Source organism: Lepidochelys olivacea, assembly GCF_965140295.1.
Source record: "Lepidochelys olivacea isolate rLepOli2 genome assembly, chromosome: 7".
NCBI lineage: Eukaryota > Metazoa > Chordata > Testudines > Cheloniidae > Lepidochelys > Lepidochelys olivacea.
In genome coordinates, this window is record NC_140417.1 from 22,987,856 (window position 1) to 23,048,803 (window position 60,948).

Consider the following 60,948-nt stretch of genomic DNA (forward strand, 5'->3'; position numbering starts at 1 on the left):
TAGTCAGTTCCCATCTTGTTTGTACAAGCCTTTCACACCACAACAGGGATAAAATAGAAAAAGGTGACTGGGGAAGCCACCAGACTTGACAGAGAGACTCCACAGGGGCAATTCTGAAACTACATTGATGCCAGCTGATGGGTGTCTCCCTGAAGCAGTGGCTGCCTGGTGGAGAACAAGATCTAGCAGAAACAAGATCTAGCTCCAATGTTCTGTGTCTCATCTCCTGTCTTTCTCGCCTTTCTTTCGAAAAGAGCGAGAGTCTAAAACAAGCATCTTCCCCCTTAAAACATTCTGTCCCTGCGCCTTATTAATAGAGGGTTGTGATTTCAGGTTGGCAAGGAATAAGACTGGCTTAAACTGTTCAGTTAGCAACCCTGTAACCTGCCAAGATCTGAGTTGATACACTAAAGGACGTAGAGCCAGATTAAGGATGTCTTGAGCACCCATAGGCAGGAAGAGTATAATGTGGTGGGTTCAGATCCTTTAGCAAGGATGAGATCTCGGTCATCTCTATTCTGTCTTTAATTGCAGAGTCTGATGTTTGTAACTTTACTTCCACTGGGTGGAGCTGATACATCTATAAAGCCAGAGTTTGGGAAATAAAACTTCAGTTCTTTGTCCAAAAAAGACGTACGTTTGAAATCAGTAGTGACCAATATCCAACATTTTGACAGAACTTGTCTTGATTGGGCATGCAAAAAACCAATTGCCTGTAATCTAAATACTTGGTCTTGAGCCGTTAATCTGCACAGCAGATCTTCCAATCTTAGTTATTCCTGCTGATAATTGTCAAATATTAACGTATCATTTAAACAGGCTTCAGCCAGAATCAGGATCTCTAACTCAGAACACAAAGTAACAAATGCAGTCTCTTGGCTGTATTTAGTGCCAAGTATGAATGTAGTGGTAATAGCGAATCCTGCACTGGATTGCACAATGTGTCCTGCTCATCAACACTGGGCTATCCTAGAACCTCTGGAGTGTATCGGTCATATTATTGCATTGATGAGACGTTCCTCTCTATATAATAAAGGAATCATTGATGTCAGCAGGGTGACTTCAAGCACTGATTAGAATAGCCGTGTAGCTAATGAGTCTTGCTGCTTTTCATGCTAAATGTTGAATACAATGGGCCACTGAAAACTCCTCTGCCTTTCCTTTCAGATCTTTGCCAGCATCGCTCCATCTATTTATGGGCATGAAGACATCAAGAGAGGCCTGGCCCTTGCCCTGTTTGGTGGTGAACCCAAAAACCCTGGTAGGTGTGTTGTCAGTTGTATTCAGTGTGTGATTCCAGCCCTGTTTCTACTGGTGCAGTGAAGGCAGTTAGGAATTATCTTTGTAATGTGACTTCTGGGTAAGAAGATCAGGAGTAAAAAAGTAAGGGTGTGAATAGAACTAGGAACATAAGTTCCAGTCTACAGGAGTAAAAATACATGGACTGAAGATGAGGTCCTGGCTCTGAAGAGCTAGAATTTAGGCCTCTTGCATTCTGGGCTTAACATATCTCTGCCCCTAGCATTCTGGGTTTAGTGTCCTTGTGCAAATCTGATGCCTGGGGAATCCTCACTGCTTCCTCGTTGTGTACAAAGTGTCTTATTTCAACTGGGGGAAGAAATGCAACATCACAAACCTACATATAAAAGAACCAGGTTCCACAAGGGGAGTGCCGAGAGCCCCTGGGCTAGCAATATGTAGAGCTTGGTGATCCTGGATCTCTTGCAGATTTATTTGGGTGGATTTTTGTACTTGTGTAACTCCATTGGTGAGTGAATTGGGACCCCCCTGAAATGTTCACAACTCAAATTCACACTGAAGGGGGTGGGGGATAGGAGGAGAAGAGGGAGGCAGAAGGAATTGATCTTTAAACAAGACTTCCTGGCTTTTGCTCAGGAAGTAGTGTCCTGAGTGCTGATGGACCCACCTGCACATTCCTGGTCCAAGGGAAACCGTGAGATTTCACAGTTCTTGCCAAACGCTAACAAAACATGAGAACACCCAACGCTGTATTTCTTAAGCTTCCCTGTCAAACACACTCACCCCTTCTTAGTGCTCTTTTCCTTTCGATTACATACTGCTCCATTAGAGAAAAGTAGCTTTTATATACTTTAACAATGATACTGCCCTCTAAGTCCTCTCCTATTTCTGACCTGGCTGTAGGTGGCAAACACAAAGTCCGTGGTGATATCAATGTCTTGCTTTGCGGAGATCCGGGTACAGCCAAATCTCAGTTCCTCAAGTATGTGGAGAAGGTGTCCAGCAGAGCCATCTTCACCACTGGCCAGGGTGCTTCTGCTGTTGGTCTGACTGCCTATGTCCAGAGGCACCCAGTCAGCAGAGAGTGGACCCTGGAGGCAGGGGCGCTGGTGCTGGCAGACAGGGGTGTCTGCTTGATCGATGAGTTTGACAAGGTGAGTACTGACTTCATCTACGCAGTAAGGCAGAGCTAATGGGGTGTGGGTTAGGGGCTCTCTTGGCTGAGGAGTTCAGTGGCTCATGACTGTTTTCCCCCACCAGTGTTTTGTCTGTTGCTTGTGGGAGAGAATGACCCAGGCTGGTGTAGATGCCCTTTGTTAGTCCCTGGCTAGGCTCACAATGCAGTTCATGTGTGTGTGATGCTCAGGAAAGTTATCAAAGTACCCCTCATGCAGTGCCTCCCTTTCCCCCTCGCTTCAGCCCTGACCTGGAGGGATGAAGGGAGCTCAGACTGTCTCCCATTCTTTCTTTGATCTCTGGGGCTAACGAGTGACCATTCTGGTGGCGTGGTGCCAGTGTATTTAAGAACTGCATGGAGACACCATTTCCCATAGGCCACTGAGACCACATGAGGTGGTGTGAGCTATTACTTGCTACTGAGCTGGGCCAGATTTGAATGGGTCCCCTAAGAGCAAGTGAAAGTAAAATTTGCCACCACAGTCGGATAGAGGGGGCTGGCCTGAATCCAAGCCATCTGCTGAGCCCCCACAGGTCCAGCAGCAGGTAGGTAAGGAATGAATGTGAGTGTATAAGGGCAGTTCGTAGCAGTGAAGGAAGCAGATGCCTCCTGTTCTTGAAATATCTGTGCCCCCTAACCTGGGGCTCATGGATCCACCCTACATCCTCTCCTGCCCAAGGAAATGTTAAAACGAGTTTATCAGCTCTGTACAAGCTCTTGCGGAGTGGGTGGGGACTGGTGACTTTTTTTTTTTTTCCCCTCTCCCTCTCTCCCTGCTGCAACCCTAGCCACACACACCTAGTGTAGGCTCATAGAAGTTGGACCATGAGGCCCTGTGTAACGTGTTCCTTCACACTTGGCCTCTTACCCTCCTGCAGGATAGTGGGCATCAGTGTATGTTAAAGTCTTTGCTTTCTCCTAGATGAATGACCAGGACAGGACCAGCATCCACGAAGCCATGGAGCAGCAAAGCATCTCCATCTCGAAGGCTGGCATAGTCACCTCTCTGCAGGCCCGTTGCACAATTATTGCTGCTGCCAACCCTATAGGTAAGTACCTGGGGACCAGGAGAGCAGGGAGTCTCTGTCTCAGACGCATGGTATCAGTTCTGCAGTCACCAGAACTACTGCACTGCCTCTTTATGTACCTCCGGTCTCCAGACCCTCTAACCCTGTTACGACACATGCAGTCTGGAGGCAGAAACCAAACCCACAGGAACAAGGTTATGATGCAGGGTCTCTCGGGGAGAGCACATGAGCTCGTTTGACCATGAGGGCATCCGTCTGTGACGCAGGTGGGCGCTATGACCCGTCGCTGACTTTCTCGGAGAACGTGGATCTGACAGAGCCCATCATCTCCCGATTCGATATCCTGTGTGTGGTGAGAGACACGGTGGACCCAGTTCAGGTACGAGCCAAAGGGTGACCCACTGCTTAGCAGTGGTGGGGGGTGCCACTGCCCACGCTGACAGGGAGCTGGTCAGGTGCTGACACCTGCCACGCTGCGAGAGCACTGAAGTGGTGGGAAGGGGAGCATGGGGCAGAGCTACCCCTTGCCTTGGTGCTCTTGCCAAATGAAACCCCTTAAGCCTCAGCAAGTCGGTGACTACAGGCTGCTGGGGGCCCCAACCTCCACCCCTAAGACTTGCCTCGTTCCAGCTACATGCCTTTCATCCAATTCCTTGAATGCCTCTGTCTCCATTTCACCCTGGGGCCAGTCAAGTGGCTAACTCCTTGAATTGGCCTTTCAGGGCATGTAGAGGATTGCACCACACCCCTTCTCTTGAGGCAAGAGAGCTTCATCCTCCTTCCCCCCCCCATTCTCCATCAAGAGGCGACAACATCTCCCAGCATCATCTACAGCCTTACTCAAACCTAGGTGTCTATCAGGGCTGTGCACAGCCCCATCCTTCACGTTGTGAGATCTCCTGTGACTGTTTCTGCTCCTGGGGCATTTTACCTCCTGCATAGTGAGGATTTCCACCCCACCCCACCCTACAAAAGAATGACATTGCTTCTATAAATGTGACATGTCCCTATCATGGCACAGTCTCCACCCGGCGACTGGCTGAGATTCCCATTTGGAACCAGTGTACATGGCTCCAACATGCACTGGGATCATTGTTGAATGCCATGAAGCCCCTGCTCCCCTTTTCCAAAGACTGAGTGTGACTCTTCAAGCCTTTGCCAGCCTCGGTGATGGAGTGGGAATCAGTCTGGGTCCCCTTGTCTGAGTACAACCATTGGCCGACTGCGCACCTATCCCCAAGCTTCTGTCTGTCTGCAGCACACAGCTGCTTGGTAGAATTCAGCTGCAGAAGCAGCAATGGCTGCAGTGCCTGTTACTCCTACCATTGTCCTGCAGGACGAGATGCTAGCCCGGTTTGTCGTGGGAAGCCACATCAAACACCACCCTGGCAGCAAAGACGTAGAGAATGGAGATGCCCAGGAGATTATCCTCCCTAACACCTATGGCGTGGATCCCATCCCCCAAGAGATCCTGAAGAAATACATCATCTATGCCAAGGAGAAGGTCCACCCTAAGCTAAACCAAATGGACCAAGACAAGGTGGCCCGGATGTACAGTGATCTCCGGAAGGAGTCCATGGTGAGTAGACTTAAATAAAGGGCTTTGTGGGGAAGTGGGAGTGAGCTACCTGGATCAGGAGTGGACTACCCCAAGATCTTCCTACTAGTTCATGTTGTGTCCATCACCATAGTATCTGGGTATGAAGCTCTAGGTCGCCTCACCATAAGGGGTGGACTGAGTCCAATATTGTAGAGACACCTGGTAAATAAGTGGTTCTGCCTCACCTGAATGTAAAGGTTAGTAGCGAGGTTTTTTATGCCACAGGTCTAATACGTTCTGCTCCACCTTGCTCTCTGGTAGGAATCCATGGAGATATCTTAGATATATTGGCTTTGTTGCTGTGGAATCCCATGTTCCTGCCATGTCTTTTTGGATTTCCTTTGAGGCGGTCACATTCTCCGCCTTCACCCCTGGGGGCTGAGGGAAGTGGTGTGGCAGCAGGCGAGCTCTGCAGTGTTTTCCCATTGTGACTATGGACTCCTCCCGAGGGATCCTGGATCTTCCTCTTCTCAGTTGAATCTGATGGGACCTCAAGGAGTTTCGTGGACCTTGGGAAAATTTAGTTTAATGTCTGGCTTCATCCGTTTTTCGTTTTTCTTTTTTTTTTAATTTCCCTACTAAGAATTGGGAGAGGGGGAATAACCCTTTCACGCCTCTCATCGTAAATAAGCAAGATAAGGGGCAAAAACACCTTCATAGCACACGTTTAAGTGAATTAACGGTATTGCCTGTTGCCCATAAGTATCAATTGCCTTTCTCCATATTGCACTATGCCCGCCAGCAGGTGGTGTGGTTTCCTTGGCTTCTGAAGCTCCTTGGTCATGAAGGTTCATGACCAGTCACCTACAGTAGGTAGCCTTGCATCTCAAACAGACGTGCATGGGATGAGAAGGGCCTGTGTAAAGAGCCTGGTCTCCTATCTCTCATGTTCTGTGTGCCCTTGTAATATTGTCCCTCCCCTTGTTCCATAGGCCACTGGCAGCATCCCCATCACGGTGCGTCACATCGAGTCCATGATCCGCATGGCCGAGGCCCACGCCCGCATTCACCTGCGGGACTATGTGGTGGAGGACGACGTCAACATGGCTATCAGGGTGATGCTGGAGAGCTTCATTGACACTCAGAAGTTCAGCGTCATGAGGAGCATGCGGAAGGTGTGTGGGAAGGAGCTCATGGGTTGGAGTCACTTAACCAGCTAGACTAAGGCTCCATCTGAACTGACTGGGTTGGAAACCAGTTTGGTTTGGACAGTGGCTAAAACACTGATCTTTACCTCTGACCCCAGTGCGAGCAGGGCCTTAGTGAGCAGCTCCGTGTTACTCTGCAGGGATCTGGGGAAGCTACAATGTCTGAAAACAGCCCAAGCTGTAGCCAGCGCTTTAAGCTGCTTTATGGTACAGTCCTTCTGCCTGCTCTGGAAAGGTTAAAAGGGCTTATACTGCCTCCATAGAACAAACCCATCTTGGGGTTTAGCATTGATGTACAGGGCATCTTGGGGGACGGAGAGGATATAGCTATTCTGGGCTAGCAAAATGGCCCATAGAAGACTGTAACAAGCATGTGTAATTTAGAGCACCCCGGGCCTGTTCTACACTGTGCCCAGGTTGGAACCAGATTTAGAGAAGTGTTAAAAAGTTATCTTAAAGGAGACATGTATGATCCAGCCTCTGTGTACCAGGAGCATTGTGCTGCCTCATTCTCCTCTTTCCCTCTCCTCCCTTCGTGCTTTGGCACTGGGCTCTGATCCTGTTGTTACGAGCTTAATGGTGACCAAACAGAAGTAGGCGATTGTACAAGCTCCTTTGTTGCAGCTTGGGCGGCGTGCGTGTGTGTGTGTGTGTGTGTGTGGGAAGGTAAGGGGCTGCACCCTGGTCACTCTGGTTTTAATGTGCAAGTGTCTATGCTTTTTTCTAAGAGCCAAAGACTCTGGCTTTGAATTATGCTCTGCTTTTGGCTGGCTGCTCAGCTCAGTTGGCTCAGCTCAAGTTACTGCTTGGGTCTGCGAGACTCCTGGCTGCTTTCTTGGCTGCGGGCTGTGATCAGCAAGTTTTAAGCTTGGGCGGTCACTGTGAAACCTGTAGAATTTGGGGCCATATATAGACTATGCTTCTATATAGACCTTTCTCCCAAGGGCAGGCCCTCCCCCAAAAGCTCTGTCTTTCAGCCTTTGGGGAGCATCAGGGTTGGTTCCTAAGCCTGTGGGAGTATCCTATATCGCAAGATCAGAGAGCACCTGATGGAGGTTCCTCAGCCTGGTTAAAGTAAATATGTTCACCCTTTGGATTCTGTAAATGCCTCCTGAGCCACTAACATGGCTGGCAAAGGCCTGTGTTCCAAAGGTTAGTCAGAACCCTGAAGGAGGGTGTGAAATGGAAATGAATGTTTTTGTTTTTCACTTGACAGCTTAAGCCTCACCATCCCACACAGTATGTCTACATTACAAGCGCTACAGCTGCAGCTATGCCACTGTAGTGTAGATATTTCCTACGTTACCAAAAGGGGGGTTTCCCATCAATGTAGTTAATGTACCTCTCCAAGAGGTATTAAATAGGTCAACAGAAGAATTCTTCTGTCTGCCTTGCCCTGTCTACACCAGGGATTAGGTTGAGCTAACCACGGCCCTCGAAGAGAAGTTTTTCACATCCCTGATGGGTGTAGCTAAGTCAATGTAATTGTTAAGTGTAGACCAGCTGTTACACTTGTGTCCTGCGTGCAGATGCTAGATTGTGTGGCCCTCTGGCTCTAACCCTCTTGGCTCTTCCTTTGCTTCCCAGACCTTTTCCCGTTACCTGGCTTTCAGACGAGACAACAACGAGCTCTTGCTGTTTATTCTGAAACAGCTTGTGGCAGAACAGGTGATGTATCAGAGGAACCGCTACGGGGCCCAGCAGGACACCATTGAAGTGCCAGAGAAAGATCTGGTGGATAAGGTATGGGATAGGTTCTGTGCACTGCACTCTGCCCAGTGGGACTGACTGCTCCATGATTCGGACCCTTTCCTTCCCTCTACTCTTCGATCCTTGGGCTCTCCCTTAACCTTCAGTGCTAATGGTCTACAGTTCTCCTTGCTGTATGTAAAAGGAGATGCTTGTGATACCAGAGAGGAGCAAGAAACCAGCTGTTCCAGCCCTAGCAGACTGTGAGTTGGGATGCTTATTTTGAAGAGTCTTCTCTAGGGTACTCTGTTACCACTCTCAATCTGCCCTAGGGTCATAGCTGCCTTTAAAGGGATGCTGTCAGACTAATAATGTTTTTGAAAACGTCCTTGCCTGAGTTGCTGCACCAGAAGAAGGTGGCATTCGACGTAAGCCATTTTAAATGAAGTTTTTAGCTTTCAGTCTGTCTCTTGCCTCTTTGCTTTTCTCCCATCTGGGTAATAGAATAGTGGCTTTCACTTATTCCTAATCAGGTTTGTTTTCTGGTTCTCGTGTGCTAGTCTAGTGCTGCAGTGTTCGGACAGCAGAGCCCAAGGAGTTTAGTCTGGACAATGAGCTGACAGGTTGGGAAAAACAAGTGATTATACAAGCAGTGATCAGTAAAGATCAAACCTATTCCTGTCCTCCCTCCCCTCCACCCCACCAGTCACTGAATGTTTACGGCTTCCCTGTCTGCCTGTAAGCTTTTTTAAAGAAAACTGAACTGTTGGCCCTCACGGGGGAGGTCTCTGAACAGTGCATGGCACCAGTAGAGTATCAAATTTCCCATTCCTTCCTTCCTTTACTACTTGGTCCCTGTCATGGAACATGCCTAATAACTGTACCTCTTTCAAATGTCAGGTCCACCAGAGTGGTTTGTGAATTCAGCCACTCTTATTTGAGAAGGCTCTTGTGCAGATCAGAAATTCCAGTGTAACTTGGTGCATGCTGCATATGATGGGTCTCCACTTTCTCTAGTTACAGTTGCATTGTAGATCCAATGGAAGTAAAGGGCAGGCAGGTGCTGAGCTAGCATCTTCCATGCAGCTCTCCTCAGTCCTGACCTGCTGCAAGCCTGGGCCTCTGCTGAGCAGAAACTGCTCATTTTCATGAATGGTGTGAGCCCTCTGCAGTGGAAAGTCCTTTTCCGAAATGAGCATTAAGATCTCCCTCTGTTCTCTTCTCCCAGGCTCGCCAGATCAACATTCACACCCTCTCTGCCTTCTACGACAGCGAACTGTTCAAGATGAACAAGTTCAGCCGCGAGGTGAAACGGAAAGTGATCGTCCAGCAGTTCTAAGGACCATGGCAGAGCATTTAACAACCCGCAAGGGAGAGGAGAAGTTGGCATGTGTCCCACCCAAGAATGCAACCACAAATAGGAGAATTGGAGGACTCAGCCATTCCCTTCTTGCTTTGTGCCTTATGGATTAAGGGAGTGCCTTAGGAGTGCTGAGCTGCAGAAGGACTTGTAAATAGAACAGAGTTAAATACGTAAAAGCCTAGCTAAGTCTGTTTGTTAGCAGCTTTGGTATCTCTTTTTTGTCTCTTAGCTGAACCTGATAGGTGAGAATTGCTGGTGGTGACATGGGCTGGATGTTTTATACCCTCCCCACTTCCTCCATGCTGAGCTCTGGCTTGAGGTTCCCCCTGAAGACACAGCTGGAGCAGTACCAGCAGAAGGGCGTTCCTTCGCTGGCAGACACGTTCCAGTGAGATCACCATAGCCTTCAGCCTCCTTCTGTTTCTGGTTACTGCCTAACAAATAGCAATCAGGACTGGTGTGTGGAGATGGAGAGAAACTGGCCTCCCGGGCTGAATCCCTTGGGTCTGACAGTTGATGTTTCCCTTGGCCCCTTCATGGGGTGACCTTGTGCTTGGGCTCAGCAGGAGGGGCTTGGCGAGACTTTAACATGGCACATAGAACATGAACGTTTCAAACATTAGAGCTGTTTAAGTGGTTATTGGCAAAGGGAAGGGGCTGGTATTGCATCTGTCTTGCATGGGGGCAATGTCCATAGTCCCCAGTGGGTTGTTAAATGCCTTGGTGGGTGGCACATTCTGCCCTAGGTAGGGGTGTGGGTCAGAACTGGAAGAAGCAGCAGAACCTAAGCTATATTGTGGGCTTAGGAATGAAGCATCACCCCCCCCCCGCCAGTCCTAAAGCAACTCAGCTTGTACAGAACGCTGGCTGGCGAGCCTGTCTTCAGTGCAAAGTGTTTCCGTGTCCTTAAGGGCAAAGTCAGTTGAGACCCCACAGATGTGAGAGCTGTGGTGGCGAGAACCCCAGGAGGACAACATGAAGAAAGAAATCTGTTGGGGGGACGGATGGGTCTGAACACGTTCCTGTGTCACACCTGCTTTTTGTATATTAGACTGTGAGTCTCTTGCTCTTTTACTGTGTGTTTAAATACATGTGTTTTGAATATGCCTGTGTTCGTATTCCTCTGGGAATTTTCCCCCACTGCTGTAAGGAAGTATAAGCATGACTGAGCGGCTTGCCTGCTCTCATCCTTTGTCTTGCTGTGTGTCTGCTCCACCATTCAAAATGGAGGCTCACAGGGAGAGGGAGAAGCCATTTTATCTCCTGGGGTTTGATATCCTGGCCCTGGTTTTGCACTTCTTGCACTTACCAGGTAACTGTCGCTGTCGGGAGGAGTGGGAACGGATTGGGCACCTATTGAAGCGCTGGGGATGGGCGGGTGGGGAACAGACTGGGCATGCAGTAGTTTTCTCTGGGCTATTCAGCATTTCCTCACGGTGATGAGACAATAGGAGATTGCTGCACAGGGCAAGGGGAATGATAGACGCTCTACCATTTCTGCCTGAGGCCAGTAGTGGCTGGGCCTGTGAATGATATCTGGGTCTGTGGACTTTTTCTGGTTTCTATAGTGTGTGTGGGTCTGATGGCCAGGCCAGGCCCAATCACTGTTCTGAACCACCCAAGCCCTTGTTGGGTTCCACTGGATCTCCGTATTCTCCTGTGAAGCGCACTGTGACCGTGGCCTTAAACTGCAGCACTGTAACCCCAGTTCCCTTCCTTTTTAATACACTGCCTCCATGTCAATCTGCAGTTGTGGCTGAGTGGCTGCTACTTACATTTCACTGTGGCACAGCCCTGAACCATGTCCAAGAGCCGTTCAGCTAGTTGGTTTTAAATGCAATTTGCCTGGCTGGTGTAGAACAGCCTCAAACCTGGGTTTAGACTGCCCCCACCTACTCTAGAACGTGACTTGGAAATGGCCGTACCTGCCGTGTGGGGTCCAAGCAAACTCCTTGGTGTTTAGGTGCCTTTCACAGAACTTGTCTCCAGTTACTGGCATTGGTGGCTCCCTATCCGTAGGTCACATCTCCACACGGCTATAACTCTTGGCAGCAGGGCAGCCAACGGTGTTTCATCCCTGCCAGAGATCTAGGGTAGCATGTGACTCTTGTCCCATAATTGGCTCATTATGCTGCCTTTCTGCAGTGTAAACCAGACTCCTACCTGGTGTTAGTATAACTGGCTTGGCTTTCCCCTGGGGCTCTGTCTGGCAGGGCTTCCATTTGCGGCTCATGGGCATGTCTTCCTGGCACCCTCTCCCTTGCTAGGGGATTTTTGCCTCCAGAATGTACAGATACAAATATGATTAACTAGTAGGCTAGGCCTGGATGTGCCTATGTGGTTGTCATGGCAGAGCTGGGGTGTGGATACAATGTATAACTTGTGACCAGCTGGGGTGATCTGAACTTAAAGCCTGTTTCATAATCATAGTTAAAGGCGGTAACCTGGACAGAACCTTTTAGCATGAACAGCATCCCAGTAGCACCCAAAGCTTGTTCTAATTTTTAGCGTACAGGGCTATGACCACCTCACCTGCTACTGCCAGAGGGGTGGGGAAGGCAGAGTGAGGGACAAAGGGCCTGGGAGAGCAGCTGGGGATTCTGTGGCTGGCTCAGCCATTCGTTCCTCTCTGTCACTCAGGCCAGGAGATGCCCCCATTGGAAGAGGTCAAGGACCTTCAGTTTGAGATGTTGCTAGCCCTGCCCCCAATGCTACACACACCATGAGGTCTTAATTTAGAGGTAGCTCTTGGCTTCACCCCACGCCCTGTTGCAGTGTCCAGCCTGACTGTGCAGGACAATTCTTGAATCTGTGGCCCTTGCTACAGCTGACATTGGGGTCACTAGTGGAAGACCCCACAGCCCAGGAACACGCATTTTACCTCCTTTGGAAAGTACCCATGCTGTGGGGTGTATCAGTACTAGGGATGTAAATATTGTTTTTAAAAGTACATGTTTAAACTATTAAAATTGGTTAACCGTTTAATCGTAAACACAATGGGGGTTAGGGTCTGGGGCTGCTGCCCAGCCCCACACAGCAGGGGGGTTGGGGTTGCTGCCAATTTGTTTTAAATGTTAACTGCAATATATTAATGGTAAGACTAATACTTATTGGTTAACCGTTTAATATTTTCCATCCCTCACAGAATAGAGGTATGTGGGTTCCTCAGAGTGCCACAGGAACTGAATTTTCCTCACTAACACTGCCCTGAAGGCATATTCCTCCTCTTAAGACCGTCAGCATCCAGGGTCCCTGGAGTGAGCTCGGGCCCTCAGCACCATCAGGTAGCTGGTCTGAGCTGGGATGCTGCACTGGGTGAAAACTGATGCTGCTTCACTCAGAAGCTGCCTTGCCGGGAAGCATCCATCAGTAGAATGCAATAAGGATGGCACTGCAGGGCTCTGGAGAGGAGCAGAGTGCTTTCTAGTGAGTGTTTCCCTGTGAGCTGTTGCCTTCCCTAATAGGCTTCCCTGAAAGTCCCTGGGCTTAGCCAAGTTTGGGCACTCTGCTCCAAGCTGTAATGGTTAAAACATTACATGAGCGCTCACCTCTGAAAACCTGCAGGTCTTTAGACTTTATGTGTAGCAAGGGGTGGGAGAGGCTGTTGCCCTGCTTGGATTTGTACTTAAATCCCCTGATAGCTTAGAAATGCAGAATTACTTCGATATTGCTTCTAAGAAATACATGGGCAAGGTGGTGTCACTATAATCTGCCAAGTCCCCTGCTGGGCCTTTGGCTGCTTGTGAATGCTGAGTCTGGCTGGCTTTGGAAGGGCCTCCAGTGTGACTTCAAAACACAGTAAGTGAAAAGGGGAGTGTTTGCACAGACTCTGATCCATTACAAGCTGCCCTCCTTGTGTGCAGGTTCAGTGTCTTGGAGGTGGAACAATGCATCTGCATGCACTTTACAAAAACAGTTATCTAGCTTGGAGAACAATGCACACGTGCCCCACCTAGGGGAGACCTGGATGAGCTTGACTCTCTAGGCACAGAGAATGCTCCCTGGGTCTGGGTGAGCAGATGGCTGTAAATAACCAGCTCATTTCACAGGTGAAGAAGTATTGTGGATAGTTCCATAAAACTAATGGCACCTCAGTATTTGCTCCAGTCCTGTAAGCTCTCTACTAGAAGTGTTACCCCTGTTATATACAGAAAGGATTAGCAGCTCAGTGTTAGCTTCTGCTTTCACCATGGCCCCAAAGCACCACCACCCAACCTCTCTCAAAGCTAATTGCATGCTGGATAGTGGACATGTCCTAGCATGCTTGTCAAATGACAGATGACAGCCAGCATTCACAACTACAGCTCTAATGCAAAGGCTTGCATAAAGTAAGGATAAGATTAGAACACACACTGCCTCTAGCCTGACAATTATTCAAAAACTTCCATGGCGAACCTGGGTTATAGCTGAGCAGAAGTTGGTTCCCATCCCTCTGCATTTCCCCATTTTCTACAGTGAATCAGTGGTGAATCAGCTGAGGTTTTTCCCCAGTGTAACTCCAGTTAGCACACTTAGATGGCTGTGGCTTTGACTCTCCAGTGCTGAAGCTCCACCAGTCATCTTGCTGTCCTAGAGGAAGCCAAGCACCTATCAAATACAGGGGTAAAGGCATGTAATTCTCAGGGCTGTGTTATACAGAGAGGTCAGCCTAGATGACCTAATGGTCCTTTCTGGCCTTAACATCTATGCTACTTATCTTGAAGACTTGATGTTATTACATGTCTCCTCTATATGAGCCCCAATAAGGGTTGAAGCTGCATCTGTGGGAAGTAGATGCAAACCTCACTTCCACAGTGATGTAAGAATAGAACCAATACTTGCCCCTGCTTAGTACAAGTCACAAAATGTTTCACAGTATCCCAGCATTGAAAAGGCTGAGTCAGCAAAACAAATCTCTTTCTTTGGAAAGAGACATGCTCAAGTAAACTTCTGCGTGCTGCAACAGTGCAAGATTAATGTTTTCCCTTAGAGGAGGGGGTAGTTCTGGGACAAAAGAGAAATGAATCCTCAACGCTTCCTATTATGAGAAAAAGGAAGGTCTTGTGGCTTAAGAAATACACTATGCTGCAGGACACTGGGTTCAATTCTCAGGTCTGCCACAACTTTTCTGTGTGACCTCGGCAAGGTCACTTAATCTCTCTATCCCTCCATTCTCCAATGGTAAAAGAGTGTTTTTTCTCCCACTCTCTGTCTAGCCTGCTTAAATTGTAAAATCTATCTTCTACTACTGTATGTACAGTGCCTAGCATGAGGTCCCATCTCAGTTAGTGCTTCTAGGTGCTACTGAAATGCAAACAGTAAGTGTGTGTGCGTTTGTTTTTGTTTTACTAAAATCCTTTGTTCTGTTACTCCTAAACACCTCTGATTGCTAACACTGCAGTAACGTAAAAACATTTCTCTACGGCAGTAGCTTACTTTTTGCTCAGCATGACAATGGTAACAGACTGGTTGGTTGATCTGGATTCTGACTGGTTTCACCTTTGTGGTCTCAGATTAGATCACTGCCGCTTTGTTGGGCCCTAAAATCTCTTACCAGCATATTTTAGATTATTTTTTAATTGACATTTTAAAACAAGTAACATTTATTGAGATTAGAATTTGTTTAGTATATTTTATTGAACAGATCTAAGTCATGAAATTCTTCCCTCAGCTATTCACCCATTACTTCTATCTACTTCCACGGAAGTTTATGCAAATATCTTGGGCCAAAACTTGACCCTGAATTTGGAACTGTAAAGCTATGCATGTTCTTAAGGACAAGGCTGTATGCTTAACTTAAAGCGTGAAAAAAAAATCTTCAGTTTTCCCCAGCCATGGTGTAAACCTCAACACACTTGTATTAGAGGGAACTTGAAAGTAGAAAAAAAGTGGAATTGACCTGACCAATTTTTAGGGTTCCAACCTAAGTGAAGGGCAGAAAGTGACAGGTAAAGACACTAATTTAAAAAAAAAAAAAGAGGGGAGGGGACATTTGGATGCTCCCATTAACAATTTTCATCACAATTTTGGATTTCACTTTGCCATAAAACAAAGGATCCACAACACTACAGTTGAATCACAAAACTCCTTTCGCTACTGCTAGCCATTAACATAATTTTAGAACATCAACCACCTAGGGAGCTGAAGATCAAATAAGAAATTATAATAACCTTCACTTGTAGCATTGTCTAAATCTTCTTAGAGCAAAGTTCAGTCAACCACACTTGTCTACGGTTGTGTGCATCAGAAGGCTCAGGTGCTGGATGTAGGCTCTGCATGCTATCTTGGGACTTGGCATTTGCCCACCGCTGACAGCTATTTTCCCCCAGATTGGCAGAGTTGGCCTGGCTGACTGAAGCTAGTGATGAATGGTGACAGTCATTTCATTCTTCTGTTTTAAAATGTGTTTTTCCCACTTATGCTGCCTTTACGCAGCTCTGTCTGAGACCAGCACACAAGTGCCAAAATAAGGGGCAATTTTCAGCCTATCCAGAGGCGGGAGTATCATGTCACTAGAAATTTTAAATAGGCATGTGTATTGCTCAATTAGTTTCCTTTGCCCATGTTATTCCTATAAGCCCAGGGCAGAGACCCCAAAACATAAAAGGATGTAGATCAGGACTTGGATCTGAATTTATGGGCTTTCTTCTATCACTGTCAGTGGAACGAGTGAAAATCTGGACCCAACAGATCTCTAAAGTCTGGGGTTCTTGGAGGTAGTTTGAAGGATTGCATGAACTCTTGTAACTCTCCCATACAGGAGGGAAACTGAATTATCTTGGGTTAGTAATAAGGCTACCCACTCTTTTAAAAATGCCTTGGTTCATGATTTGACCCTGACTAACAGTGAGCGCTGCAGGTTTTGCTACATGAAGTCAGATTATTTCACTTGGTTGTTCTAAACAGAGCATGTCAAAAGCTGGTAAGAATGTTTTGTGAAGAAAATTCCAAACATTTTCATTTAAAAAAAAGTTTGCAATTTTTTTGGATTTTTTTAAAATGTTTTTTCCAGTGAAAAACAGAGAACCAATGTTTTTTCTTTGTTGTTTTTTTTTTTGTCAGCTTTAACCTTTTGTTGAAAAATCACAGAATTGAATAGAAAATGTTGATCAGCTCTAGTTGTAAATGTCTGTGCTGTACACTTAATTCATTGGCTTCATTCTCAAAATGGTGGGATTAGGAACAAGGAATTGGACCTTGTGTGTACCATTCCCCGATCTACCACTGACTCACCAGGTCACTTTCCTTGTTTTTGTGCTAGTTTTCCACATCTATAAACTAGGTAATTAAAAGCCTGAGCAGCCCTTGGCATAATCTTCAAAGTGCATTTCACTTATTATGGAGAATAGTTTGTAGAGAATGATTTAGAAGTGACCTGATGTCTGTCTTCAGGAGCTTACATTTGAAATCAGGTACACAAATATCCCATCATGAACGGGACACCCCATAGTGAAGGGACTGCATATTTGCCAACTCTTGTGATTGTATTGTTAGTCTCTTGCTATTGATGTTTTGTTTTAAATTTCTTAAAGCCTTAGCTCCTGGAATCATGCGATTATAAGAACCTCCGCTTTCATTTTTTTTTTAAAGTACATTTTTATCCCTCATAGCAGTGGTTCTCAACCTTTCCAGACTACTGTACTCCTTTCAGGAATCTGATTTGTCTTACATACCCCAAGCTTCACCTCTGTTAAAAACTACTTGCTTACAAAATCAGACATAAACATACAAAAGTGTCACAGCACACTAGTACTGAAAAATTGCTGACTTTCTAATTTTTACTATGTAATTATAAAATATATTTGATTGGAATATAAATATTGTACTTAAATTTCAATGTGATACTTGAGCCTGTTTTTCACTTGTGAGCCTTGTCTGAAGCCTGATCCCCAGTTGGTGGGGCTGAAGCATGTAATTTAGCTTTGTGGGGGCCCCCTGTAATATGGGACCCTGGGCAGTTGCCCTGCTTGCTACCCCCTAATGCCAGTCCAATACTTGTGATCCCTCTAAACCCATGCTGTGACTCCCCTGGGGGCTGCAATCCACAGGTGGAGAAACACAGATCTAGATGAGTTGAGTAGCCCCTGGAAGATGTCTGTGAACCCCATGGTACATGTACCCCTGGTGGAGAACCAGGGCCTCAGTGTGGAGAAAAACATGAGCTGAATGCCTCGTAAAGTCTGAAAAACAGAAGACAAAAAATCTGGCTTTAAAAAAATCATGAATCTCATGATCTTTGGTGGCCTGACCCATAATTTTTGAATGCTTTGGATTAGCAGAACTGGGACCGTGTTAGTAAGAGAGCACAGGTGCAGGCTTTGGAAAATTTCTTCTTGGGATAGTGGATACTAAGAGAATTCAAGGGGGCAGAGAGAGGATGGGGTGAAGGAGAAAAGCATGAGAGGGTACCATCCCTTACTTTTGGCCAAAGGTACAGTAAAAGCAAGAGAAGACAGCAGAACAGAGGGAGTGAGGGGAGCACAGTAGGAAGTGAGAGCAGAGAGACAGGTCAGGAGGAAAGAGTGAGGATGAGGAGTTGAAGGTAACAGGCAGGGTGAGTAGGGAATAGGATAAGATGTGGGAGGTGTCCTAGTGGTGAGAGAGGATAACTGGAGTACTTGTGTTTTGGGAAGGCAAACTGGGGCCCCTAATAATACAAAAGCTCTTCAATTGTTAAGCAGAGCTAGTTGGAAAATTGAGAAAAAATGTTGAAATTGTTTTAAGTTTGCAGGGTACATAATGGGGCCTGCCCTTGGTGACACTTTCTACTATGTCTCCTCTAGACACTTTTATCTAAACAGTGGCTGGCCGGTATTGTTCCTTGAATTTTAGGTAAACAAAAAATGCCTAATACAGTGGTTCTCAAACTTTTTTTTGTGGAGCACTTGTAAACTGCTGAGAGTCTCGGTGGACCACTTAATGATCTTTCCGAATGCTGTTGTACCAGTAGCTAACTCTTGTAAAGTGCTTTGGATAAAAGCACTATATATAAAAAAATTAATAATTAACATTTTTTGTTCTATAAATAAAAGCACACAACTCGTATTTTAATATCAGTAGTCTTACCTTTCTAATGCAATGGATGTGCCCTCTCTCCCCTGATGCAGCAGCCCCTGAGCTGGGGCTGGGAAGGAGCGGGGTCTCTCCCCAGCAGCCACAGTCCTGGAGCTGGGGAAAGTCACCCCTTTCTCTGGCTGCTGCAGCTCTGCACGTCCCAAATTCCCCCCACCCCCTCTTCTCACCCCACTGCCCCCTCCCACCTACCCTCTATTCCCCCCCTGGCCACCACCTCACCTTACCTGTGCATCTTCTCCAGGGTCCAGGCACATGGCTCCACTAATTAGGTGGGTGGCCTTTCATTCTCTTGTGGGGGGCAGCTCAGGTGTGCACCTTAGAGGGAACTGGCTGCAGACCACCTGAATGGAGCTCGGACCACAGTTTGAGAATCTCTGGACTAAGAGTTTCCATGTGAAAAATGTTGGTTTGATATGATCTACATCTACAGCGGCTACTTTCTTGGGCGGGGAAAGCGAATGATGTCTGCTTTGAGGACAGGCTCTTGTTTCCCTGGGGGAAATGTCTCCTTTGGATAATTTCCACCAGCTCTGCTTCTATGCAGCGCTGGGCCTAGATCTGATGGTTTTACTCAGGGGAATCTGAAGGCTGTAGCTAGGGCCCTGTCTCTGTACTGAGTGGCTCAAACCCCCCCGCTCTGGAGCGTGCCGGCTTTTGTACCTGCTGCCAGTGACAAGTGCCATCTGAGAGCTAGATGATGATAGTTGTAGCTCTCTCCTCTGCTGTTAAAAGCACCTCCCTTCTCCCAGCAACAGCCTTTCGTGTGCACAAAGGGCAAGAGGCTTTCCCCAGCAGGCAGCCTCTTCGCGCTGGTCCGGGGGCGCTTCTGCCAGAGAGCTTCTCATTGGCACACACCCCGCAGGGAAGGAGGGTAACCCCCCCCGCCCGCCCGCCAGCGCTCCTGCCTCCCACGGAGCCTGGCCCGCAGGCTGGTCGCTCGTGAGCGCCCTCAGCAGGGCGCAGGCCGGGCCTCTCTCTAGGACCCGGGGGGAGCTGGTCCCGGGCAGGGGCCGGAACGCAGCGCTGGGGAGGGATGAATTGTAATTCCCCGGCTTGGGAACGCGGGGCACCCCGAGCCGCCGCCGCGGAGGCGGGGTGGAGGTTTGCCCTGGGAGGCTGCGGGAGACAGAGCAAAGCCGCTGCAGCCGGCCGCTAGGCGCAAGGCAGTCGCGGTGCCCACGCCGCGGGCAAGCCCCCTTTGCCCCGGGAAGGAGGATGCACCACGCCGTGGGGTTGGGAGATTTGGCTGATTTTATGCAAGCACCAGACCCGGGCTGCGTCTGGCAGGGCGGCTGCTGAGGCGGCGGCTGCTCTTGCCCGGCTTTAGGGCGAGCTCCCTTTGTGCACGGATTGACCATTGAGCAGCTCCCCACCCCGCCCCCTCCAGATCCCCTACCCTAGGGAGCCTGACACTAGCAAGTGGAGCCCGGCGGGAGGAGGGGGCTGGGGGGAAGTTGCAGCTCCGCTGCTGGCGGTGGGGAGATGCAGTCTGAGGCGGACCTGCAGGGGAGAGAGGTGGTTGCTGTGTCCAGGAGGGGCAGAGCCCCGCGGGCAGCTGCAGAATCCAGGTCCAAGTGAAGAAGTGCAACGGCCAGCACCATGAAGCTGCGGCTGCACCAGGCCCTGGCGGTGCTGCTGGCCTGGGGTGAGTGCCTTTGTTGCTTTGATTTTAAAGTGATTTGTTTGCGGGAGAGCGAATGAAATCGGGGGGAGAAGCTGCTGCAATCCCAGCAGCGTTCTGTCAGTTGCAGAAGACTTGCTAAATTAAAGCAGCTTGGACAAAGCCCTGGGAATAGACTGGTGGGGTCGATCCTGTCTGGGGACCAGTGGGGTGAACTGACTAGGACTTCTCTATCACCAGGGAGCCAAGTCCTGGGGAATAGACCATAGGGACCAAACTGGCTCTGGTCCCCAGCACCTGGCCAAGTAAATGGGACCTCCGCTCTCCTGTCTCTTCTGTTACTGAATTAAATAAAGCAATAACTCGCTGGGTGTGAATGTGAAGAGATAGGGAGAAAAGAAACCAAAACCACTCTGATCTGCCGGTCCTTCACCTCTAATGAGCTAGGTAGGTCCCCAGAAGGGAACATGACTTGTTATTAGTGAGTAATCTCCCCTCTTCTTTATCTTTCCCTAGAGTTTGGGTTATGTGCTAAAATTCACAGCAATGTGCTCTTTACTTCTGTGCAGCTTTGAGATCTTGGCTGGGCAGCTTCTCCCTTCCTTAAACCACTATTTTTAAGGATATAAGATTACGCTCAGTCTTTCAAGTCTAGATTTTGTGACCCAAGTTTCGTTTGTGTACTTTTTCCTTAATTTGATTTTATGAAGGGTGCATGTCCACTCCATGATAGTTGTAAGAATCATTTTATTATTATTATGTAGTGTGAAGATTTTGGGGGAGGGGGGAATCATTTGCTACTTGTATGTTCTAAAAGTTTATTTCTTAGGAAGAAGAATGTGTGTTAAGGCTGCTAAAAATGTCTTTGGGCAGGGAAGGTGTATGCTACAATAAGCACTTGTCCAACTGAAGTAAACAAGGTGGTGTTATTATGGAGAGGGTGGAAATAGCTCTGAATGTAGCATGCTTTCTGCATGCCATTCTTTGAGCTGGGATTCTTGCATGCTGTTATTTTTCCCAAGGGGGCTATAGAGATGCCCCTATCTTGTGCTGCACAAAAAATATCTTTATTTTATGGGCTTTTTCAGTTTACTAACCACTGTGAAGTTGCCAAAAAAAAAAAAAGGAAACAAGTTCACCGGCCCCAAAGATCCTAATCTTGAAATTTGGAGAAGGGGTGGGGCATTTATTAAAGCCGATTAAGCACATAAGTAATTATACTTAGACTAGTTATGAGGTCTGTGCTGCTTTTTTTATATAATCTGCTTGGAGATGTTTTCAAACAAGGGGCCTCTCTCAAAGAACTCTGGGAAAGAGCGTTTTGCCTTTTAAAAGAAAAGTAGTTTGAATTTTGGGGTAGTGCTGTGAAAACAGAACTTTGAAATGGAGCATTAGAAGTGTAAGCCTTCTTTGTCTGGGATCATTTGATAGTAGCCAGGTTTGAAGGCATCTTATGCTGGATCTGGGAGCTTCTCTCCCTGAGCGTAATGAAGGGCCAGTTTCATAAAGAGGTAGCTCGTTTGCACTAGAGAATGTGCTGTGGGGTCAGTAATATCCCACTTCCTGATGTCAGTCAAAAGCACACCCCCAAAACAGCTGAAGGAGAGGTATCAATTGTAAGTGCTTTGGGGCAGGAACTATCTTTTGATTCTTGGTGTGCAGTGCCTAGCACAATGAGTCCTGGACCCTTGATTGAGGTCTCTTGGCACTACCGTAACAGAAATAATATATTTTTTAAAATAATGAAGTGAGACGTTATAGGACAGAAAGGATCAGAAGGCCTATTTAGGGGGTCTAGTACCAGCTCCCACCATGGTGCTGAATCATCAATGGTGTCCCAACTGCAAATACTTGTGGTTTCTTCCTGCCCCCATAGTGGGTGAACCTCCCATCACCTAATACATTTCAAACCAAGCTGCACCAGTCATATAAGAATGTGCTGTAAGGAACCTTCCCGCGCTGTGTGAAGGGAGATTGACAAATTGCAACCTAACAGTTCTTCTGCGTCTCTGATTTCTGATTCAGCTGTTTACCTCTGTGTGCTGGCACTCCGATTTGCAAATACAGCTCCGAGTGCATCACGGAGCAAGTGGAGCACTGCACCACCAGAGATTCAGGGATATCCCTAGTACGCTTAGCATCTTAAATCGGCAGAGCTCTGATGTGGGGATAGGGGTAAATGGGCAAATCTTTGCTTGTTGGCTGACTATGCAGCCCACCTCAGTTTATGGAGCTCTACTCATGGTGGTCCAGAAGTGATTATGTACCCTCTTGGGTACATGTCCCCTTCCCAAATTGGTGATATGATAGTGGGGGCAAAATGGGGAAAGAGGGGCCCACCAGTGAGGTTATAGGGTGGGGTGGGGAACTCAGAAACCAAGTGTGGTTTAAATTATGCCACCAGAGTGTGTCTTTGTTAGGAGGAGGAGGGATCCAGTGTCTACCCCTCTTTCCACTGGGGTCATCCAACTGTTACAGGATAAGGTCTCAGCCCATCTCCTAGTGAAAAGTTCTCTACAGCATAGAAAGCCACCACAGCTGGGACCTCCCTGTTATGCATTTCTGCAGGAGACTCCAGCAGTGAATGAGGATGGAGACAATGACCCCCTCATCCTTGGAGGGTGAGGTGGGGAGGTCCCTGGAAGGGAGCAATACGTATGTGGGACAGTCGCTCTGCTGCTTCCCAGGCTGTAACTGGTCTGTGCATCGAAGCTGTCTTCTGGGCTGTAAAGCCAGCAACTTTCACCAACACTAACTTCACAATTATTATTTTAAAGCTACATTAATTACACAGACAGGCACTTGGGAGGTGGCGTTAAACGTCATCTGGGAGCTACAGGAGTTGGGCTACATTATACCAATATCAGGTGGAGATGCCTAGACCGGTGAAACCTTCCAAGTTTCCTTCCAACTTCTGGAAGGGCCTCTCTCTCTGCTGAGATGTGGCTTTGTACCTTTATCGTGATCCTCCATCTGACAGCAACAAAAAGGGGTTTGTTCTTTAGAAGTCTCCCGATTGTTTCCCTCTAATAGCACCTAGATAATATGGGGGTGGGAGGAGACACCGAGAAGGGCATAACTTAGTACCAGCTGAATCCTTAGGCTAGTGAAACTGGTGTTGTGGGGGGCCAATGGGTGAACTCATTAGCTAGCTGCCTCTGGAGACCTGGATTCTTACCTAGTGTAGAGGTTACAAGTGAAGAATGAGGACGCTGCAGTGAGTCTACATTGCAAAACCTGCACATAGGTTTTCATGATTGGCAGTCCCAGCTGAGGAGAGGTTCAGGTCTGGGATAACTGGGGGTGCTGCAGGACAGAAATGAGGTGTAGCAGGGGAGCCCCAAAACTGGAATAGAACGGGAGGCTGCAGGACAGGAATGAGGTGTATTGATGGAGCTTCAGCTTGAGACCCAGGAATGAAACACTAGCTGCTGAAGATTGTGTTTAAGGGACACTGGCCAAGCTCTGGGGTGGTGGCAAGTCAGAATTGAGGTCCACTGTCAGATCTGGCTGGTAATCAGCATGCCATTTGCCTGAGCATTGCCTGGCTCTAGCCAGTTATCTAAGCCCTTTGCTTTCATGAATAGTAAATTTATGAGGTTAAGAGAAAAACATCTCCCTCCTCCTCCCCATATCACCCCAGGTGTCTGTCTGCATGTGGCTGTGTGAGTGCCAGGCTCTATTAGATAATTCTTTCCCCTCCGTCTGTCCGCTTAGACAATTCCTCGTTAGTACTGTATAAATGAACCCACGCCTAGGGAGCATAAATCAGGATAGATGAAAATTCCCTGCAGTCAATTTTTCCTTTGCCTCTTCAGTAACATAAGGAAATGTTCACTTAATTATAGGCATCAGGGATTGAAATAATTACATGAAGACCTCGAAGGGAAGCTCCAGGCGACGGGCTACAGATCAGAACACATAAAAGTTTCCCCTCTGCTCAGAGTGGGAAGCAGCTCTAGAGTATTGTGGGTAAAATAAGCCAACGGTAGCAACAAAGCAGGCTAGACTGCAGAGTACAGTGTAAGGGGGTGAAGGGTGAAGGTGCACTGAGTCCTGCTGCTGGCGACCGTGTGAATTTGCTGCCAGTTCTCATTGGTTATTTAAACACGTAATCCCAAAAGAATGGAGACAAGCTATTTGTCACCCGCACGAGTGCAGCCTGGGCAGAGACACAACGGAGGCAAAGCAAACACATGCAGCCATTTGTTTATAGCGGCAGGGATGCTGGCAAGGCAGTTGTGCCCTGCTTAGCTAGGATGAGACCTGTGCTGTTCACGTCCCTGGTTAAACCTGGTTGTTGGCAGGATTCAGGCATGGATTCCTTGATGGGGGGAGAGAGATCTTGTGTGTGTGTGTGTGTGAGAGAGAAAGATATTAGAGCTCTCCCTCAACATGACAGTTACAACCAAGCCTGGTTACACTACTGTCTTTCTTTGCTCCTTTCAATTTTGTAGTCTAGCGTGGAACGATCAGTGTTTTAAATGGTGTCACAAAACTACACTGAACCCTTGAACATGTCCAGAGGTTGAGTCCAGTTAAGGAATATACATGAGGTCCTGACTAAACCACAGCATGAAACTGTTGAAATTGGATCCTGTGGCTTGGATATAAATATAGTAGAGGGGATCAACACAGTGTACCATATAACAGAAGGAAGTCCTGGGAGACCCTTTGTACGCACGGGCTGGAACTGAATTTAATTGCTGTGTTTAAGCTTAGTTCTGGCAAAGTCAGTGTAAACACCATTTGGCTGACTGGGCTGATGGGGCCTCTAGCATGTTTCTTAGAAACCTGTTCCTCTGTGCTCTGGTCAAGGAGCTCTGGCTCTGCAACAGCTGTGCTGTTGGAGCCAATAATGTAGCTTTATTTGGTACACCTCAGATCCTATAACACTTTGAGGGGTTATGCAGTAAACTGGGAGGAAAAATAAGAGGCAAGGGCAAAGAGAGATGTTTCAGCTGATAATGGAATTGCCCTGGAATGGTGATGGAGCAGAAGGATCCGTAGGTTTTTCCCAGACAGCGGGAGGTGCAGAAGGCAGCTACTAGAAGAATGGAAGGACCAGGAAGGGGAAAGAAACCAGGTCTGTGAGGATTTGAAAACAAGGAGAGTAATCCTGATCTAGATCCTGGAATGAATGGGGTGGGGAAGGGAGGCGAGTTGGGTTTGTTCAGTGCTGGTGGATGGGATCAGTTTTCACTGCATGTGTGAGGAGGCATTGGGCAATGGTCTGCTCAGCATCTGAATCCTCCTAGCGTCGTGACACATGCTGATGATGGGCGCATGCCCAACCTTTCATAGTTGGTCTGTGTTAAGGACCTGGTTTTTCAGAAGTGCTGTGTGTCTGTATTGCTGATTGAAAATTGCAACCAGTTGAGGTGAATGGGAGCTGAGGGTGGGGGTGCTCAGCAGCTCTGAAAATCAGACCCCAAGATCAGGGCCACGTGGTTCTGAGGCGAGGTAGCCTCTGCCCAAGGGGAGGCAATTTCCAGCACTGCCTGAGCAGAACCAGTTACCACGTGTAGGCCTAGATTCTCTCCTGCATCCTCCCTGAAACAGCAAAACCGTCTGGTGTGCCCTTCTGTGCTAACTGCGGTGCGCCCTCTCGATCCCTCCCAGCATTCCAAGGTCGTCTTAGTGCAAGAGCCCCCGTCTTGCTTGGTTTGGTGGCTCTGGGGTGGGGAAGGAGCATGATGGTACAGACTTACCCCTTCCCATAGAGATCCTGCATCCTCTGTAACCTCCTGGCAAAAACTCTCCAACTACAAAGACCTGTCAGGCCCCATCTTGCCCATCCTTTTCCAGTCAATGGAGAATTGTTCCCATGATGGGTCATTAAACTACCACCACCACCCCGGCCTCCCCACACACATACATACATCCCAGTAGCCCAGAAAACATACTGGGGCCCAGGGAAGATAAGTGTGCTAGAAGGAGCCCTTGGTAAGGCACCTGTGTGCTCACCCCTTGGACTGTGCCAGAGGCATGCCAGCCTTCAAGCTGTTTTCCGAAACCCTAATTAGAAATGATAGCTCCTCTAGGCTTCTTAATCCAGCATTCAATTTAAAATGTTCCACTAGTAAATGAGAGCGACACAGCAAGGGGGGGAATCTCGTAGGGGGAAGGAACAGGGGTCAGATAATCTGTAACAATGATCACACATCAGGCCGATTAACTCTGGCTGGGGTCTGAGCCTCTCGTATGTTTCTTAGTCCATGTCATTGAGCGTCCATGGGGCTGCTAATGGTGCAGATGATAGACAGGAGCATCTGAGAGCAGCGACTCAAACGAGGAAAGTCAAGTTCCTTCTCCTTCTCTTCCTCCTCCATCAGTACCTGGGATCAGAATTATCCTTGTGATTTCTCAGTTCGTTTTTGTTTTGTGTTTCACACTGCTTTAAAGAACCTACATAATAGCCGGACAAGCTGGTTGTCATTGTAAGTTTTAGCCTTAATTCCAGATCCGTTTCCCTCCTCAGCTCCCTGTGCCCACACCTCCCTCCTCTCTTAATGCCCTTGGGCCTTGCTCCCTCAGCTATTCCATTCTACACAGAGTTTTTGGATTGGAGGGGGAGGGGACATCACTAGTAGATGCTTCCCTCCGCCAGTCATTGTGCTGCTGTCCTAACTGATTATCAGCAAGTGACCCTTTCCTGACCCTGCTACCCTGGTAAATAACATTCGTTGGGCAAACCCTTGGATCTGTTCGGGGTAAAGCTTGAAATGGAAGCTGGACAGCAGCAGGACCAAACTTGGCTGGAGCCCTGAATACTCCATTTCCCTTCACTGTGTCATGGCTGCCCTCTTTCTGGTTGGGGACAACTTGAGACCCTCCTGACCCCCTTTGGTGCCTGTCACACACCCAGCTGGGAGGCTGTTGTACAGAATCTGCCAGTCAGAGACATGCCCCCTTTGAAGGAACCAATGCGTCCTGGCTAAAACTCCCCACTCGATCTCTTCTGCAGTCATGGGGTTTTGTTTGATTGTGTGTGTGTTGTTTTCCTATCAGTTGATCTATATTTAAAGTACCGTGTCAGAAAACTGACACCAAATGGAAATTGTTTGTTCCCCCTTTGCTCTCCAAAGGAGTCTGGCTTAGGAACAGCCTTGGTGGGTGTTGGATCTCCACTCCAGCCATTGGTCCATTTCCTTCGAAGTATGCTCCTGCCTCTGCTTGAGTCATCCATTGCCTGTCTTGACAACTGCCATGGGCCTCCCTAGGAAGCACTTGGGAGAATGTGAGGGGTGTGTCAATAAAGATTCCAAAGAGACATCCTGGGCCTGATTCTCCAGGCCCCTGTGCCTTGTGTTGCCCCTTTCAACTGTGCAGTGGATGTAAAACACTCCCATGCGTGTGAGTGGGGTGGCTGCATTTTATACTCACTGTGTGCAAGTGTAAATGAATGCAGGAAATGCAGGATAGCAGAGAACTAGGTTGTGAGTGTGTGCCAGGGCGGGGAGGTGTCCTGAGTCCAATTCCTCCATCTAACCCTTCTGTGATGCTATTACAAAAGTAAACACCCTGCAACAGACCCGGGGCTTTCCCAGGGACTAAAGCAACTACTTGGTCTTTCACCTGATGCTGGATGCAGAGGCACACTTGCATTTGGGAGATGTTCCTAGAGAAAGCGGGTAGTGCCCACATGAACCATCTCTGCTGACAACTCACTCCAGAGTTTGAGACAAAGTAATTTTATCTTGTGCTGAGGGTAGTGGAACTCTGGGCTCAGCAGAATTTGAGTTTTATTATTTGGTAAATTCCACAGTTAAGATCAGTCATAATAACTGGAAAAAAAGGTTATAAATAAACAGTGTTAATATATTTTCACAGTTTCACAGCAGGGCTGTGGGGGGCTCCTTGCATAGATGCGGGCCATGACAGCAGGGCTGCCTAGGACTGTGAGGAGGAGGACAAGTCCCTGGCCATGAGGGAGACCACCCCATCACTGAACAGCTCTGGCCCAGGGACAACCCTGCACTCCTAACTGTTTAATGAGTTAATAAGGCCGTGACAGTGGGGCTGCAGAGGGCCCCCTATGTGGCCATGGGGCCTGGATACCAGATTCCTGTGGGCACCAAATGCAAGGGAGGCTGCGCTCGCTGGCTGCTGTCGATGGATATTTTGTTCACTGATTTCTGTGTAGGGTGGCCACATGTCCCATTTTGGCCAGGACAGTCCCCTTTTTTAGCCCTGTCCTGGCCATCCCGATGTTTTTGGCAAAACTGGACATTTGTTCTGTTTGCTCTTGCCAACTGATCATCTTGCACAGTTTTGCCAAAAAAGTGGGTGCAACCCCTATCAGGGATTGGAGGAACATGCGGGAGAGAGGGGGGCGAGCAGCAATGCCAGCCCGCACAAAAGGGAGGGCTCCGGGGAGCGGCTTGGGCTGGGCCTGGGCGGGCAGTGGTGGGGCTCGGGCTGGTCTCGCGCGTAGAGGGGAGAGGGAAGCCTTGGGCTGGCCCAGGGTGGGTGGCAGGGGGATTCCGGCCAGCCCCGCGGGCATGTGGCAACGGGGTTCAGGAGGGCGAGGGGGGCCTCAGGCCGGCCCCACATGAGTGGCAGGGAGGGCTGGGGGGAGGCTTGCGCGGGGGCAGGGGGCCTCGGGCTGGCCCTGTGAGGTGTCCCATTTTCCCTTTGGGAAAATACAGTCACCCTATTTCTGTGTGTCAGGGAAAGTCGATGTTTACCAACTACTGATGATTTCAATCTAATCCTGCCCAGCCTAGTTATAACCACCTGGTGGGGAAGGTCCAAGAATGTCCATCTGCCACCACCATTTTGCTGTAGCCAAAGTAACGAGGAAGGGTGGAAATGCCCAACTCCAAATAAATCGCCGCCATTTTGTGGGACCTACAGAAAAAAGGAGCTGTGCTGTTCTCCTCTTGTTACTGCCCCAGCAGTTCACTAACAAACCATGTGTGTAGCAGCCTAGGCCTTCCTGGGCATTTGAGAGCGCAAGGGTGGCCTTGTGGTCAAGACACTATGTGGGGATTCAGAAGAACAGAGTACAGTTCCCAGTTCTGCCACAGACTCACTACATTACCTTGGGCGTGTTGTTGCACCTCTGCTCCCTCACCTCTATAACTGGGAAAATAATACTCCCTTTCTCCCACTCTGTGTCTCTCTTGTCCATTGAGATTGTTAGCTCTTTGGGGGCAGGGATTGTTTTTTACTGTGCGTGTGTACGGCTTCTAGCACACAGGGGTACCGCTCCCAGCTGGGGCCTGAAGGTGCTACTCTAATACACATAATCAATTACCAGCTGTTTTTGCATGAGAACAAGAAAATCCTGAACAAAATTGTGTCAGTTTAAGCTCTTTAGAAGCGGAGAGAGGAGAGCGCTCCAGTAGAACTGAACCTGCGAAGTCATTGCCTGTCAGGGACTATCCCATGTCTGGGCTTCTGCTGCAAAGCTCAGGATGTCTCAGTCCCACTGAGTGACTCAGCCACCTGCCGATGAGTTTGCCCATCCCTTGGGATGCCTGGAGAAGTGTCTCCACTGGCTGCATTATGCTGCAGTAGCTTTTCTTTCCATAATGCAGCTGCTTCTATGATAGTTTCTTTCCATTTATCTGTGCTGGGCTGAGCTGATCTTGTCTTAGATCAATAGAACAAAATTAACAAAACCAAGCAGTGCTTGGGAACAGGTGGGGGGAGAAAATAAATATTTCCTACATCAGTAGTGAAAAGACTCTTGAGGCCAAACACAGGCAGCATACTTGAGAAATGCAGCCCGTCATTCCCAAGTTTCCCAGCAACAATGGCAAGTGATTTCTCTCTAGAGCTCTGTACAGGCGTGGGAGGGGTGGTCTGAGCCCTCAGCTGGGAACTGGAAACTTCTGGCTTCCGCAGCTGGAATCTAGAGGGAATATCCCTAGGTGTTACATCCTTCATGCCTCAGATTCCCTGTAAGTAAATGGGCATAATACTTAACCATGTCCCAAAGCTCTAGTGATGATTAATTAACTAGATGGTTGTGAAGTGCTTGGAATATGACCATCACTATAGATGGGCTTAGTCTGTATTTAAAAGTATGAAAGAGAAACTGACAAGGTCCCATGTTGGATATGTTCTTCTACCCTAAATCTGAGAGCATCTCGGTCCCTGTGTACAGTGCTGCCACGAAAGCTTTGTTCCATGTAGGTATAGTGCAGGGGGGGCCAACCTGGGGCTCTGGAGCCACGTGCGGCTCTTCAGAAGTTAATACGCGGCTCCTTGTCTAGGCACCGACTCCGGGGCTGGAGCTACAGGCGCTGACTTTCCAGTGTGCCGGGGGGCGCTCGCTGCTCAACCCCTGGCTCTGCCACAGGCCCTGCCCACGCTCCACCCCTTCCCGCCCCCTCCCCTGAGCCTGGTCTCCCCCAGAGCTTCCTACATGCCATGAAACAGCTTGTTGGGAGGTGCAGGGAGGGAGGGGGAGGTGCTGAATGGCGGGGCTGCCTGTAGGCAGGAGGCACTGAGAGGGGAACTGATGGGGGGCTGCCGACGTATTACTGTGGCTCTTTGGCAATGTACACTGGTAAATTTTGGCTCCTTCTCAGGCTCAGGTTGGCCACCCCTGGTATAGTGAATGGCAGTTAACTCTCCACTCTCCAGGTGTTTCAAAATAGAAGGGTCGCTCACTCAGTTATGGGGAAGAGCCCCTTGCCTCTGTTCCTGTAGGGAAGAGCTGAGCTTCTGTAGAGGGCTGTAGCAGTGAGCAAGAGAGCTGTATAAGGCTCATGTGAGTGAGCTGAATTACATGTGTAACGTGCCCCTGTACAACAAACTATGTTCCTAGGAGGGAGATAATGGAGAGAGAGAGAGAGAGAGAGAGTCCTGGGGTGAAATCCTGGCCCCACTGAAGTCAATGGAAAAACTCCCATAGACTTCAGTGGAGCCAGGATTTTACCCTGAGTGTTTAAAATTCTGCCTTCTCTCCAGGAAGGGTGTTTAACAAGAATTCAGTGTTTGTGATCCGTTTCAGCCTGCAAGGCAGGACATCCCCTTATTATTTATTTATTTAGTAATTGACCACAGCGTGCCATAGGCCCTGCAGACAAATGAAACAGCTATGTTCCCTTCCCTTAATACCTCCCAGTCTAATGGTGGTTACAGCACAGCAGATGATACAAGCAGTTGAGGTGGGGAAAAGGAGGGCCAGGGTTACAATCATAAGGTCATGCAGTTACTTTGGCTTGCTGTATACATCTCCTGGGGGATCCACCAGAATAGGTATACACACATGCAGAGGATGTGTCTCTCTCACCCCCACCCCCACAGGGTAAATAATGACTGGTATCTTTTCTAACCTGTTGTGATGAAGGTATTTATCTCGTATTCAGAGTACTGGGCGCTTCCTAGCCTGGTTAGGAGATGCCACTGACACCGAGTCCCTTCAGGACAAATGGATTGTTACGGTTCCAGAACTGCAGATTTATATCTGAACGAAGATGCTTCTGTGCTTAGGCAGTAGGGCACACTTTGGTGGGGCTGGGCAGTATGTGAACGTGCATTAACGCAACTGTTCCCTCCAGAGGGTGGCTTAGCAGGGTAAGCCCCAGGTCGGTAATGTCTAGACCAGAGGTTGACAAACTACGGCCCGTAGGCCACATCCGGCCTGCGGGACTGACCTGCCCAGTCCTTGAGCTCCCGGCCGGGGAGGCTGTCCCCCCTCCCCCGCAGCTACACTGCCGCGCGGGGAGCACTCTGGGTGGTGGGGCTGCGTGCTCCTGCAGGGCAGCACGCCAGCGCGTCTGGCTCCGGCTGGGCGGCGTGACTGCCAGACATGCTGCTCTGAGCGGCATGGTAAGGGGGCTGGGGCAGGGGGTTCCAGGGAACAGTCAGGGGACAGGGAGCAGGGGGCGGAGGTTCTGGGGGGGTGATCAGGGGACAGGGAGCGGGGGTGGTTGGATGGGGCAGAGGTTCGGGGGGGGCGGTCAGGGGACGGGGAACGGGGGGGGGTTGGATAAGCGTGGGAGTCCTGGGGCCTGTCAGGAGGCGGGGGTGTGGATAGGGGTTGGGGCAGTCAGGGAGCAGGGGGGGTTGGATAGGGGGTGGGGGTCCCAGGATGGGGTGGTCAGGGGACAAAGAGCAGGGGGGGTTAGATGGGTCAGAGGTTCTGAGGGGGGCAGTCAGGGGTCGGGAAGTGGGAGGGGGCGGATAGGGGGTGGGGGCCAGGCTGTTTGGGGAGGCACAGCCTTTCCTACCTGGCCCTCCATACAGTTTTGCAACCCCAATGTGGCCCTCGGGCCAAAAAGTTTGCCCACCCTGGTCTAGAACCACAGGTTCAACGCTGGCTGGGTCAACTCAGCCATTCATCCTTCTCATACATAACTGAGTTTTGTGCAGTTTAGGGAAGATCTTAAAACTAAGTGTCAGTCTCTGTAGCATGCACCAAGATGCCCTGGCCTAAGTTGGAGCCTTTGGATAAAATGTTACCTCCCCATCCCTCCCGCTGTGCAAAGTGCTGATGCAGTCTGCCCTAGAGGTGGTGCATTTCAGAGGTGCTGTCTGTGTGCAGCATGGGAAGCCCTTTGAGATAGAGGGTCCTATAGGGATGTAACATACGGTGGTATTATTTAGAAAATGGGTGGGACTGCAGAAGCAATCTAGCTTGTTATGTTTCCAGCCTATCTAGGTTATCAGACAACCACCACATGGGGCTCTGAACTTGATGGCTGCATCAGCCTCTCTTCGGATCCATTGGCCCAAGACAAACAGCATTGCATTTTTATCCCTTCTACTCTGCTTATTTGTCATTTAGCATAAATCTGACTTAAAACGAATATAGAAAAATCAAACACACAATCTTCCAGAACACGAGCCTTCTTATGGGCTCAGAATTTTGAATGTCGCCACTGTAATCATGCAGTGTAGTTGTAGCCATGTTGGTCCCAGGATATTGGAGAGACAAGGTGGGCGAGGTAATATCTGTTATTGGACCAATGTCTGTTGGTGAAAGAGACAAGGTTTTGAGCCACACAGAGTCTTCTTCGGGTCCACTGCAATCAGGCAGCTTTGGCCCCAGCCACATTGCGTCTAATAAATTCAGTGGGGCCAGATCCTCAGCAGGAGTAGATCGGCCTAGTTCCCTTGAAGTCCATGGAGCTGTGCTGGGGTAAGTGCCTGGGGCACCAGTGACCTCAGCAGAACGACACTGCTTTACGCCAGCTGAGTCTGGAGGTGAACTTGTTGTGTCTGTGTAGCTTCTTGTGTATATTTCTTAAACAGCCATGATTGTTTTTGTCCTAAGCTAACAGTGCCCTCAACCTGAGGAGGGTAGGGGGTTATTTCAGAGAGCGCGGCAGGAAGCTAGATGGGCTGATCTGGTTTGACAGGAGGCAGGTTACTGGGTTATATGGTCTTGTTGGTCTGACCCAGTACAGCTGTGCCTGGAGCAATGGAACCCGTGGCCAACTCAAAACGTGTATGTCTCATTTCATCAGTTCCCACTCCTGTCTCTCACTCTGTTATTCTGACATGGGTCTCCCTGTCACTGTGTAGGGACCTTGTGCATCTGCCTTGTTTCATCAGAGGAGCCCACCACCGAGGGTCTCACCTCAACCTCCTTGGTGGAGTTTACAATGATGTCCCATCTGGAGCTACTGGATTCCCGTGAGCAAAGCAACCTGGAAGCTACGGAGCCTGACCCTGTTCTCAGTGCCCTGCATGCCTCCGCGGGATCAGGCTTTGCCAGTGAGGAGAATGAGGAGTCCAAGATCCTACAGCCCCCCCAGTACTTCTGGGAAGACGGGGGAGATCTCAACGATTCCAGCCTGGATCTGGGACCAGCAACAGGTAGGTTATTTTTATCCCTTTCTTTCCTTTTTTCCTCTGGGGGAGACTCTGTTCCCTTGCCCTGACATAATTCTTGCTAAGAGGAGCTGGGATTAAACATCAACTCTGTTATCTCACTTCAGTGTCTGATGTGTCCCTAGGGAACCCTGGGCCTGGGTGAATATTAAAAACCAAGGTATGGCTGGATCATTATTCACAAGCTAAGGAAAGAATCACCTTTATCTCTGTCTCTTGCTTGCCTCATCCTCCCCCTCTCTGTCTCTGTCCTCTTATTCTCCCTTCAATCACCTTTCTCTCTTTTCCCTTGCTACTGTGAACTAAACTAAGTGCAATCTAGTCCTCTGAGCATAAGCCTTGAGTAATCCAGGCAGGGCCTGGGTTTGAGTCCCAGCTGAACTCACTAGGCCCAATTCTAAGCCTTGACTTCAGTAGTAGTTTGGCCAGAGAATGGCCAATAGGATCTGGCTGGCTGTGTCCTGTCAAGTGAGTCAACCAACTTACTTGGGCAGCCTGTCAGGCTAGCTAGAAAACTGGGACAAAAAGTAAGGACTCTCTCACTGTAACTGGGTGCCATATCTGAGCTGAACTTCCTCTGGAGAAGGTAATATACACAGTCTCTCCCACTTCCCCCCATACAAGACCCACTGGAACCCACTGCTCTGCCTGGGCTGAGCCTCCCCTGGAGAACATAAATCTATACATGCCACCCGCTTCCTTTCAGGCCCACTGGAACCCACTGCTGCATCCAAGCTGAACTTCCTCTATGTTGACATTACAAAAATCAAGTTGAAACTAACCTGCCCGTGTTTGTCTATATAAATAGGGCTCTTGCTTTAACCCCCTCCTCAATCTCCCTGAGCTCCTTAGCAGAAGACGACTTAACTTTTGAGACGCCCACTGGGAGAGGGACGGGATAGGGAAGGGGCGTGTTTTGCAGGCTTTCCTATAGCTTATGAGATTATCCCACATGATTCTGCTCTAAATTCCAGGCTTGGCATGTTTAAATACAGTGCAGGAGACTGACCTTCAGCCCGATCCCTTCTGCCCCCCGCCACATCCTGTGTCTTCATCTCTTTCTCAGTAGGCACTTTCCTGGCTTGATTGAGGTCCGGAATTAGAAAGCTGCAGTCTTTTAGTCTTCTCTTTGCACTGATTCCTCTGACCTTAGAAAGGCCTGCACTCCACCTGGGATGAGGGCTGAGCAAGCAGCAGCAGCAATCTAATTTACAAGGGTACAACACATTTTTGCGAGGATGCACAAATGTTCATGCCCTTGCATGCACTGTACTAGCCTGTATGCGTCTTGGGGCACGGCTGTCATTGTCTCAGGACTGGAAATCATCATGCTCACTAACTGTGTTCTGTACATATCCTAGTCACACTCATGGTGACACACACACACAGAGTCACAGGCATACCTACACATCACTCATTGTACATGCACACTCCCCCTCTGACACTCACATGGATCATGCAGATGCTCCTCACACACTTGTGCTCATGGTGAGGTACACAAAAGTTTACACTCCCCCCATCTCTTGTATGTTCAGCCCCCAGCCTCACATGTATAGAGAACACACTTCGTCGTCATTCAGAAGCACTTTCACACATGTGTAAGCACACACAATAGCTTCACGCTCCCATTGGCTTGTACATCTAGCCAAAGAATCTTAGCCTCTCATCACACTTGCACATTAACCGCAATAAACACAGAGCACCAAAACCAGCCTCATCCCATGCACACACTCGTCATTCAGAGCACACCTGCCTCTTCCCACGCTCGCACAGAGTCTCTCACATGCTCTCTCTTTGCTCTCCTTTACACACACACGTCCTTATCGACTCACCACCAAACAGCTGCAGTACTTCTGAGGGCTGGCCTTCTGCCAGCCAATGCTCTGTGAAGTTCACATCTCAGAACCTCAGTTAATACAACTCCTTGAATTATTCAGCAGCTTGGGAGCTCATTTCTATTTAAAATTTAATTAGAAACCAGGTGTGTGTCATTTGATAATAAAGGATATAGTAATAGCATCCCTAAACAGGGAAGCTTTCCCCAATCACACTTGGCCTACAAGTGTGTGATATACATGCCACATGTGTGATGGAAATGCCATGTGATTCCCTATGGAACTGTGTAACCAACTGCATTTATTATGTTACTTCTAACATACCAACCCATGAGTGATGGATTGTTGTTGTTTTTTATACCAACCTGCCAGAGAAATGTTTCTTTCATTCACCAAATGTAACATTTCCTCCCAAAATTACAGTGGAGTAAGGCCCAGGATGGGAAAATTCAGTTCTGGTCTGCGGTCCAGTATCAATCAAGACTAGAAATGGGTCAGTGATACCATTAGAAAGGAATGATTCCCAGCTTTGTAACAGGACACATAACATTTGCTTCTTTCACTGTAAAGTGTAAAGGTATTGGGCCTCAAAATCACAGTCTGATGGAGGCTAGATTTCTAGAGATTTCAAAGCTGTGTTCATTTTTTCCCTCTCCCTCTGAAGTCTGTAGAGTTGGACTCAGCTCAGCCTTTGTGTGGCTTTGCAGATGGAGGGATGCAAAATGTAATCCCAACACATTTCTTTGTAATGTTCTCAAACTTTCCTAAAATATGTGTGCTTTTTGTGGCAAACACATGACATTTAGAGAACACCTGGTACTCATTTGGGATGGCTGGCATTACTCAGCTTGTGGCTTTGTCTCTCCTGGGTAACACGCTCCTGCTGATAAAATCTTTATGCCACACCCCAATGTATTTACATTGGCTTCAGTGGGTCCCTGCCTGAGTAAGGACCTCAGGATTTGTCTCATACTGTCTTGGATTTTTATCCATGCTCCTCCTCCAACTCTTGCCATGAATGTGCATTGAAATGCACTGTCCTCCACACTAGCTCATTGCCACCTCCTGTATCTTTTATATATGCACATCCCTTGCCCATCAGTTAATGTATCTTGTAGAGTCAAATACTGAGTAAGGGGGCTTGGCACAGGGGTTTCTGTGGTGGTCATGGTGGGGGTTGGAATGCTTTTTCCTTAGGACAAGGAGCGGCAGATGAATTGCTGTACAGCTATGAGTGCAGCAATTGCACAGGAGGCTTTGACTGGCAGATTTATGTATGTGTGGACCTACTAGGTGTGCCCGTAACTCTGCCTTGCCCTGCTTTCAAAACCCCTCCCATTCAAAACCCATTTGCATTGAGGCAAATGGCCTGCAGAGCACAGGGGGGTGGAGGAGGGGGAAAGATTTCTCCGCATCCAGCCTTCCTGCACAGTGGAGCAACATCCATGTCCTTGCCTGTTGGGCAGTGCGTGAGATGGGGTTTAGGATTTACACCATGGCAGCAGCCCTGTAGTGGCTGGAGTCTCAGACCACAGCACCAAAGCCATCACCCCTTTAGCCTTTGCTTAGTGAGTTGGCCGGTATTCTGGGGAGCACAGAGGGTGTCTGGGGGCTAGTGCAGGGTCATGGATCAGTGTGAAGGTATTTCATTGCTTGTTCTTGTGTGTGGGGGAGCCAGCGCTAATTATCTGGCTTAGTTTGAAAACCCCACAGAGGATGTGCAGAAAAAAGTAAAGGGAATTTCTAATATACCGGTGCCTCACTAAGGAATGGGGAATATTTCAATGCAGGGTGCTTGGAGACTGAGTCCAGGGTTTTCTGCTTCTCCCAAATGCAGAATGAGTATCTTCTAGTTCTTCCTGCTGGAATGGTGGCTGTCAATTGTCTCCAAGGCATGAATAAATGATTCTGAATGTCTTGGGAAGCATTGGGGTCTTCCTATGATATTAGGGTGACTGATATGTATATGCAGTAGAACATATAGGACCCCAGCCAGAGGATGAGTACACCCAAGACCTGAAGTCATTGGCACTTCGGTCACTGACTTCAATGAGAACAGGATCTGGCCTGTGAAGTTTAAAACTCCCCCTCGAGGATGATGTGCTTGGCATTTTTCTCTGTCTTTGTTTCTGAATGCAGCTGATACCCTGGCCCAGGGAAGAAGAAGACAGTGCTGTGTGTGAGAGTCACATTACAGGGCTGACCAAGGACCAGAGCAGAGACTTGGAGGCAGATCACCACTGGGGTGGATTACTTAAGGAGAGCAGATGTTAACACACAAGGAGGGACCAGTGGAGGAAGAGTCAGGGCAGGGCTGGTGCTCAATACAGGAAAGTAGACGAGGGAGGAGGTGCTCCTGTAATGTTGGAGCTCCCTTCTCGATGTCAGCAGCAAAGCTCTGTGTGTAACACAGCATTGATTTGCTCCTTTCCTTCTCGGCACAAGCTCCTGTTGTAAGCCTGGGAAGGGGAATGAACTGTGCTGTGTTCCACATGGCATGTGCATATATGACAATTTCCTGTAAAGTCCTGGACAAACCCGATTGAACTAAGGTTAAGTGTTTTATGAGTTCATTGTATTAAAAATGCAAATGTTTCCATATTATTGTGGGATTGTGTGTAATGTCTCAAGGGTGGAGGCAAGACTAGTGTAAACCCTGGGAAGTGTTATGATCTTCAAAGGACTCTTTTAAACAATGTGCCAGATAAGAATGAACTTTTATTTGAGTGTGTTTCCTACGACATACTTGGGAGGAGAGGAAGGCAAATTCCTACCTCTGGACCCAACCTTTTGAAGCTATACCCTGGGGAGAAATCCATTGTCTGCTCATCATCTGTTCTCAGGGTCCCAAGATCAAAGAACCCAACTGTATGAAGAAGTAACTCACAGATGCATGGGTGTTCTTGTTCTGTTCAAAAGGTGTTATGAACTTGTAACCACAGAAAAACCCCTGGGTGGGGTTTGAGGGACTGACCACCTCCTAGAGCCCATCTTGGAGTTGGGGGGTGACCTCTGGTAAGCTTATTAGTATCCATGTAGGTTATTTTATTGTTTTAATATGTAATGCTTTTACCTTATGAATAAATGTGCTTGCTTAGAAAGGGCTTTGTGGTACCTTCTAAATGTGGGCAATTTATTGCCTCCGAGGAGAAAGCAAAGCAGGCCTGCTTAGGGAGTCTGACTTGCAGGGGAACGCACAGTATCACAGGGAACTGTGCTGCTTGGAAAAACTGTGATCAGGAGGGAGAGATGCAGGTCTCTGCCCAAGAGAGGTGATGGCAGAGAAGCTGGAAGCCTAGAGTGGGTGCCCTTGCTCGACCATAGAGAGGAGTGTTGGCGCAGTTGCTCTGAATTATGACAGCATGTTGCAGACTAAAGGACCTGGAGGCATGGCCTCCCTCCCCAGCTGTCCTCAACTGCCTCCTGGTCACCACCATTGGTCTGGTTAATGCTAGGTGACCTGGTATCCCCAAAGCTAATGAGGAAACCAGAAGTTTTTCAAATTGTCATTTGAGTTTGACTTTTTCATTTATCCTTTGCAGTAAAATTAGATTGAGTGACTCCTGCAGGGACGTGTGCCTGCAGCAGGGCCCCAAATGACCTCCATCCCCTCCTGTTTCCTCCTAATGCATTGCATCTCCATGGCAAGCAATGGGGTTTCCTAACTAACTTAAAAGAAAGAAGAATGGGGTCTGCTTTAAAAAAAAATGGCTTCAGCTCCATCCCTGGTGTAACCCCACTAACCTGACTTTATTGACACCAGTAGAGTTGCACTGGGCCATATCCATCCCTGGTGTGTCTGCCTGGATCACAAATCAATATTATTCTTCTTAGGTTCAATCAGAATCAGTCCCACTGCCCTTCCTGTTGATTTTTTTCCCAGTGGTGGGTAGTGTAGGCCTCTAAAATCCTCCACTTACCCCATCTGTTCCTCCCCTGCCAAGACTTCACGTTGGGCCAACCCAAGCTTCGGCTCAGGGACAGCTCTGTGCTCCCTGGCTGCCGAGAGTCTGTTCCGAGAAGGGTCACTTAACGTTAAACCAGGATGTAAACAAGCGGCATCCCAGAGCTGAGTGCAGGCAGGGGGCTGCTCAGTGCTAAGCCTCTTACATATGGTCTTTACCAGGTGCTTCATTGCATTAATGTCTTGGCTGAAGATGGGATTAAGAACTGTAGATTTGCTGTCAGTCTGGAAAGGGAGGTGGCTCATTTCAATGGGTCTGGAGGGAAGCCGTGGGGTTAGCTGTGGCAGAGGGCCATTAATGCACTCAGAAAAAAGGGGGTTCTTAATAGAAGGGCAATGAGGTGGGAGAGACTTTAATTCACTGGTTGTTTAGTTGGAATTTATAATTGTAATACAGTGTCCAGCCCTTCTCTCCTGTTACCCCAGCATCTTCTCTCTCTAGGAATGGCCTCTGTTAAACAGGGAATAAGTGGGAAATTAAAAAGGGTTTTTTGAAGTGCCACATGCCACTGTAATGAACCACAACCACATGTATAAAGACTTGATGTTCCTCAGCAATGATCAAAACTGGGACCCTTAAGCAGGGAAGATTCCTCTGTCAAGGGTGGGAGCCAGCTAGGAAAATGGGGTAGAGAAAACTTGTGTTTTGAATTTTGGTAATAAGCCAGACTCCTTTCTTGTAATGGAAAAGCATTCACACCAAGTACATACACAAGAGAAATGCCAAAAAGAGGACAGGTATTTGGAAATGGGGTCACCCTTTCTAGCGTACTCAGGGCTCCCCAGCCAGCAAGCCAGAATCTTTAGCCAGGTTCTCTGAATACTAACCTGATCCTGAACAAGTGATGTACGGTGCAGTATGTTAACGTTGTATTGTAATGTTGCCCTAGTAAAAAGTTTCAGCAAAATAAACCAAACTCCTAAGAGGGGAGAGTGACTGAGAAAGCACCTGCTGTGTGAAGCTTTATTAACTGGGGAAGAAGGTGAAATGGAGGCAGCAACAGGGCCCCAAGCCAGACTGGGTAAGCCCTGCTACCTGGAGATGTTAGCATCCTCAAACTGGAGTTGCAGACCTCTCCACATGCTGTCCTCTTGTGCCATTCTCCTCTGGGATACAGCTGGGGGTCCCATGCCTTTTTGTGCTGCTCTATTGTCTCTTAAATCTTCTTTACTGGTACATGTAGTAGATCCTTCCACGAGGAAAAACTCACCTTTGAACATGGCCGTATGTACCCAGGTATGATCTAATCTACCACCCACTTCAGTGGAATGCCCATAGAGTAGAGCAGCACGGTCGGTAGAATGAAGATCTAGCTGTGAAGGGGTTAATGATGAGGCTGTAGCTTGCTCACTTTTGACCTCTTCTCTTCCCCTCTCTCTTGCATCCTTCTATTCCATAATAGGTCTCCACTTCCCTGTTGAAATATGATGCACTCATAAACCAGCCTGACGAATCTGGCATTGCAGCCAGCTACCTAATACCCATCCTGTTAACATAATACCCAGTACCTCCTTGCCAGGGTGAGTGCAAGTAACTTGAGTCAATCTGGACTTCATATTCAATGATGTAGGGTGACAGGATGCAGTTACTGTAGAAATCTCAGTAGTACTATGGTGGGGGCAGGGTCAGTCTAGCTGCTCGGCACACTGGGGAGGTGGACAAGATATCACCTGACTGTTTCTTTGCATCCAAGCTCTGTGACTCAGACTACAAGAAAAGGTGATCTTGGGGGCTCAGCTTGAGGTGTCTTACAGGGACCTGATGTTCAGAAGGTGCTGGACACCTGCCCTCTAAAAAATCAGACTCCTTTGAAGTGATTCAGGTGGGGACCTTAAAATCAGTAGTTGCTTTTGAAGATCTAGGTCTTGATGTACACTAACTAAAGAGGCTCAACCATTACTCCAGATCCCTGAACTCTGGAGGTGTCTGCATCCCGATTGGGATCTGGATTCTGCAAATATCTTTATAATGGGCAAAACCAGTGCCTGCCAGATCTGAAAATCCCTGAATTTAGGGACAATCCAAGGCCAGATCTGAATTTTGCCATGTGGGCCTCATCTGTAAAGTAACTGGTAGAACAGAGTTCTTTGCAGGATTTTAGGGACATTTAGGTTTTAATCCGAGCCAGGTTCTTGCTGGGCCAGACATGTAGTAGGACCCTGGGCTTAGCATGCAGGGAGGCGGTGCTAGTGGGCAGTGGAAATGTTAAATCGATTAGCACTGAGTCTGAGGACTCCTGCCTCTGCTTCCATCTCACTGACTCACTGCTGGAGAGAAGCAGCTCAGGTTTCAGTTGTAGGCTGCCCTGTAAACAGGAGCCTGCTGGGAGGTTGCAGGATCAGTTCTCTCTCAGCTTTGATCTCAGTGGTAAGACAGGAGGCTGCAATCCATCAGCTTCCCTGAAGGCTCACTCACCCTGAATGCTCTCTGTTCAGAGGAGAGCAAGCAGGCTGAATCAATCACTTGAGGGCTTTAACCCTCAGGGAATTGGCTAATTCCCAGGTGCTCTAATAGTTTAAGAAAAGGTCAGTTGCAAGCGTTTCAAGGGAGGCTGATGTGCCAGGAGGGTTTCCAGCTGTTAGGGAGTAGTGCTCTTGCTTGCTACTTGGCCAGTCCCAACCCTGTGCAAGGAATCTGTCTGCTTTCCTGCTGTGTGTCTTCGTAGTCCAGTGTCCCATCTCTGACTGTGCCCAGTGCCTTACGCTTCAGGAGGAGGCCAGCCCTTCCCTCCTCACCCACAGTGCACCTGTGCAGGCAAGATTCCCACAGTTCTCAATGGGGCTACTGTATAGAATGCAAATACCAAGTGTTTCAATGGCAGCAGAAGCCTGAGAGCCTGGTGAGGTGCGCTAGTCCTCCCTGACCTAATGCCCTCAATCCTATGGTCATTCCTGCCATTAACCAGCCTCTGGCTAGTGAGGTAGTGGCTGCTGCATATCTTCAGACAGGCGGATGACGACAGGGCGATTAGCTTCAAATGAGGGCACTTGGAAAGGCTGGTTCCAGACTGCAGCCAGAGAGAGGTTTTCTCTTTGCCTGGACATTAGCTCACTGCTCTTGCAGCCACCTTGGATGACAGAGCATACACCTCTTTGCTAGCCAAAGAGCGGTGGTGGGGAGCCCTTCAGGTAGCAACCATCTCCTCTGGCCCTTGGAACTCTTGAGACTATTGATCCTGTTTCAGGGGTTTTAGAGCATGTTTGCTAGTGAAGAGGCACTTGCCTAGTAGCATGGATTTATGTCATATGCCCTTCAGAGCTCGGATTGAGCCTAAGAGCTCCAGTGGCCCAAGTGACAATAGATTCCGATGCCTCGTTTGGGGCCAGAGGTGGGAGAGGCCCCATGGGAGCCCAGTTAACAGCACCCTGGAGGAGCCTGACAGGATCTGGTTTCACTTTGAAGGAAGTCATCAGGAGAAAGTCACCAGCTCCCTGTCACCAAAGGGAGAGTGGGGAGAGTGGGCACTGAGCCATCACAGGCATATAAAGAGCCTTAGGGAGAGCTGGGGGCTGATTTTAATATAAAGTTACTGATGTGGGAGATCCATATAAATCAACCACCAGGGAAGGAATTGGTCTGTGACACCTTTGTGGTCACTGTTAGGGGCGAAAGGATCAACTTGCTTCCTGCTTTGGGAGTATGGGGGGTGAGACTGATGAGTTGCTTGGGCATCACAGAGAGCTTTACCTGCTATGGAGTATCCAAGCGACTCTTGCTGACAACACACTCTCCCCCCTGAACTGAGCTCCAGACGCAGCAGCAGTAAATGGCGGTTTGGGGACGGTTGTCATTCGGAGGCTCCTCTCATGGACGCACACTGTAAGGCATCCAGACGGCTGCCTCCCACCGTGCTTAATGAAGCATCCACTTTGGCAGCCAGGCAAGAACACGGGCTTGGGGATGTCAGACAATCACTTATTTATTTATGAAGAATAACCACAGCCCAAGGAGGTGGGAGGGCCTGTGTTTTCTGGCCGCAGCGAGACTGCTTTCTGGCTCCCAGCATGAACCGCGCTAGGCGTGGGGGAAATGGGGCTTATTCAGAAGGGGGGCCCAGTACTCAGCAGCATTGTTATTGGCAGCTTCTTGATAAGGATGGAGAGATCGATTCATCCCAGGTGGGTCTCCATTGGCATCAGGGATGAGTGTGGCTGGAGGGTGTGGCCTGTCAGTTGTCAGGAGCTGATCTTGCTGCTACTGTGTCAGTCCAAGACATCTCATAGATCCTTGCTGGGCTTCCAAGAGGGGCCACCGACTGGTCTGATTTTCCTGCTGTGAGGCGAAGTGCTCCCTCACCCTGATATTCCTGATTTTCCTGCTGGATTCCCCTCAAAACACCACACAGGCTGGCCTACCAGAACAGCGCCATGCTGCAGTTAGTGAGCCTTCGGTTGGGGATGTGTGGCTTTAGCTCAGTCCCTGTCTCTGTCCTTTATTCCCTATGGCTAAACAGCTTCTTCAATAACCTGGTGGTTTGGGAACCCAGGAACCATCTGTGAGGTGATTTTATGCTCTGAGGTGCTTTCCTGACCCAGAGTCTGCTCTCAGTGACATCCAAGTCAATCCAGATTTCAGTGGCGTTACCTGTGTGTAACTGAGAGCGGAATCAGGCCTATCATTTTGTTGTTCCTTTCCCCCTAAATCTCTATAATTTCCACCTTAGTTTGGTAGTGGCTAAATGGCGGTACAGTCTGGTATCTGTTTGAGGGCCCCCATATTAAATGAATTGCAGGATCTCAGCCTAGTTCCTAGTGCATGCAAACCCACCTCATGAACACCGCCAACAGAACTGGCACTGATTGGCCCCTGGGTTGGCAGGCTCAGCGGAGAGGCCTGGTACAGAAGGGGCTGTGAAGTCTGAACCCCTCTGTCGTCCCTCGAAGGGTTCCTCCAGGCCGGGGTCATGAATGCATAGGAAGCTTGCACTGCTGTTGCCCAAGCTGCATCTGCCAATCACATTCTTCTCACTAACATATGAACTTAACTCTATTAAATGAACCCATTTCTCTCTTTGGTGGCAAACACCAGGACACTCTCACAGGGCCTCCGACCTCCGTCATCTGTGTCCCTAAATAGATAGACCCTGGGCTCGTTCCCTCCTCCCTGCTTTCATCCCCCAGTCTTTCAGTGTTCATGATCATTCGTGATAGACTCCTAACTGAAGTGTCTTGGATTTGTTTTAGACTACAGTTTTCCAATCACCTCTCATAAGGCCCTGCCCAACGGAAACAGGACGCAGGTTAAAGACAACTGGGAAACTGCCCCCCTTCAGCTGTCATCGGATTCCATGGAGCCTGACCCACATACGCCTTTCTCCGGTGCTCTGGAGGAAGAGGAAGGGCTGCTCCCCATAAACAAGTCTAAGGGAGGGCAACAGAGCAGCCAGACTCGCTGGCCAAAGGACATGTCTTCAGAAGCGGCTGGCCAGGAGGACTCCTTGTTCTCCCTCCTGATCTCCACAGCCTCCAGCAGACTGGGCATTGTGACTGAGGCAGCTGTAGAAAGGCAAGAGGAGGCCTCTGTTCCTGAGCACACTTCTTCGGGCTTTGACCTAGGGAGCAGCATGGGGCTGAGTCTGCTGCCTGTGTCCTCCATCCTGTCGGTCACCACTGCAGGATCCCAAGGTGTCGCAGAGCATGCCATCGAGGTGACTTCAGGAAATATCGGGGCTACAGTGGTAGCTGGAGTGGAGCTAGCAGGGACCATGGCAACAGCAGAGTCCACACAGACCCTGGTGGGAGCTGGAGTGGCGCCCACAGAGCTCCCAGTGAGAGAGGAGCTCATTGAGCCCACAGTAGGAGAGGGAGGGGAGCAAGTGGGGCCCACAGTGCTAACTGGAATGGAGCAAACAGAGGAAGTTCCTGAGGTAACAGGCAGCCCCCAAGATCCCAAGATTGTTTCTGGTAGTGGTGGTGGCCCCCCAAATGCCAGCTCCTCAGCGGCTTCCTTGGATGGATCTGATGAGCCAGCTGCAACCCCTTCTCGGAATGGCATGAAGCCGGCTACCGAGACCATGGCAGCAGGGCGGAGCTTTGTGCCACAGACCGGGGACGCCCACCTGGCTGTGCTGTCAACAGGACTGCCCTGGAACTCGGCACAGGTATCCCATGGTGGGAGGGAGGGGGACTCATTATGGAATATGTTTGGGTATTAACCCTTCCTCTCCTAGTGCTGTGTGGATATTAACTTATACTTACCTATCCCTGCTTTCAAATTCCCCATTGCCAGGCTGGTGGAAATAGTTGCTGGGATTTTTCCCATGACCCCACTAAAGGTTGTAGGGGATTGTTCCCTCTTTCATGGCACATTGTGGAGACACCTCAGGTACTGGGTGTGTGTGCGGGTCAATGCACCAAGAAACCTGCCCACACCGTTTTGCTTCTACCCTGCTGTCTGTGTGTATCTAACCAATGTGACCTTTGGGCAGAAAACAGCAGTGAAAGTGTTAAAAGCTAGCTCCTTTCAAGTCCAGCTCTATTTCTTTAGGTTGCATTATTGGAAATGTAAGTGCATGAATAGCCCCAAACACCTCTGGGAGGTGCCTACGCCACCAGTACCTGCATCGCTACCCGTGCTGCAACTGTTGGTGTCCGGACAGATGCAGGACACATAGAGCAGGGCTGTGAGGATAGGATTGTGAGGTGCACAGATGCTATGGTAATAGAGGCCACCTAAGTGCCAAGATAGATGGGGGTGGAGGTTACAAGGTAGCAGTACAGTAAGATTGCAGGTGGTTGTGGAGTTGCAGGGTAGCTGTGCAGTGGCACCTGCTTTGAGATCTGTTGAGGCTTCTCCTGTGTTGCAAAAATTTTCTGTAAGGGCTGGATGGTGTAAGGAATGGAGAAAGAGATCCAGAGCTTTTCACCACTAGCTCAGCCAATTTCAGGGCCACGCAGGCTGGTAGTGAGGGAGGTGACCAAGTCATCAGCATCGGATGGCTGTTGAACTGCACTTTAAGTCTCGTTTTGAAACAATAGGCAGCTGCTAGTAGTTCAGCTGAGGAGAAGGGCTCCATTTTGGCCTGCCTGCAGAGCTGCTTTGGATGGAGTCTCTGTTGTGATAATATGCAGGGCACCTAAACAGCGGATCCGGCTACCAGAGTGTCTAGCTCCATTTGGAAGATATAACGTAGTAAACAGGTGTCCATATCACACAAATAAGTCTGGCAGTGAGCTCTAATTGCCTGTCCCCTCCTCCATTCTTATTCTCAGTAAGGGAGCCAAGGACTGAATACACCATTAGATAGCCTCAAGACAGCAAGGCTGATGGGCATGGCAGCCTGTAGGGAGCTTACCCGGCCACTGATCGTATTGTCCCTGCTCTGTGGATTAACAGGGTACCGAAATCCACTAGCACTCAAATGAAAAAGAAGACATTTTTTTCTATGCATGTATGTCACAGCCTGAAGAATGGGACATGTCCTCCAGTATCCTGTCTTTGGAGAATCCCCTCCATATTGGAGAATATGCAGTTCCTCCAGAACTTTCCCAAGAGTTCAAATCCCCGCTCTCAGAGTACAATACAGCCCCTCAGTCGCTGTGCTTAAGCTTCTTGTGCCTTTTGCAGGAAACTGCATTCTCCTTCCAAACCCAGCTGTATGTATCTTGTCTTTTCAGGTGATCTGCAAGGACTGGAGTAACCTGGCAGGGAAAAACTACATCATTCTGAACATGTCTGATAACATCGACTGCGTAAGTCAAACACAAGAGACTTGAATAGAATGAGAGTAAATGGGAAATAGCTAGAATACTAACGTGGGGGCTGGCTCTGCTATACAGGGCAGCAAAATATTTGTTAGTGTGACTTATCGTAGGATTCACAGGACATTTTCTAGGGCCAGCACAAATCCTAGCATCAGCACTGCTGTCAAGAAACTGCAGCTCTTGTGTGTTGCATGCATCTCTGTGTGCATTTGCCATCCTCTTCTTTTTCTGGGTTAGCAGGCAAGATAGTGGAATCAAGATGATCCTAGGTTTAGGTATAAACCCAGTTTTTCATAGAATGATCTTCAATGGGCTTTTAAAAAGGTGTCTACAAGTTCTGCATTTGTAGCCTTCACTTGTCCCTCTTGTCTCTCAGTCAACATAACTAGAAATTTGTGTAGGGAGAGTGGGAGCCTTGACTGAGGCCATCCTCCATGGGTTATGATACTTGATACATGTTCAGCACACTTTCCATTGGAGGATCTCAAAGCACTTTACTTTTCAGAAATTCATGGGACACTTTAAAACTGAATTTTTTTTAATTGACTGGTTTTTTAAATCCAATTTCCAGTAGAGTGCCCCCTTTAAGTACTAAGGAGTGCCTGAAATTAAAATACAAGTATTCCTTACATTTTATAGATTATTTTCTGCTATTTAGATGGGTCTCTTCAGTGAGTCAGTTTCTCTTTTGCTAACTGGCTAAATAAGAGAACAGTGATATGTCCATTCAATAACATTTTGTGTACCATCAGTATAAATCTGAAATTAGCTTTTTGCGGTATTTCAGTTTTAGTGATCTTGAATGTTCATTGTAACTAGATTTGATATAATAGTTTCAGAGAGAAATGTGATGTTTTAAATTGACGGTGTTCCTTTTATTAATTGAATTAAGCCTCTCCACAGCCCAGTGTTGTTGATAAGCATTATCTCAGTTTTACAGCTGGGGAAACTAAGGCACAGAGCAGTGAAGTGACTTGCTTCAGGACACACAGTGAGCCAGTGGCAGAGCTGGGAGTAGATCTAAGATTCGCAATCCTGTGCTTTTAGCCACAAGCCCATCCATTCAGAAGGATAGAGATTGGGTTTATAATATTTAGCCCGTGGTCTGCATTTTCATTTTCCAGACTTTTTCAAATGCTAATGGTCACAACCCCCATGGGAAGACGGTTAGTATTATTCCCATTTTACAGATGGGAAAAGAGTTGACAGCGAAAGTGTTTTGACCAGTGTCAGATCTGGACTTAGACCATAGTAATTGCTGGGTAGAAGTCCAGTGTTCAAACTACTAGGTCATATTTCTCTTTCACACTCATACCTTCTAAACCAGTATGCAGTACTGAGTTCTATGCTCACAGTGCAGTCACTGGGGAAGCAAGCACAGCATCTGTTCTTAGCTTAGCAATAGCTCCAATTCAGCTTGAAAGGTCAGAACCGATTTTACTGCAGGTAGGAACACTGCCTAAATACCAGGTTTGGGATCTTTAATTTCCACCTGGATGTTCCACCAGATGGGAAGGAGCCTTTTTGTTTTCCATCTCAGCTGCAGGACAGTACCTGAGGTAACACTGCATTCCCTAGTCATGCAGTGATGTGGCAAGATTGCGGTCTGATCCCAAGACCCAGACTTTTTTCCTCTCCTCACTTTTGGAGTATGATGTCTCTGCTCACGTTTCTCTGATGATTCTGCAAATAAAGACTCATTGTTTCCAGAGTAAATGGTTCATGCTGTCACTAAATCTTTAAGTGCCTTTCCTCTTGTCCCCCTGCCTCCCCCTTATCTTGTTTGCTTTCTAGTGTCTGTTAACCAGAAGTGCTCTGCTAATCCAATACTCACCCATCAACCCCTGAAAGCTGCAGTTAATTGATGAACCCAAAGTCCCTCCTGTATCTCTGGTAAAAGGGCCCATTCACCTTTGGAACCTCCCACGGGCCATTTATCAAACCCTTGAAGACCAGTTATCAAGGGGACAGGGTCAGGTTGTCCTTTGTGATTTTTAAACTGATTTTTAAAATACATGATTACTTTAGAAATTTGAAACGGAATGTTTCTCTGATTAAATATTTTCTCCTCTTTGTGTATCTGTTTTTTTTTGTCATAGGTCCCTGCACAGGACTGAGCGTGGTTTTTTTTGTTCTTGCAGGATTGCTTTTGAGCACTGATCTATGCACATGGGTCTTTTTAAAAAAGAGAAAATGACACCCCTGCAGAATTTGTTTCAGAAACAGTAAATATATAGAATGAATGATAGTTTTCTAAAGGGGTATAAGAAATATGTTCCTTTCAGTAAGCCTCCTGACATTAGCATGGCCCCTTCAAACAGAGAACTGTTTGTCCTTCATACCATTTTAAGTGCTTCTGTCACAACTAACATTTACAGTTCAGAACATCAGCACTTAAAAATAAGCTTGTGATGGTTCATTTCCTATCCACCTCAGTCATCATCCCTCTCTCTCCCATTTCATCCGTGTACTACACAAGTGCAATTTTGCTGTATGTAATAGCTCTCATCTCTTTCTGTTGCCATTTGCAATCATTGAGATTTAACCATTGGAAGGAGATGAAAAGTGAAAGCAAAAGTGCAGGGGACTGGAGGTGTAATCCTTGGCTATTCCCTGCCAAATATAGATGCTGCTCTTGGGCAGGCAGGACTGGACTGTTTTTCTACTTGACTTCAAGTTTCAAAACAAATATTCCCAATAAGTGGTTTATGCTGTCCTCAACCTTATTCAAAGGGACACCTGTCAACTTAAATATTTAACACAAATGTTTCCCTTCCCTGTGTTGTATTATTGTTTTATATGATTGAAACTGAAAGGATTTTTGTTGTTTACGTCAAACTCCCTCTTCCCCCGCCATCACAGTTGATGCAGTTTGTTTACTGTCTGTTGAACTTCATTTAGATTGGACAGTGCAAGTAGACAGGTTGGCTTCCACTGAGTGTATCAGTTTTGCTTTCTGGCTCCTGTACACTAGACGCATTCTGGGTTTTGTGTGGGTTTTCAGTGCGGCAGGAGATAGTATTTGCATTTTTAAGTGATTTATTGATTTATTTAAATTAGTTTAGAAAAAATCATGCAGATATTTCTGTTTGTTTTAAGGGCCCGATGTTATGATGTGCTGAGCGTCAACGGGCACCTCTCAGCACCTTGCAAGATAGGGCCCTAGGATTCTGTACCCCTTACCACAAACACGCTTTTACCAAGATCTCCATTGTAGACCCAAATTGGCTGGGTCCCTTTATCTTTCTAATGGGTTCTAAGTGCCCAGTTCCTATTTGGGCAAAACTCTCATAGATGTCTGTTAGAATTGGACCTAACAATAATGCATGTCCATTCAGGGCCCTGCCTCCATTCACAGGCAATTTGAGCCTGAAGTCTCTCTAGCACTGCGAGTTATCCTTTTGCCGGATTAAAACTATGTCATGGCCGCCGTCTTTTCAGCCAAGGAGAACTGCTGGAGCTGTTGGGGCCTCTTCTGTCTCATTTGCTTCTGTTACTTCAAATATTCTTCCCCCCCCCCCCATTCTTCTCAGGCTGAGCGTGCTACCCCTCCTTTCAGGATCCCCAGGCCCCTGCTGAGCCATAGGTGGTGGTTGCGTCACAATGTGGAGAGCTGGCCACTAGGGCAATGCTGGCTGCATGGCCCCTGTGCGTGGTTCTGAGCAGGCGGCCCCCGCGGTGAAGTTGTGGAGCAGTTTCCTACCCGTGCCCTCTTCCCATGCCTCTCCTGAGTGGCTGCATATGCTCCCTCAGCTGAAATCCAGAGCCCTCGCCTGGTGAGACATGGCACTCATGGGCTCTTGTGATTCAGGCCTGAGTCCTAGGTGTCTTTTCCAATTAGGCCATTCACTGCTCAGGCCTGTGCCTGCCCTGAGCACTTAGGATTGCCATGGCAACCAGGAGCGCCAGCTTTTATTAATCATCCGGGTGGCCTTTGGGTTGGCATGGCAACTGCAGACAAGAATAGAAACACAGGAGTGGGAAAGTGGCAGAGGAGCTGCCAGGCAATGGCACATGTCAGCCAGAGCTGGGCCCCCCCTGACCCGGTGCCGGGTGCTGCGAGAGTTGAGGCCTTCCCTTCAGATCTGGCATTTTTTCTTGTCTTCTGAAACAATTTTACTTGAGGCTAAGAAAACAGCTCTGCACACAGGAGTGATTCTGGGATCCCTGCCTGCTGCAGGGAGGGGCTCAGTTGAGGCTGAAGGATGCTAAAAAGAGAAACCCAGGGTGAGGATACAAGTTAGGACTGAGGTGCTTCAGCACAGCTGTGTGGGCCAGTACTGGACTGAAAGGAGACGCTGTGATTCTTGATTGAAGAGCCTCTGCAGATCTGGATGTGGAACAAGCACATTGATGGTTTGCATTGTGGTTACTGCCAGCTGCTTTCAGGAGTGCTAAATTCACTTAATTAACACATAAATTTAAACCATCCCTTGAGCCTGTACTGTTCCCTTGCCACCACACACAAGATAATCCCACCAACAGCCCCATTCAGCCCTGCTGTAGACAGGTATAACTCCATTGAAGTCAGTGGCATTGCACTCACTTACACCAAGTCTGCATTTGTCCCTGTATTTCTACTCCACTGGTTCATCTTTGCCATGAAGGAGGGTAAGATGCTTTCAAATGTTCCTTGTTGCAGGAGGAGTTTCGGCTGGAGAAGGGTCCCCAGCTGCTGTCTCTGGTAGAGGATGCCTTCTCCAGGCAGGCAGATGGACTACAGGCCCAGTGGCTGATCTCTCTGAGCAAACCCAATGAGAATGACAAGCACCTGCTAATGACCTTGGCAGGGGAGCAGGGTAAGTGTTGGTAGAAAAGCTGAGTGGTGGTGGTAGGACTGGGAAGGGGTGTATCTGGCTTTAACTGCCAATTTTTCTCCTGGTTATAGTGACATTATCTCTCCTGCTATCCCATACAATGCTGCCTCTGTTAGCTAAACCTGGTGATTGCAGGCTTGTCTGTGTGTACATAGAGTATAAGCCTCTTTCCCCGCCCGCACCATGTCACCCCCCCATGTACAGTCCTGCGGTGGTTTTCCCTCTTGCCAGTCAAATCAGATTCCAGCTTCTCCTCCTGACCTTCAAGACTCTGCAATGCTCTACTCTCATCTTTCTCCTCCCTTCACTCCTCCAGTGCCTCCTGCTTCACCCCCTCCCTTTTTATCCTTGCACACATTCATCTTTGTGCATTTTTTTCCCATGCTTGCCTCTGTGCCTCCCTCCCTCTTCTGCTGCAGCACGTGAGATCGTCTGCTCTTTGTTCAGATCTGCAGAGCCTGCCAATGCTACCCAGTGAGGTTAGAAGAACTATTTCATGTCCATTGAAAAGCAATCCCAATGGGAACACTCTGATCAGCTGGGACTGTCACTGTTCTGTACTGCTTCTGCAGTCTGTTTAGGGTATAGGCTCGATGGGGAAGGCCCTATAACTGTGTTATTTCGTACAGAGCAAGTAAGAAGTAATGTTATAAAGTGCACCACAGTTATTGGGAAATAATGTTGACATTTAAGAGGTATGTTCTACGTGCTTGTTTAAATTAGTGCATTTCTCCTAACACTGTGGACCATGCCATGTACCATTAAAAAGGTTCTTGTAAGCACATGCGGCCCTAAAGTAAACCTTTCTTTCTATTGGAGGGGATCCCCTTGGGGATTAGAAGCTGGGCTGTGTAATGCTAGCAGCACAGCCAGGCTGGGCAGCTATCAGAAATGGACTTCTGTGCCCAGTTTGGAACCCTGGAATCATCAAGGGCTGAAGCATTTTCTGCTGTGAAGAATGAGGCTTTTGTTAGGTTCTCTCTCTGTTGCTGGACCAAACTGGAGAGGCACCTGGAGAGGGAGCAATACTCTTTGGCCTCCAAATCCTACTGAAAGGTCATGCTTCTCTGGCTTGCCAGCTTGGAGAATATCCTGTGAGCTATGTGGGAAGGAAGCCACTTGGGGGCCACTCAGTGATGGTTAGTGACTCCCTAGCAGGGAGGCTTTTGCAGATTTCTTTCTGCCAGGAACAAAGTTGTTGCAGTATGCCTCCTGACAGTCAATTGTGTCATGCCTGGTAGGCTGCCTTGCTAGGGATCCCTGCAGCGCACAACACATGTCCTTAAGGATGCTGCAGGTCAGGAGAGAGTTGTATTGGCAGAGCTGTGTGGGCACTCAGGAGTAGCGAGTGCTGCAAGTCAGGGCTGAAATGCATTGGTGGAGGTATGTATGAGTAGCACAGTGCTTAGCCCCATGACTTTTGGATTGCAGTTTTTCCACACTTTCAGTTGCACTTGCATGCACCTGGAATTCCTGGCCAAACATTTACCTCATAAAGTAGTTTGTAAACTAATAAAATGTTTGTCCCCTTCTGTGCCACATACTGCCCTGGAATTCCCAGGGAATGCTGATATGCTGAAAGCGTGAGCCAAAGCAGAGCATGTAGGGCTGACCACTTCCATCTGGTTCTCTTCTTCTCACCAGGTGTTGTCCCTACGAAAGATGTCCTGATGGCACTGGGTTATGTTCAGAGGAGCTTAGCTGAGGTAAGAACCTGTCTGCCTAACCTACAGGCTGAAGGCAGCCAGTTCAATTAAAGTGGGATCATGCTTCAGTCTAACGGGGCTCTGAACCCTTCATAAGCAAATTGGCAGAACCCCCTCTTCCCTCCCTGGTGACTGCAGAATGATCAGATGTCAGTTCCCATTAAGAGTGACTGGCTATGGGGTCATCTGTTGTCTCTGGAAAGCTTCTTTGAAATTGCTGTCCACACTTTAGGGATCCTGCATAAACCAATCCCTCCTACCCTGCTTCCCACACCACCATCTGCCAGGATGGGTTGCAGATTTTGTCTGTACGGTTTTTTATAAAAAGATGAGATCTGTCCAGCTCACCGTATTGCCAGTTAGAGCTCTTCTTGCCAGTAGTTGCTCAGCCTCTGCTGAACAGTCCAGGTGAGTTCCCGCACTGGGCAGAGTGCCCTCCAGGGTTACTCAGCCCTCTGTTTCCTAGGGAAGTATCTTTTAATTGTTTTTGCCTGTCATCATATTCCCTGTATTAAGGGGACCATGCTGCAGAGCTGAACCTTAGATTTGCTCCAGAGAGAGGGACACCTGATGAATGGAGGAGGCTGTGTCTTGCATTCTTCACTCCCCCCAGTGTTCAGGCTTGCTTTTCAGTCCCCTCTGACATCACAGCCTTCAGTACTCCATTTCTCTCATTGACGGCACTATTCGAATTCCATAGCAGACTCTTGTTACTCACCAAACATTCCCCTAAGAACTTTGGTGCCCTGGATGATGAGCAGGGAAGAAGGCAAACTAGTCTATTTCCTATGAGTCTGCCCATTTAGCTCATTGGCCTTGAAGGCATTAAGAGCCTGATTCTGTTCTCACTTACACTGATGGAACTAGATTGACTTCAGTGGAATTACTCCAGTGTAAGTGAGAGCAGAGTCAGACCAGAATGTGTTGGCAGATGCATGTGTTCCCCTAACCCAGGGGTCCGCAACGCAGTGCCCGCTGGTGCAGTGGCACCCGCCGGGGCAGTTGTGTGCGCCCGCAGGACACCGCGCCACCGAAATGCCGCCGAGAAGCTTTGCCGTTTCTTGGCGGCATTTCAGCGGCAACGCTTCTTTACGCTGCCGCTTCCCAGCGGCATTTTGGCGGCAAGGTGTGTGGCGCCCTCCACATTCTTGTGGGAATAGGAATGTGCTATTCCCACAGAAAGGTTGGGGACCACTGCCCTAACCTAACAACCCAGAGCACCTAGACAAAGCAAATTAAGTGCTCAGTGTGGTATTGATTGGCTTACACCAGAGAAAGTCCTAAAAGCCCTACGAGGGGCATTGCTGAAATTGTGTGAATAAGGTACCAGCACCCTGAACTGTCCTTTCCATGGAAAATATGGGAGGAGACTTCAAGGCTCGTTGCTTGTTGTTATTTGAGAGAACAATAAAGCTATCTGCAGAGATCCTACATAACTTATGTTCTACCTCAGCACCTGGAATTCATTCTCCAGCTGTATCAGTAATGAAACAGACTCTTTATCACAGAGACCTTGTGTAATCATAAGCTTGGAAGAAAGAGGGAGGATATTCTCTTACACTCTTCATACATACTATTGAATTGATACATAACCTTTTTGAAATCTGCCAAGTCACTGAGACCAATCAGCAATGTTCAGCTTTGTTTGCTGACATCCTGTTTCTAGCAGGGAAGGTTTTGTTTTATTTTTTAAAGTTTTGGTATCATGCTTGTCTGGAGTATGTAGCCTGGGGGAGTGAGCATAGGACAGGGAATCAGGAACTCCTATGTTCTAATCCCAACTATGACACTGATCTGCCATTGTGACTGTGGGCAAGACCCTTAACCTGGGTTTCTCCCTTGTAAAGTGGGGCCTTACCTGCCACCCAGGGGTGTTGTGGATTGAAGTGAGTGTTTGTTAATGCGCTAAGATCATTTCTGTGAACACTCCATGGGTATGTCTACACTGCAGTGGGGAGCAAGCCTCCCATCCCGGGTAGGCAGAGTCGGGTGGGCTTGCACAAGTCTCCACCTGAGCCACACCATCCACACTGCTATTTTTAGCATGCTAGCTCCAGTGGTGCTAGCACAAGTCCGTCTGCCCAGGGTGGGAGGCTCACTCCCAGCTACAGTGTAGTTACCCCGTGGGTCTGATTGGCCTCTTGAATATTCAGTATCCCAAGTGGGTCACTCGTGTAGGAACAGAATGCCAGTCTTCCATCGAAGGAGATTTTTATCCAGAACTTTATTCCTGCACTCCTGTGAGCCCAAGTCAGAGCAAAAGGAACAGTAGGTTAGTGCGTAAACATGTAACACCACACCCAAGGTTACACTCAGCTGAGTGAGTAGTTCTGCCTCCCCCATAAGGCTTTCCTCCCCTTTGCCCTCCAGGTAGCTGTTTCTAGAGTATTTCCTCCTTCTGAATGGACTTGAGCCACAGTCCCTGCCTTGCTACCACACTCTGCACACCTATGTGAGCCCAGAGCAGGGGTTAACACCTGGTGGTCTGGTTTCTTCCCACTGTCAGTCCGTGGCCTCATGGAAGATTTGTAGATAGTATTAGACTGAGTCATGTGCTTCCTTCCTTCCAACTGTGCAGCATAATCCCACAGCGGATCCCACCAGTCTAGCTCTTGTCCCTGTTGGTCACAGTGAGCCTGTGCACACTGCCAGGGCTCTGGGATTCTGCACAGGACAGTGACTGCAGCTCCTCTAACCCCCAAGTTGTTGAGCAGGCCTTTCTTTTCGGTTAATTTTAGATTGGCATCCAGAACTACTCAACCACCACAAGCTGCCAGTCACGGCCCAGCCAGACCCGCAGTGACTATGGGAAACTCTTTGTGGTGCTGGTCATCATCGGTTCCATCTGTGCCATCATCATCATCATGGGGCTTATCTACAATTGCTGGCAGAGGCGCCTGCCCAAGATGAAGAACATGGTGAGCACATGGAGGGTGCGGGAAGACATCTGGACTTGGCTCTTATCCCTCAGGATGGAAGGAGTGGGGTGGCTGGGTGGGCAGGGGATATATTCCTTCTCCTTGTCCACCTTCCCAGATGAGTTTGGTCAAAGCACCTGGGCCAGATCACTGTGGGTCAATGGCCGTGTCCAGTTTAGAATTCGGGCCCTGATAGATCCAATATGAGAGCACTAACCCAATAGCATTTGAAGCATCACCTGCAGTGGGCCAGATCCAGCTCAAAGAGTTCTTCAGTGCAGTCACCTCCATCTTTAATATGGAGGTGCTGCCTGCAGATCCTAGCATGCCATGCTCCATCTTGGTTCAAGCAGCCAGTGTGCATTGCATGCTGGGAACAATGTTATCCACCATAATTTACCCCTTGATATTAAAGTTATGACTTCAGGTGGCTCCATTTTATATAGAATAGGTGCAGCCTTTGGGCTCCTGGCATGTGCCACCTCCTTTCCACCACGAGGGCCAGTTGACCTTCACATGGGGCCATGAACAAACTCCACCCAGTCCTGTTCCCATGAAAACAATGGCAAAAATCTCCATTGACTTGAGCAGGAGCAAGATCTGGCCCTGGCCTTGCGCCTTTGCAGCATTGGGAGCTTTTCTCAGTTTCTGTGTCCCACCCTGCCTCTTCCCCCTCCCCCTTCCAGTCACACGGTGAGGAGCTGCGCTTCGTGGAGAACGGCTGCCATGACAACCCCACCTTGGACGTAGCCAGTGACAGCCAGTCGGAGATGCAAGAGAAGAAGACCAGTGTGAATGGCGGGGGTGCCATCAACGGCCCCGACGGCTGGGATGTCCTGATCACCAAGCGGGCAAGTGAGGACGCAGATGTGTTTGAGGAAGACACACACCTTTAAAAAGAGAAACAGCTTAAATATATGTCTATCCTATCTTGACTTAAGGACTGTGAGGTGAGAGGCAGCTTCTCAGGAACCTCTTATAGGGCTTGGGACAGAGTGACTCTTTCTTGTCGTGGTCCTGCGGCTGCGTCCGAATCCTGGAGCGAGAAGGGTCACTGTGAGTGGAGGGAGGTGGGTGGGGCGCTGGGGTGTGTATGTGTATGTGTCTTTTGCTATCAGTAGCAGCAATGCTTTTCTCATCACTTTTAAATGCACTTACTTAGCTCTCCGGTAGCGGCTGAGCATGGCTGGGTTTGGGAAATAAAATGATGAGGCTAAGATGGACACCAAGTGACTGCCACTGGGGAGTCAACTCACACTGGGTGCCCAACAGGGAGATGGCAGGCCAGACCCTGACCTCACTGGCTCCTGGAGCTGGAATCAGAATCTGTCCCAGCAGGTGAAATAGGAAAATCTGTGTTTTTGTTCTGGATCTGGGAAGCAAAGTGATGTCCTGGGCAGGGAGTTTGCATTCTGTGCAGGTATGAAGATCAGATATTCTCTAGTGCCCTTGCTTCAGCTTCTGATGGGACGGGCTGCTATGTTGTTCAGATTAAATCATTTTCCTGTGAGCTCTCATCCCTGCCTAATTTACCCCCCCCCCCGCCTCCCCAATTCCTTTTCGGTTACACAAGCACTGAAAAGTTTGAGCACTTTAACCTAGCCTGGTTTGGCTGGATGATTGCAGAGAATTCAATGCTGCACTGCAGAGCCTCCGCTGGTACTTCAGTGTGGGGTGGGAATTCACCTGAAAAGGACAATTACCTGCCTCCTGGCAGCTTGGGAGGTTACATCAGCACAAGATCCCTTGTCTAAATCTTAGAGCAGGAGGCCTTTTCGGCTCCTATCCCATTTTCCATGGTCATGGCCTCCAGTTGTGGTTGATCTTGTGAGATGAACATACAGAGCAGCTGAGACATCTTAATGAAGGAAAATAAGATCCAGAGACTGAAAACTTCCCCTTTCCATTTGGACCTTACCAGATCTGTTTCAAGGGAGAAGATTCTACTCTCATTCACATCGGTATAAAGCAGGAGTAACTCCGCTGAAGTTATTGCATTTAAACTAGTATAAAAGTCAGTGGGAGCTCAGAATCAAGCCTAAGCGCCCATAGGAGTGCTTCTCAGGCATGCCTTGGGCAAACCTTAAGGCCCCAGCTCCCTGAGGATGTGATAAAATGAACTTGAATATGCATAACTGTGCTCCCAGCCCTGCCTAAATCATGATGCTCAAAATTACTGTTCTTAAGTTTGAAGTGTTTTGTCCCTTTTTTCTCCTCATTGTTCCATGGACCTGGGTCCAAAATAAATACGTAAGAAATTCCCCTCTTCACCCTGTTTTGCATATTTCCATTTTCAGGCTGGCTGGCTGCCTGCGGCAAGATGCTATTAAAGTTTGGTCTTTAAGGGAATAACTGTACAAAAAATCCAAATGTATTTAATGAGGATTAGCAATTAACTTGTAATTCAAATCTATCTATCTATCTATGTCTGTAGGATGCTCATCACTGATATCTGAGTGCTGAAAGTGAGGATACAAATGAGCTTGTTAATACAGATTCATTTTTGCATAGCATCTTCAATACAAACTGACTTCCAACTCAGCTGAATTGAATAATGCAGGACTATAATCAGTCTGTGCTGTGGAATCAAGAACCACTATGTTGAAAATACTTTGAGGTTCTTCAGGATGAAGAGATGCTATATAAAATCTAAGACATTATATGGTGAATAAATAAAACACTGAGTTAAGTTATGTGTTTATACTGCACCTAGCACAATGGAGCCCAACCTGCTGGTGGCCTTTCGGCAGCACCACAGTATAATGTTAATAATATAGCTACTGATCCTCATTAAATATGTTTAATATTCATTAGCTACTATAAAAAATAAAATCATATTAAATCAAACATGGATTAGGACACCCACACAAAGTACATTTTTCCTTTGTTGGTTTCCCTCACTTGTTCCTTCAGTGCTGGGCTGCTTTGCCACTTTTGTTTCATATCCTCTCACAGAGACAGCAGAGAGCTGATCAGCTAATACTGAAGCCCAACGGTGACATAAGCCAGCATTTGTTGAGATGGCAGGGACCCACCAAACTTTAAATTGTTAAAGGTTTGTCATCAAGGCTTATTAATTAGCAGCTCTAGGTCTGAATGCTGCCAGCTACCAAGCTCTGGTGGGTTGCTACTCCAGTTCCTTATGGTTAGGGTAGCACCCTGATTGTATCTCAGGAGGCAAAAAGGAAGAGTTCCTGGCTCTTCCTTCTGAGGTTTAGGAGCTCACCACAAGTCTAGAGTGGTCTTTGGATGTCTGTTACAGTGGCCAGATCACTTGCTTCAGAAGCATCTCAGAGGAGGTGTGGCTTGGCTATGTAATCCCACCTTGTCTCCAAAAGCCTTGTGGCTAATAGCATTTTACTATTAAAACTGAAATTCTTTAAAAATCTGCCTTCCCCACTTAATTTACTATTTGCATTTGGCTGATCTTGGGAGGGTGAAACTTCATGCATCAGTTACACTGCATGGGCCTGATCCTGCAATCCTTCCATGAGCAAAGAGCTCTTATTGACATCCATGTGCAGGTTTGGCCATGTGTTCCTAGTCAGTTTTACTCTGGTTCTTGCGTTCTGGGTTTCTAATGCTGCAAAGGGAGGTTTAAAGGAAGAAAAGAAACATATTTTTTTTATTAATTATTTGTTTAAATCATGGAAACTTTTCTGTTCATATAATTTTGTCACACTTTTATTTTTAACATAAACCCTCAGTGTTGGGCACCAAAGTGGACAGAGGATAGGCTGACAGTTGAAAAACTTACTTTGCATTCAGTAAGGTTTCTTTGTAGTCCCGTCGGCCACGTATTGGGTTACACTGACATCTGGTGGCTTCTGGTAGTTATAGGTTAAATGAATAAAAAGGACAGTTTTCTCTTAACTGTGAATGCTCATTTTTCCTGTGATTTTTATTAGCACATTCAATTGATAACGACTCACATCTTATTGATATTCTGTAGCTGTTGAGATCACTTGTGATCAGAGGGTTCAGTATGAGGTGAAATGAGACACGTGCTATGTAAGCACACCCCTGCTTTACCTCTGCAAAGCAACAACAGGGAGTTGATCTATTGTTCTTTGCGGTCACAGTGCAGAATTCTGAGCTGATATGCACAGACAGTAGTAGATGTTGCAGTACACCACAGGACACGTACCCATAAATGAGATGCATCTGCATGGAAATAAAGGTTTTTAAAATAGCTGTCTCTAGTGGTGAACAGCATACATGAAGAAAAGATGTGAGTTGGTGCTTGACTGGAGTGATGGGTAAGTAG

At 48.2% G+C, this 60,948-nt stretch overlaps 2 protein-coding genes across 2 annotated transcripts in view; both read left to right on the top strand.

Annotated features, from left to right (window-relative positions):
* MCM2 (minichromosome maintenance complex component 2) overlaps positions 1-10,369 on the top strand; it is an 18,709-nt gene extending 8,340 nt beyond the window's left edge. Inside the window, exons 9-16 of the mRNA XM_084632857.1 lie at positions 1,168-1,261; positions 2,164-2,414; positions 3,360-3,486; positions 3,732-3,844; positions 4,802-5,044; positions 5,998-6,180; positions 7,801-7,956; positions 9,131-10,369. Coding sequence (XP_084488983.1) covers positions 1,168-1,261; positions 2,164-2,414; positions 3,360-3,486; positions 3,732-3,844; positions 4,802-5,044; positions 5,998-6,180; positions 7,801-7,956; positions 9,131-9,241 — 1,278 coding nt within the window. The 3' untranslated portion in view covers positions 9,242-10,369. The remainder of the gene's footprint in view (positions 1-1,167; positions 1,262-2,163; positions 2,415-3,359; positions 3,487-3,731; positions 3,845-4,801; positions 5,045-5,997; positions 6,181-7,800; positions 7,957-9,130) is intronic.
* Positions 10,370-19,288: 8,919 nt separating this feature from the next.
* PODXL2 (podocalyxin like 2) lies at positions 19,289-60,561 on the top strand. The gene is made up of 8 exons (XM_084633481.1): positions 19,289-19,964; positions 33,429-33,722; positions 44,721-45,637; positions 47,154-47,228; positions 51,883-52,039; positions 53,702-53,763; positions 56,502-56,681; positions 57,368-60,561. The coding sequence occupies exons 1-8, from the start codon at positions 19,919-19,921 to the stop codon at positions 57,575-57,577; spliced, it is 1,941 nt and encodes a 646-aa protein (XP_084489607.1). The 5' UTR covers positions 19,289-19,918; the 3' UTR covers positions 57,578-60,561.
* Positions 60,562-60,948: the final 387 nt, after the last annotated feature.

What these genes read in the sequence shown, in the direction of transcription:
- PODXL2 (XM_084633481.1), top strand. Translation starts at nt 19,919, where the DNA reads ATGAAGCTGCGGCTGCACCAGGCCCTGGCGGTGCTGCTGGCCTGGG. An exon ending in GACCTTGGCAGGGGAGCAGG is followed by an intron (nt 52,040 to 53,701) that starts GTAAGTGTTGGT and finishes TCTTCTCACCAG; the next exon opens with GTGTTGTCCCTACGAAAGAT. An exon ending in TTCAGAGGAGCTTAGCTGAG is followed by an intron (nt 53,764 to 56,501) that starts GTAAGAACCTGT and finishes GGTTAATTTTAG; the next exon opens with ATTGGCATCCAGAACTACTC.